Source organism: Hirundo rustica, chromosome 3, assembly GCF_015227805.2.
Source record: "Hirundo rustica isolate bHirRus1 chromosome 3, bHirRus1.pri.v3, whole genome shotgun sequence".
NCBI lineage: Eukaryota > Metazoa > Chordata > Aves > Passeriformes > Hirundinidae > Hirundo > Hirundo rustica.
Window position 1 is genome coordinate 92,357,194 of NC_053452.1, and position 60,948 is coordinate 92,418,141.

Consider the following 60,948-nt stretch of genomic DNA (forward strand, 5'->3'; position numbering starts at 1 on the left):
ACTTGGCTTTCTCCAAAAGCACACTCTTGATTAGCTTCTCACAAAATGGATAAGTAATTGAAGAAAAAAAAAATTAATAGGTCAAAAATTAAGGGATATAAGTCCTACAGGGGGATTTTATGGTTCCATATTATTAATGCTTTCATTAGGAACCTGAACAAAATACAATGCCTTAAATGTGCAAACCATGTGTGGTTGTGAGGTTACTTTAAGTGTAATATTAGAATGAAGGATCTTGACAAAAGAAACAAAAGCAAACAGCAACAATCAAAAAAAAAAAAAAAAGGCAAAACAAAAAACAAGCGAACAAGCAAAAATACCAAGACAAACAATAGGAAAAAAAACCTGCAAAAAACCCTGTCCTAGACAGGAAATAGTGACAATCAAAATCAAGTATACATAGCAGTCAATGGCGTGTCGTATCAGTGGAAATGAGAATTTAAATAATTACTGTTTACAAAAACATAATCAATTGTAATTAAATAATGTTGCTGAAATACTGAAAAATAGAAACAGAATTGTTTAAAATTAATCACAGGAAGTATTCATTCTGCTCTTCACAGCAATGATATGACCTCCCTGGGACTACCATTTCCAATTTGGATGTTACACAATCAGAAAGATGAACCCTTAAGAATTATTGGACAGTAAACGTGGAAACATTAAAATGTGATTTGGTTTTTCAGGAGAAATCTATGGGAAAACATAATGGTAAGCTTAAAAAGCTGCTGATAAAAGAAGGAAGAGAAAAACTTTTTCATGTCTGCTGAGAATGAAGCAAGCAGTATGGACTAGAATTGCAGCACTGGAAGTGTACATCAGGCAGGTAGAAAAATATCTAATGGGAAAGACAGGTAAGTATCAGGGAAAATTGCTTAGCAGTAATGTTCTACATCTTCCCCTACAGGCTTTGAGAACTTACCAGACATCTGTCAGGAATAGTATAGATACAGACAGTCTTGCCTCAAACTGGGGAGTAAAAATGACATGGACTTTCTGATTCCCATCTTATTTCCTGTGTTTCTGAGAAAAATTCTATTAAAAAAAAAAAAAAGAACATACAGGTTAAAACCAGTAGGCTATATTGGATAATTTATGTCAGTGTCATTAGAGGAAATACTTGTTTCCTGCTAAAATGTGTGTTTTACTGATCTCTTACACATATTTTAAAATTCAGCAATAATTTCTTGATCTACAGCATATATTATTCCAAACTGCTCATTTCTGTCCTTTTAGCACAACCCTGTTTGTGGTCCTGAAAGTTTGATAACATTTCTCATGCAGTACAGTGTAGGGCTTGTACAATGTAACTAATGAATCATACCGTCATCCCAAAAGTTTTCAAAAAGACTTTTACTTGAATTAAGTATCCTTGAGGTCTAAAGCTATGTTCTCTATTACTGTCAGTCCCACTTGGGCTTCTTCCTGTGCTGGATTAAGGCTATCTGTGACTTCCGGGGTTTGACATCATATTTTGTTTCTTTTTACTGGAAGTACACATATTTTGGAATGAGTTGTAAATTCTGCTTGCCTAATGGATCTATATTCTACAAAGAAATATGGTCACTCAGCTGGAAACATAATGTTTTGTTATCTCAGTAGCATGCAGGCAGCTACTGCTTTTTGACTGTGAATTCTGTTTCTGTACCTCTAATGTGTTTGTCCTCATGGCATTTTCATTACAGAAACAAAGAGCTTCACATTGTTTTGGTTTTTAATTAGGGAGAATAGTGTTCCATATTTGTTCAAAAGCTTTAGACCATTATTCATTGACATAATTTGACTCATGTTTCATGTTGCAGGAAATGGCATGATCTAAGCCAATGAAATTTTCCATTTCATGTTTTACTTAAAAGAGTAATCCAGCCTTCATAGGTATAAAAAGAAAACGGTGCTCAGGATGAGTGTATGTGCTTCTCTTACCCACAGGAACTGCATAATGGAAGATCACTTAGCAATCCCATATCCTTTTTTTCAACATTCTTAATGGACTCAGCAGATTGCCTAATGCTGTGTCTTGTCTGACCGGTTTCGATACAGGTGCATTAGGAAGAAGCATAAGGAAGCCAGTGATCCCTCTTAGTGTACTTTCTCCTCTTATTATTTTATTAGATATAGTTATATTCAGAAATATTCTTTTTTATATAATTGATTGTCAAATACACCCTTTATAAAGAAATGTTACTAAGCAGTGGGTAGGGGGGAATGCCCCATGAAAACCTTTATCTTTTATATTACTCGTTACTGTAAAGGAGAGGAATATTATCTGAATTACAGTCAAATTTCTCAGTATAAGAAGAGAGGACAAAAGTTTCATTTTTTGTGGTTTTAATACAATTAGTGTATTGTAATTGGACCCTCAGAAAGGGGAGCCACCAGCTGAATGAAGAAAGTGCTGCCATCTCCCAGCCAGGTAGATGCTTGTATTTAGTTTTTCAACTACATCCTTTATATTTGCTGTAAACTGTCTTGCAGGACACTGATTTTCAGATAACCTAAAAGGAAAGGTTCTGACATTACCCAGTAGTATGTTTCGGAGCAGCCAAGGTGCGCTAGCATGCTCAGGTTAGCTTAGGAGTACTTTCACACAGGTGCTATGTAAAAGAAGAGTCTTCAGCTCACTGTCACCAGCCTGGAGGGTTCCTTTGCAAAAGCAAAAGAGGGATAAAACTTGGATGTTTGCTATCATTAGGTAACTTGCAACAGATGCAACAGTACAAGTCAGACATCAATGAACAGGAAAGAAGGAAATGCAGTGACTAGTAATGTCACTTGGTCACGTCTGCGAGAAAAGACAAATATTTATGAAACACCCTCAAGGTTCCTTATAGATTTTCCTTACAGATGTCTGTCCGTCCAGCCTGGAAGAGAGACATCTGTATTTTCACACTCATGATTCAGATCTAACTAATGTTCAGATGCAAGAAAAACTACTAAACAGCTGATACAGCTCAGCACATGGCCAGAGTGTTATGATCCCCATGTAAATGTATCAATCTCTGGAGCGTGTCCTGCACTTCTCAGAATGGCTTAAAATAATTTTGCGAGACAGCTCTTCAGGGATATTTTGTAAAGCAAAAGGTTTTGATAAAAGCAAAATAACGAATACAGAAACAAAAGAACAGCCGAGCACAGGTGTCAGAGATGGTGTCACTCCTGACACCATGCTACACCATCCCAAAAAGCACTTGAGCTCCTTTGTGCTCAATGCTCAATGATTTAGGAGGGATAACTTGGCTTATTGCCAATAGAAACTGCTACAGATGTTGAGAGACATTTCTAAAGCCCAACCAGTGCCCCTGTACTGGTACTGGACCAACCACAGTGAGAGTATCGCAGAAGATTCTAGTCCATTTTCCTTTTAAGTTCAAAGGTAAATTGAAACTCTTTTCCTTATATAGAAACACCTGCTTGGGTGTGGGAGTGCACTACTACAAAGAGCTAAATCCAAATAATTTTCAGACCTGAGTCAACTGTTTAGGCAGAAGCAGCAGCACTGCTGATGCACACTAGCAAGTGCTTCAGCTACACTGACCTGTGCCCACATAGGAACACAGATCAGCAGCCTTACATAATTTGGAAACCTCACACCCACATATCTAAACAGAATTTATGAACCTCCTCTCTTAGAAGAAAACTGGGGAAACAGCTCAGACCACAAGCAAAGTGTGATGTTAGTGTTCTAGAAACTGCCACACTAGATTAATGGTTCTAACACAGGAATTAACCTTAATAAATACTGTTGCTTACAGTGCAATCAGCAGTTCAATTCTGAGGCGCAGTTTTTTACTGTACAACTGGACTTTCCAAGCAGGGAGTGATCAAGAGCTACTCACTGAATTCGGAACTAAGGAGGACTAGGGGGAGAAATACAGTAAGAAGGGTAAGTATATGAAAATGGATTAACAGAGCTTGCAAAATGAACACTGTGACTGAAGCTGTGTGTGGCTGGAGAAAGAAAATTACATTTGAGAAAAGTCTACTGAACATAACTTTGCTCAGGTATCTAAAATGACTTTTCTGTAAGTGCCTGACTGGTAGGATGAGAAGTTATTGAAACAGTCTAATAAGATGGAGAAAGACATGGTTGCGCCTCACTCAGCAGTAGACTTCGGTCCACAGAATTACTGTGCCATGGTTTATTACCTAAATGCAAATGCTAACATGCCAGGTAGCACCTCAGTGAGCTGTGTCTTGGCCACATGCTCTTTCATCAGAAACTCACAAAAATATCTGTGTGGGTGGACTCAGTGTGAACAATAGAATTAAGGACATTTATTTTTTTTTTCTTTAGGTTTCTTTTTTTGGGGTGGGGGCTGTGTGTGGGTTGGTAGTGTGTCTTATATTGTTATTAAAATATGTGTGAGGTCCAGCAAATACTCAGTGAAAGATCTCAAGGCATTTTTTATAATTTCCCTCCAGTGTCAGTTATCCATTGTGCAATAAGGGGTTCTTCAACCCTAACAGGAAGTAAAGTAAGGTCTGCTTCTGCTTGCCTCTTTAGATTCAGCTCCTACATATTTAATAAGTATCTCTGTGGATCTTCTACTATTAAAATAGGCTACAGCTGGCAGTAAGTTATTAAGGAAGGATTCAAGCTCATTACTTAATACACCAAGGTAAAATCAGCTACAGGAGAATGGTGTTTTAGAGAGGTAAGGACTATTTAAGAAAACACAACCCCCATTTTAATTGAACATTAAGGTATGACTATTTTTCTTTTAATTGCCAGAAGAATTCCAGGAGTGTTCTACTGACAATGTACTTGTCCATATCAATACAGTAGAATCATCTATTTTCTACTAAACTGCTGGGTGGCAGGAAAGTCACTTTTCTTCACTTTTTCCTCCATTTTGAAGTAACATTCATGTTTCTGTACCCTATGAAAGTTTACTCATCAAAACTTTTTAATATCTTCAAGCTATTTTGAAGATTATATACTTGATACTTGGCAATTTGATACATTTAGTCATTAGAATTAAGAAATGCACTTGGGAATATTGAATATTTAGACATCCAGCTCTACATCCGAAAAAATTTATCAATAAATTCTCAAAAATACTTAGCTAAAATATATATATAGATATATAAGTATATATCCCTCTAAGATGCATAATATTACCTTTATGAGAGACAAAATCCATTTGAACTAGTACAAATGTTCCATATCAGTTGTCCTCATGTTTCAGGACTTTCTATTTATGGTCCTAACTAACAAGTTTGAAAGTTAAAGGAAATGCATTTTAATGAGTCACTTCATGCCTTTTGGCAATCCCCTCTTTCATTCATTTTGATGAATATTTCATAAGTGTGACTTGTAAGAGCTAGATGTAAAATGAAATAGAAGTATCAAATGTTTAATATTAAAATATATATTAAACAAGAAACACCTCTTTTTCCTATATGTCAGAGCTGTTGGATTTTTATGTTACAGTATTTTTTCTACTTAGCCAAAATTACAACAATGAGAAAAAGTATGCTCAGCTGGATGACAGCAGAATCATTCAGATCTCTATGACCTTTTTCAAATAAACCAGGACTATTATGAGCAAGGATTACAAGCTGGGAAGTATCTGTGCACTGCAAGGTAAGAGAATAAATATTTCTTTCTATACATGGGAAACAGAAGTGCAGAAGAATGCAGAATCTTCTGCAGGATGACACAAGGAGCACTGACAGAAATGAATTCCAAGGTTTTCAGACTGATAACTGGACTATATATTTAGCTTCTAGACTGAAATGTGACTCACCCTGCCACCTAAAGCCAGCGGTCAAAGGATCGTTTTATTACAGTGAGTTGGGAATGAAACTCCCAACTCTGATTATTATATTTTTATGGGAAAGTATAAATATATTTTTATAGGGAAGATATCATCATGGTGATTAAAAAAGCCGTTTTCTATTTAAGTATGAAGACTTCCTCTAGGTCCAAGCATATAAGAACTCCTAGTAGCAGTGCATCATCTTTAATTCGTCTTGAAGAAAAGGCAATGTGATACCATTCAAAACAGGCAAAAATATAATTTGAAAATCCTATTTATTTGATCTTTTAATAATAGAATAAATGGAAATGCCAATAACAATTGACAGAAGTCAACTTGCCATGGCCTACTACAATATTTCCTAATGAGCACACCATATTCCGTTGCTGTGTGTTATTTGGGTTCATATGGTATTTCATTTTTACACTGGGTTTTATAATGGTTTGTTCTGTACTCCCCTGTTCTCCTGGAAAATGTAATATCCCAAATTTTGTCCCTGCAGCCCATCTCCCACATTCTTTCCAGTCCCCTCCCTTGAATGCAGTCCAACCCTCTTCCACTCCCCCCTTATCCCTGATTGGGTATTGGCCTGTCCCGTCCCAGAGCCCCTTCCCTGGATATAAGCCACAGACAATGGAGCTGGGCTTCCTCTTGGTTTGGGCAGTCGGACGGGCTCGTGACCCAGGCTAGGTCTGGGGCAGGACCACAGAAGAAAGACTGAATAAAGCCCTGGCTTTGCCCTCAGATCAAGTGCAGGCCTCCTTCCTTTGCCGTCGATGGGGTCTCGCTCTCTCATGCCAAGGGTAAGGTTCTCAGCTGCCTCCTGGGTTTTAGGACCCTGAGGAAAAATCCTTCTAATTGCGGCTTGTCTCAGGCTAGAGCGAAAATGGAGACAGGACTCTGTGGGAGAGAAAAGCCATAATATTCAATAACACTAAGAATACTATCTTTACTGAATCTAAGAAATAAACATGTATATAATATATGCACACATCTGGAGTGATACATGGCTTTATATTTTTTATTTTACATCCTGGAGACTTAGCAAGAGTTTTATGTTTCTGAAGGTAAGTGTCTGTGGGAGAGTTTTAGTTAATTTTTACGATTTTTAAATTTATTTCAAAGCTCACAGATCTAGAGAAAAAAGGTTTGAGTATATTCCTGTATGTAAACCCAAAGTCTTTGAAACTGAAAAAAATCTTCAAAATTTTAAAATTGATGACTTATTTACATTAATCTTTTGATTCTATGAGATTTGACTTACATATATTTAGCTGTAGGATTTTGCAAGACATATCTGAGTAAGAATGCAATGGGTGACTGTTGCTTTTACTTTGAAACATGGCATTCTTTCTTGTCTTTCCATTGCTGCTATATGGAGTACAAGCTGCAGTCAAGCTAAATAAAGCCCAACAAACCAACACCATTTTAAATGACGAACATGCAAATAAACAGATGAATGGAACAACTTGAATCACTCAGTTCCATTTAGCTCAGACAGTGATAGCCAGCCCGGAGAAACTGCTTATGAAACTTACTGCCATTCTAAAAATAGAAACCTCAGCTTGAAATGTAATGCCTGTGCCTCTGTGGAGGCTAAAGGAAATGGAAATGTAGCTACAAGTACCTTTTGCAAAGACATCAATGTATTACAATGTTTTCTGGTATTCAAAAAAAATCTATATTAAGCATTTTGAAGGGCTGTCTATACCTCTCTGTGGTAAGGAGCTTATCTGTCAGAAAGAAGAAAAGGAATTTAAATCCCTGTGTTATCATTGTTACCATTGTGGAATTTGCACATATGGGATTTAACATGAGACATTGTTGAGGGAACAAAGTGCTACTCTAGACTCAGAAAATGTTTCTCTCTCTCTTTTGTTTTTTAATAAATTATTACATACAATTCATTTTGTGTAAAGTTTCATTTCTCCTGGTGTTGTTGTGCATTATTTGGGTTTATATTGTATTTCATTTTTATATTGGGTTTTGTAATGGTTTCTTCTGTACCTCCCTGTTCCCCTGGAAAATGTATCCCAAAATTTGTCCCTGCTCCTTCTCCCTGGCCATCCTCCCACACTGGAATGTAATCCAACTCTGTTCCACCTTATTCCTGATTGGGTAGTGGCTTGTCCCCACCTCTAGCCCCTTCCCCATGGATAAAAGCCTGGAAGAGCGTGTGGAAAAACCTCTTGGCTCCGGAGGGGGAGAGGAATGGGTGCTCTGAACCCTGTGGGGGCAGGACCACAGAAGAAGGACTGAATAAAGCCCTAGTTTCCCCAGAATCAAGTGCAGACTCTTTCATTTTGCCATCAACAGTGACCTGCTCTCTCTAAAGGAAAAGGTTCACAGCCTCTCTGGGATCTTTAAGGCCCTGGGAAAAATCCTTCCAACTGTGGTTTGTCTCTCAAGCTAGCCAAGGCAAAAACTGAGCTGGGGCTCCGAGAGAGAGAGACACCGCATCCTAGAAATTGAAATCATGCTTGGGATGATTATTTTTCTAATGATTATAATCTTAAAAAACTTATTTTTGTCAGGCTCATGTAATAAACAATTTGTAGATCACAATCAGGACCTTGTGATTCTGCATGCATGTCCATCTCCTCTCTCAGCTTCACACAGCTTAGGTGAATGCACACTACTTGTGTGTTGAAATCAATCTCACACCTTCTCTGGACAAGAATTTCCAAAAGGCACAGTCATAATTTCCAGAAGTATGTATCTGGCAAGTAAAGACCACAAGTAAAGAGGTGGAAGAATCTAAGACATACAGATCTACTATGCCTAGGAATGTCAAAGTAAGAATAAAGAAAGATGTGTGCCTTCTGCACATCTGGTAAACTGGGATGACACATAGTCCACAAGGAGTTTTATATGCATGATAATGTTGACATTATGTGGATTAATTTCTTTTACTATTCCTTATTTTAACCAGTCCTACATACCCCTTCATATAAGAGTACAAAATAAAGGGTTACCCACCATTGTCTGTAGAAGATTGCAGTTGATTTGGTGGATCACAGGAGATCTGAGGTTCAACTCACCAAGTATGGAACAACTCAATCTAAATTTCCATCACTAAAACAAGAACCTGTATGTAAATTCATACACAAAATTGTGTACCTCTAAGTTTAAATCAGATGCTAAATTATGAGCTGGAAAATGTTTATCGATTTGTGGATATCAAAAGGAAGGACAATGTAAAGTGAAAAGTAAAGAAAATGAGTGATATCACATGATAATTCTATTGGATGAAGGATTGTATGATGTTATCAGGCAAAACCTCTCAATTTCTTATTCAGGACATTATCTTTTGTGCCTTTTGGAAAGCGAAAGCTCTCTTTAGGATAAATGAAATATCGATTTTAGGTTCTAGCTAGACTCTAGATGTTCTTTTAAGTTACATTGTGTCTGCAAAGAGTGGAGTTTTATGAACAGAAATCAGTTTTCTAATACCCATAATGGGCTTTTTATAAGCACTCATAAATAATTCACCCAACTTTCCTGTGCATCAGTAGAACTTGACATGAAACTTTCTGAAGCACTTTCAAAAAACCTTAGCTGCATGTGTGGTATTGAATATATCAATGATGACTGAGTTATACTACAGACAACCCATTTGTTTCTAAATAGAGAAACAAGAGAAACAAGAGAAACAGCATTGGGAGGGGGGGTGTGTGGGAGGGAAAGACAATCAATGACTCACAAAGACTTTCTCTGTGCTTTAAACAGATGATTTGAAAATGTACTTGAATTAAAAAAAAAAAAAAAAAAAAAAAAAATCTGACCAATGTGATAATGGTTTGGGAAGCCTCTGGGTCTGCTAGGTGCCAGATGCACCACTCCCCAACTTCCAAAATGTGTTTTAACACAACAGACCTGGAGAGTAACAGACCTAGTCAGTGCAAAACACAAATGGAAATGTGGGGCCCAGCCCTTATAACTCAAAGGGTCACTACAGTGAGGGTCAAGTTGTCCTGGCTCAGGCTCGAAGCAAAGGCAATGCTTCATCCTATTCAGAGTCAATATCACCCCTAGAAATGAATTTAACAGAAAGAGATTGTGCTTCCTTCCTTACCTCACTCTTGGAATGGTCCAAAGTTTTAGTGCATCTGACAGTTCTGTACAATTACCTAACCCTAAGAGGGGTGGAGAGAATTACAGGAGAGCAGGTCAGCCCAGAGAAGGCAAACTGACGTCCAGAGAAGCCTACTTGTACAGAGAAGGGTCAGGAACAGTTTCATTTTACAACAATTACAATCTGACACTACTTGCCATACTGTTGTAGTGTGCCCTGGTTTCAGATGGGACATATTTTTCCTGGTAGATGGTGTAGTACTGTGTTTTGGATTTATCATGCATTAATGTTTTAATTGTTGCTGAACAGTGTTGGCATAAAGTCAAGGACTTTTCAGTGTGTCGTGCTCTGCTGGTGAGGAGCTGCAGAAAAAAGCTGATACAGAGCATAACCATAGCACCTAATCCAAACTGACCAAAGAGTTATTTCATACCCTGGAACATCATGTTCGGTTTATTAACTGAGGAGAGTTATCAGGAGGTGTCAATCACTGCTTGGGGACTAAATAGAAATTGGCGAGTGGGGTAGAAAGCAGTTGCATTTTACATTGGTTCTCTTTATTGGATTTTATTCCTCTCTCTCTTTTTGTTATTTCCCTTATCATCACTAGTGTTATTGTTATTATTGTTGTTGTTGTCATTATTATTTCAATAATTAAACTGTTCTTATCTCAACCCATGGGTTTTACCTTTTTCCGATTCTCCTCCCTGGACCACCCGGTTGGGGAGTGGGAGCGGCAGGGCGAGCGAATGGCTGCATGGTACCCTAATTTCTGTCTGGGTTTAAAACATGACGTAGTGCTGATGTTTCCTTAGGAGCTGCATCATATTTCAAAGATGCTATGTACATATGGGAAGGTGGTACTTTCTGCTCTGATGGATGTAAAATGAAGAGATGAAGAATTTTTCTTTTTTCTTTTTTTTTTTAATAGACAAATTATTAACTTCCTTGATCAGATGCTCACACAAATCTTTAAAACATTCCCCCAGAGACAGCTTTCGCATGTGTAGATGTACACAAACTTTAGAGGTTGTTACAGCTGCTTCTGCTTCAGAGTTTGTCCCCTCTGAATAAAGACAAATACTACTGCCCAGACTGGCACTGTTCTAAGGCACTGCTCTAAGGCAATATAACTGAATCCTTTCAAAACAACATGAGTACTAAGCAGCACTAATCAAAAGTTTTCCAAGGGCTTGAAGAAAAAGATGTTAAAAAAAAAAAAAAGTTTTCTCCCAGTTCAGCTAGGTCTGAAGTCCCATCATCTGTCTTTCTGAAGTCTAGTCAGAGAATAATTTTTGTATATGCTCAGTATGTTGACCCTGCTTCTCTGAGTTTCTGCATGAATTTCTGGATGGGAAAAGAAGCTGGGGAATAAATTATGACACCACAAGTACCACCAGTACTTTCTGTGGAAAAGGAGTGTTCTTGTCCTATTTTTTAATACAAATTCACAGGTTTCACATTCATACCCAGCACTCTGCTCTGCTTAAGAAACAAACAATCTCAAGGCATTTCTTACTCCTCGGCAGGCTTTGCAGGTCAGAGCAGGGGGTGTGATCCTCTCCCTGTGCTTAGTGCTGGTGAGGCCACATCTGGAGTACTCTGGCCAATGCTGGGCTCCACAAGGAGAGATGGACATACTGGAGAGCCTCCAGCAAAGGTCTACAAGAACAATGAAAAGACTAGAGAAGCTCCTATGAGGAAGGGCTCTGACTGCTGCCTCCAGGCTAGAAGTTGCATCATGGAAGTTTGCCATCCATGAGGTCTCTGCATCCTAATTTTTTCCCTTTAGGGGATTTATTAGTGACTGCATAGACAACTAACAAGCTAAACAAAAGTATGAGGGCTACAATGAGTGAAAAAAGTGTCTAAAATCATTGGCTCTGTTACCACAGCATGTGTTGCAGGTGACCATAGTTGTTTTCTGTTGGTTGCCAGGTCACAGTTTATAATGGAAGCAACATGCTGCACATCAAATCTGTGAGCCAGAAGATGGCAGCTTGATTTTAATCTGAATTCCTTCACAGTGGCATCTTAAAGCTTCTGTTCTGTGCTGGTACTAGTCATGGAGTGACATGAGGAGTGTACAATGTAGAGGCCAACTGCAGTTAAGTACAAAAATTAAATACAGGGAGGGGGTTGTCCAGTAATGAATGTGTTGTAACAACTGTCATTTGAGAAGACTCCTCTTTTTGCTTCAGTCTTACTTGAAAGCAACTGTTCTTGGCACAACACTGTTTTTTGATGACTTTGATTGTCTTTGGCCATGGTCTGAAGAGCCTCTAGCCTTCCACTCCGGGCATTAAACCTGAGGCTTTGTACAGGGCATACCATGGGGGCAGGAGGAAGGAAGCAGGAGAATAAAAAGCTTTTCAGAGGCTTGCTACCATTAGATTTAGATTGGTATTATAGGCAGTAAGAGACAGAGTAATCATAAATTGACTTCACTTTTCACTGCTACCTTGTGAGAAGAATGGTAAAAAACAGGAAAAGCTATTCTGGGTGATACTGGAAATGAAGCATGAGAAAAGAGGTATGGAAGGACAAGAGCATTTTCTGATAAGCCATTGGTGTTGTATCAGGGCAGAAAGGAAAAAAGTGGTAACATCTTCAACCGATAACACTGTGGAAATAGAATATAGGGAAAAAAGGCAGTCCCATACAAAATGTTCAGTACCACATTTTATAGAACAGCATAAAATAGAACGTGATGACAAATCCAGCACTCAAGTTTCATGTTTGCTATCTTAACCTAAAAAGGTCTTGCAAGGGTGCCTTTAGATTTTCAGATGCATTTTTTGATGGAGAACAGACACCTGGCCACAAGCCTGAGCATTGGACTTGACTTTATTTTTGCAATTGTTAGTAGGGTCTGTCTTTGTCTAAAGTAGTATCATTCCTGACACTGGTAACAGGGCATACAGTAGTTCCCTTGTTGGTAGGGTGTGCTACCAGGCTTGTGCCCAGCATGGCTGTGGGACCTCCCCAGGGATCAGTTCCTTGCCACCTGTGGTTCAGTGAAAGAAATCTGGCGTCCCCGCTGATGGCGCTCACTGCACCCCGAGGAGCTTGGGATGTCCCGTTCGGGTCTCAGAGCTCGTCCCTCATCACGTTCCATCCTCCTTAGCTTCTCCCGCAGTGTTTGGTGCCAGGTGCTGCTGGACCTCTGGGGGGATCGGCTCCTTGACGTCTGCGGTTCGGTGAAAGAAACCCGGCGTCCTCGCTGGCGGCGTTCACTCCTCCCTGACACTGGGATATCCTCTTCAGACCTTAGAGCTTGACCCACATTGTGATCCATCCTCCTTAGCTCCTCCTGTGGTGCTTGGTGCCAGGTGCTGGGGGACCACCTTGGGGTTTGGCTCCTTGTCCCTGCAGTTCAATGAAGCAAATGTGGTGGTCCCGCTGATAGTGTTCACTCCTCCACAAAGAGGCACAGACATGCCCCAGGCCCTGCCAGTGTCCTTGTCCAGCAAATCTCTGCACTCTTAGAAAGAACACAAGTGGATGTCTGTCCCTGGTGGAGGAGGCCAGGCACTGTGGCCCTTCAGGCCTGCTCCTGTGCAACCAAAAGCCTTGTTGTCACAGGTGTCACAATGACTCCCTGGTGACAGGGGGCTTTTAGGGACCACACCCAGAACACAAAAGTTCCAGTTCCAGCCTCGGGAACAAAAACTTCCCAGATAGCTCATCTCACATGATTCCCTGCTGTTGAGCAGAAATCTGTTGCCATGTTTTTCACATAAATTCACGTTTTACCTTTCACACCAAGTGCTATGTTCTGTTTAAGAAATAGACCATTCAAGGCCTTTCTTACTCCTCAGCTGACTTTTGCAGGAGCACTTTTGGTGTGCAGTAGTGCCATTTCTGACACTAGTACTCTTTTTGGTAGCATGTGCTACCAGGCCCTATGCCTGGCAGGACTGTGGGACCTGCACCAGGATTGCCTTCATGTTGTACGTCCTTTTTTTCTTCCTGATACTGAAGGGTGTGATGCTTTTGCAGAGCTTTCTGTGTGATAAAAAAAAGTTAAATTTCTTGCACTTTGGCTACAAATTTGTTGTTTTATAAAAGGTATTTAAAAAAATTACAGGAAAGGGTTACACAGGCCTGATAGTGTAACTGTGACTGTGATTAGTAACTGTGGCTATCAGTCAGTGTTCTCAGCAAAACAAATTAATCTCTTCTGTACAGATACCTTCATAGTCTTTAGACTAACTGAGCAACATGCCTTTAGAAAGAAAACTTCTCTCACCTCCCTGAGATTTGTACAGTTCTGAACACCCTGACTGCCTGAATTACCCATCATTGTGATTTGAAGATCTCCTGCAGAAGAGCTCTAGATCCAAGACAGTGTTAAGGAGAAAAAAGCGTATTTATCCAAACGCACAGATCTGCATGTCCATGCATGCACATGCTGCAGCTATTGTCTTGCCCATTCGTGTGATCCTAGTTTGTTTTCTGCAGCACTCACTTCCCAAACATCCTTTACCTCTCCCTGAAGTTGTACTTACACATTTAAAAACTCAAGAGTATCTCACACAGAGGAAGTTGTAAGTAAAAAGCCATGTATGGATGATACTGTTCTGGACCACCAACCTGAACTCTCCAATCACCTTGTTTTACCAACATCAGCATGTACTTTCAGGATTAAACCAAAGGCTTTTCTTAACATCTTTTTCTACATGCTCAGGTTTTGAAATTTCTTCCAATGACTAATTTACCTCATTTTAGGGTGAGACCATGACAGAAAATCCTCTGCTGTTGGAGCTATATACTGAGTGACCAGAGGACCCCAGGGAGGACTGAATATCCCTGCCATGCATAGAAGGGACGCTGACACACACATTCAGGCTGAAATTCTATGGGGCCTGATGGAATCTACCCCAGAGTAATGATGGAACTGGTGAAAGAACTTTCCAAACCAAGCAAGATAATCTACCAACAATTCTGGTTAACTGGAGAAGTTTCAGTTTCCTGGTAAATAGCAAATGTAATGTCCATCAACAAGAGCTGGAAGAATGATCAGGAGAAATACAGTCTTCCAGCCTGACCTCTATTCCAGGCAAAGTTATGGAAGAGATCATCCTGGGAGCCATCCCACAGCACAGGCAGGAAAACCAGGGGGATAAAGCCTGGCCAACATGATTTACAAAGGCAGATCAGTCTTGCTTGACCAACTTGATCTCCTTCTGTGAAAAAGTGCCCCACTCAGATGAAGGAAAGATCTAGAAAACATGACTTATGAAGAGTAGCTGAGGGGAGCTGGGATTTTTAAGTATTGAGGAGGATCATGAGTGTTGGGGGTTAGGTTTAGTTTTGGTTTTTTTCTTTCCCTATAGAATTTTCCCCCCCATAAGTTGCTAAGAGACTAAATATTAATGCTTAAATGGTACTTGACACACACAAAAGAAGTGTCAAGAGTGGGGGAAGATTACTTAAGTTTGGGGGAGGGAAAGGCTCAGGGGCTCCGGGAGCTGAGTGTGTTCTCCTCTTGCTCTCGGCATCAGAGAGGACGGTTGGGTGACTGCTAGCTGTGTAGAGTCCACTGTTAACTGAGGGTCCGGTCCTGGGAATTCTATCATCTGCTGGAACACACAGGAATTCAGGAATTCCTCACCTGCCCTGCTGGAGCTGGGTCAACCCCAGTCCAGCCACCGTGGCTCCTTCAGCACTGCTCACTTTGCCTGCCGGGACACCCCCTGCCTGCTGGGACACCCCACTGTTTCCAGCCATCAGCCCCAGAGTTTCCACCGTTTTGGCTTGGTGCTCTTGGGGAGGAGCCCAAGAGATCAGACTGCCCCAGGCTTGTGAAACAAAGCCCCTCAAGGTTCTTGGTTCTGTTTATTATTATTATTATTATTGCTGTGTTGTTGTTGTTTGTTTGTCCTGTTATATTTACTAGTAAAGGACTGTTATTCCTTTCCCCATAGCTCTGACTGAAAAGTCTCTTTAATCTTCTAAATTATAATAACCTGGAGGGAAAGGACTGGAATTCTCCATTCCTAGAGAGGCCCTGCCTCTCCCTAGTAAATACCTATCTTTCAAACCGAGACAATGGGGGGCCTCATTGCTCTTTACACTACCTGAAAGGAGGTTGTGGTGAGATGGGGTCTCCTCTAGCGTGTCTGCAATGAGAGGACAAGGGGAAATGTCTTTAAACTGAGATGGGGGAGATTCAGATTAGATATTAGAAAAAAATTTCACTGTTATGTTGCCCAGGAGGTAGTGGAGTCACCGGCCCTGGAGGTGTTTAAGAAGTATCTGGATCTTGCTCTGAGTGACGTGATTTAGTGATTTAGGGGTCACAGTGGTGGTGCTGGGTTGATAGTTGGACTTGATGATCTTAAAAGTCTCTTCCAACCTTGATGGTTCTATGATCCTATGATTCTGTGTAAGAGTGGAACAGAATCAGACTGAAATCAAAGCTGTCATTTTGCCAATTTATATTATTTTCCTTTCTTCTATTAGCATGTGGGTGGTCTATCCATTGAGAAAATGCAATACACAGAAATTACATGAAATTTCTTGTTCTTCTGCTATCCCAAAATAAATTCCAGCATCCTTTCCAAAATACCGTGGAAACTTATGGGAACCCAAGTGCTTAAGTATACACAGATGGCTTGCTGGCAACCTTTTTAAAATATCACCTTCAGTGACCCAAACATTAGCATGTCAGTGATAACAAAGGTAACACAAGAAATGCAAACACATTAACAGGCAGCACACCATGAGGGACAGAGAAGCATCAGAACTGTGAATGCAAATCCACTTTAAAAGTAGCCAATTAGTGAAATGCCATCTGTTCATCCAAACTTCACTCAAAGAGGGAAGGTTTTCTGTTTAATGGAACAATAAATTCTTCAGGACTTGGAAAAATGAGTGATTAGTTCTACTTTTTCCCTCTGTCTTTTTATATTGGATAATAATTATGCGGAAATGTCACTAGGGCAGCCACCACATCCTCTAGTATTTTTTTTGTTTGTAGCAGTGCTGTATGAAATTTGATAGGATCTATATTTGCAAGACATCAAAGTTGTTTTTGTTTTTGTTTTTTTTTTAATTCTGGTGCATTCCTTCTGTGCAGTTGAGATAATCTAGATAATCTCCTGGTACAGTCCATTTTGATTTTGGTTAGTTTTCCAAGAAGGAAATCAAAGTGAAACAGGGGTGAGTTTCACACCAGACTGGGTGGAGTGGAACTATTACAAGATGATGATTCCAGTTGAAACATGTTGTTGCTTTAGACTTTGTCAAAACTTGGCCCAGACTGCTGAAAAATCTGTAAGTATGGCCTTATTTTTCTCTTTAGATTGAGCTGAAGGCCAGCAAAACCTGCGGAATTTTGCTTCCAAGACAGAAGTACAATTACTTTTTGCTTCCATACTTGGTAGAAAACAGAAAGAATTATTAAACCACTTCTTCCCTCCCTCTTCTTCTAGCCTTTTTGGCCCTTCTTCTGATGTCAAAATTTTCACAAACTTGAACAATTTGGGTTCTATTGAGGTCACACTTTTAATACACTGCTTTTTCATATGTAGTGGATCCTGCTAGCTAGTAGTATACAGTGGTCTTATCTTGTGTAGTTTTAAAAATAAGATGTGCAGTTTCTAAAAAAATAAGATGTGCAGTTTCTAAAACCTTTATTGTCCATTTCGCTGTTTCCAAGTTTCTTGATGAGGACAAGTCCTTTGGCGGGAGCACAAGTCTTACAAGGCTAAGGAAACTGGAGTTCAGCCTGAAGAAAAGAAGGCTGGATGGGCACCATATCAAAAATTGGGGGTTAGTCTGTTCTGACAAGTGAAAGGACAAGAGGAAATGACCTCCAGTTGTGCCAGGGGAGGTTTAGACTGGATATTAGGAATAATTTCTAGTATTTTATATTAGGAATAATTTCTTCACAGAAAGGGTTTTCAAGACTTGGATAAGTCTGCCCAAGGAATGGTTTAGTCCCTACCCGTGTAAGTATTTCAATGAGCTGTAGATGTGCCAAAAAAGGATGCATGTTAGGGATTTGGCAGTGCTAGGTTAGTGGTTGGATTTGATGAACTTAGAAGTCTTTTCCAATTCTATGATTCTGAGTGAGAACAGTATTACAACTGCATGCAATAGCAATATTCCTGATGAATTTGGGCCAAGAGCTGAGCCCTTCACAGTATGACAGTACAGCACACTAGGGCTAAATATTGGTCTTCTACTCATGTTTTTTAGATTTTTTTTCTTTGATGGGCTATGTATCATGATTTGATATAATGGACATAATGGACTATACTAGTGTTTTTATGCTTATTTAGCTGCAGTGAGAAATAAAAGATTATAGTCTCCAGAGTTTTGCAATGGAATTGCAGTTGTGCTTATATTAAGGCAGTAGTTTAAATTAATTACTTCCTATCTTTGTGTTTGTGTGGCTGTCACTGTTGGAAGAGCTGAATGAAACATCCAGATAAGCCTAAAATATTTCCTATAGAGCCTGAGGCAGCTCACAGCTTCAAGAACCCCAAAAACTTTAAAGCACAGAGGACTTCAATGGTGAGCAGAGTCTAACCTCCTGCCTCAGGCTTCTTCCTCAGCTGCCTTCTCCAGGAAAAGGTTCTGCAGTGCTGCTCCATGATGAAGATTTCCAGACAAAACAATAAATTGTTATAGATGAAGCAATAATATTCACTGTATTATGGTGAATGTATTTGACAGGTAGACTTACAAGGAAAAGAGAAAATTTATTCCTTTCATTGCATTCATTCTGTCTCTAATATGGCCTAACTAAGGGTTATTTGAGTCAGAGGTGCTTGCTCTGCAGCCCCTCACTCACTGACCTCTGCCACCATCCTTTGTTCAGGGTGACTCTGAACAACAGGGGACCAAGAAAATTTTAAGAGCTGGGAGTCTCCACATTATCTAGAAATAAACAGGATAACTGGATACAGGTGTGTCCTGACTGAGGGGGTGCAGGAAAAGTTTAGAATAAAGCAGTGTTACAAATTGCTGTTAACTGAGGCAAAGACAGCCTCTATCCTGATAAAGGCTTGGTCCATGCAGGGAGGAACGGGGGCAAAGATGCAAGTTTGTGTAGGAAACAGCTTCCAAATGGTAGGTATAGTATTAAGTGCCCAAGTGCAAGTTCCTGCCACATCTCTAGTAAAACACTACACTGAAAAGACTTACAAACATATCTTTCTCATTCTGATTTCTAGAAGCACAGCTCCTGTCTTCAGGATTGCTCTTAGTCAGGCAATTTTCTATGATCCCTGCAACTACAGGAAAGCAGTTCCTTTGTTGTTCTCAGGACTTGTCTTGTCCCTGCTCTAGATGCAAAGTCCTTATGTCCCTGGCAGTTCTCTTTTGTCTTGTTTCAGGCTGTGCTCCTATAAAACATGTTGCACTAAGCTGCACACAAAGCTTTGCAGCTTTGAGTCCCAGTGTTGACTGCCAGCTTGAAGCTGTGAAGTCTCGCTAGTTTCAGCATGCCCAAGGGAAGCTCTCCTTGAGGAGTTTCACTCTGGGCATCCAGGACAAAGCAAACATCCTAAATAAGAAGCTTAACATTACAGACCAGAGCTTAGGAAGGTCTCATAAGGAAATCAGGAGCAGCAACAGCCACTGGCAAAAGTAAAAGTGCAGCAGTGCAAACCAATTTGAAGTCAAAATAAATAATCCCCCTGAGAGTTTACTGAACATGTTATTACAGTGTCATTCGCTCTAAAGTTAAATTATACTCTTCAGAAATCTTGACATTTATGGAATCAATACATACCAGGAGATTGGGAAATAGGTGTGCAGATGATTCAGTACACTTTCCTCTGAAGTACTGGCTTAGCTCACTAAAACTAGAAGAGTTATTTCTCTCAGAGCATTTAGAGCTCCTAAAATTGCTTGTGTTAAAATTTGCTATGAATTTCAAGTGATAAAGGGTTTTTTTGTGTCTAAATTCACTTTACTGTATGACACTAAAGGCCACAGAAGGCTTTTTGTGCTGCAGTATGGTACTGACATTTTAACAATAGCTCCTTTAAGTGATGCAACATAAATTGTCACCCAACTTTACTTTAAGAGAAGTTATTTCAGAGGTATGGGCATTTGTTGTATGCCAGTGCCATGAAAAGTTCTTGAAGGAACTTGCTGATGACAGTAGAAAACAGGTTCTTATTCTAGAAAGAATGAACATTTTTAAATACACCAAAAGTAAACCTGGAAATTATTTGTTCACTTATATTTTATGGCAGCTTTCCCCCCCACCCCCCCCCCCCATTTATTTAATGTGCCATGTTTTCTTTCATAAATAATTTTTTTTTCCAGTTGGCATTTGGCCTTTGCATTAATTGAAACTGAAAAGGCTAGAAAGTATTTAATTTCTTCTTATGTCATTTCAATATTGCTATTTTAATTAGCAAATAAGCAAAACAGTCCTCAAACTTGTCAAGATTTGCAGCAATGCTTATAGGAGGGGATGTGGGTCAAAAAGCTCCTTCTTCAGACAGAAGAAGCTACAGAAGCATTAGGAGTTCTGGGTGTCTCATTTGCACTAGTGATCCTGATCAGCAACACCAGGAACTGTGCCTGGTTTACAGATATTTCAGTTGGGACAAACAACAGAATATCTTTTCCCTCTTTTTCTCTATTTGCAACAGGGTTTTTGGGAATGTTTTCAAGTTAAACAGGGAGTGGAAGGCAAGCAGTTCAGGAACTAGTCTAGTCTATACTGAATTGAGGAGAAATTACATTTTCTTCTTTATTTTATTTTAATTAAAACATTATTAAAATTGTACAGCTTTGGTTGTTGTTGCAAGAACAGGAATACACTCTTTCACTGCAAGATATTTTTGCATTACACTGAATACACCGACTTTGTGGGATCTACTAGAAGAAAAATTAATTTCCTGGATGAGATATTGATACACAGATACAACTTATCTCCTTAGTTGTAAGTAAGGTGGATAGGAAATAATTCTTCAGCTACAGGATCAGAACTATTTACATTTCTTTGGAATTTATTATCCAGTATGACCATGAGCTGTCTGAGCCAATTTTGTTTGGAAGAGCACATAATATTTCTGAAATAATTTCTGATCAGAGTAGGTATTGTAAAGAGATTAATGCTAACTGCATAACTCCAATTTTTTCAGGCATTGTTCAATCAGGAGGGAACTTGCTACTCTGTGAGCTGTCAAGGTTTTCAGTAGCCCTGGTTGTAACACACTTTTAATCTAAAGGGGTGCTTGTACTAGGTGAGATCCAAGAGTGCTGTGATGTCTGTGGCATGTTTCAGGAAGATCTCATGAGGACTAATAGAAAGGCAACTTAGAGAGAAGACATTATTATTTCCCCATAAAGACTCAATATACAACAATGGAAAGAGTAGATACATCAAGCAGAGTATGGTACAGATAAACTATGGCTGTCCTAAAGTAGCTAAAATCAGCTTCTCAATATCACACTCATTTTGTCCACGTAGAATCCTAAAATAACCATTTTCTCCCCAGGATTTTCCCCAGGAATTTGCAGCAATCTAAAAGTAAACAAAGCAGAAAAAATTATTTGTTTTAATTTTAAAATATTATTTAAAAAATGCAAGGGACAAAGTGCAAAATGAATCCTTTATGTTAGTGTCTTTTTTAAGAAATAAAGTCTCTCAGATTGGGTGCATTGAGATTAGCATGTATATTTTTCTGATTTCTAATAATTTGTTCCTTTTTTCAGTTTGATCAAAATTTCAGTTCCAAAATCAGGGTTAGTAAAAACAGAACAGTATTTCTACAACACAGTTTGATAAATTAAAGCAGAAATCATTAAATGAATATTCAACTCTTTGCTGGTAAAAGTGGTTATTGAAACAATAATGGTCAGAATTCCAATTACAACTAACCTATTACAGACACACCAAAGATATATTAAAAAAAAAATAAATAAAAAAAGATGACTTTTAAAAAATGAAGGTTTTTTTAGGTAGCTATTGACATATTGAGCAATTTATTTTCTGATGAGATCTCAAAAGTCTCAGTAGGTTTTGCCTCTGATACCAGTGAAACTACCTACCATAAGCCCTGCCATCAGCTATGTAAATACCAAAGTACTTTCAGGAATAATGGGATGAGCTGTTAGTCATAGTCCAAGAAATAAAATTTGTCTTAATCTATATGGCTTAAAGGAAATGTTCCTAGTTTGATTGTTTTTAGCTTTGGGGGCTTATTCTTATGGCTGGATAACAGTTGCCAACACTGTTCAAACAGAAAATTTTTCTTTTCCAAATATTTTAACAAATACTATTGATTAATTTTACCGACTTTCATTTGCAGGCATCAAAAAGAACTCACTCTTCATAGAAATTTTTAGTAACACTTGAAAAACTGAATGAGATTTGAAACAGAAAAGGCAGTGTAGGAAAAAACACAGGTATAGGTGGAATGAAACAGGCTTTGAAATTGAGGTAGGTGATGCTACAGTTCGAGGTCAGCATGATAAAAGTTTTCAGAGAGGGAATAGAATTATGCAGGACACTTTAAGGTGAAGGAAAAGGATGCAGAGAGAGCAAATGAAAGTAAAGAAGTAGATTTTAGATTATCTGTGATGTTGAGATCTTTTTATTTCTGCTTCAAAACCCTATCTTAAGTATTCACTTACCCAGAACTTCTGTTTCTGTCCATTTCTGTCAGGTAATGCTCCCCACCTTTTAGAAAAGAATACTACTTTGATGAAACATGCAATCAGAAAATAAAAAGCATTAGTTGTTGTAATTACCAGTACCAGAACAAAGCATGAGTAACAAACTCTGATGATTGAAGTGAGGTTACCTGCTGACCTGCTAACCACAAGTCAAATCACCATTACTGATTACAAAAACTTAACAGAAGTCTAGTTTTAGTTTCTCATTGCAAAAACCTGTTTTCATTGACAGAATTTCTCTTCTGGAGAGCTTGCTTGCAAACTGAACTTTGTAGGAGTATTGAAACTAATGTGCACATATTTCTTCAACTCATCTGAAGATCGCTAGGAACATTTTTGTTAAAAGTCTCATCCAGCACCTTTACAGAAATAGCTGGTGAGTTGGGACTGAAAATATTCCTAGCTCTTCTCAAATCAAATTGAACTGCTGACAGCTTAATCTGTTTTATTGCATGGTGTGGGTGGATTGATATTTTTGTCATCTTTGAGGGCATGCTAACTTTTGTGGAAATATCTATGAAATGATACAAGAAATTTTCCCCACCTGCCAAGTGATAGGATTTTCATAGGGGTATAGCTGTAGCTGAACTGCTTGGTACTCTGATTTTTAGGCCTCACTTTATACAAAAGGCAGAAATTCCAACCCAATCACCTGGATGTATTTCAGTGAGCAAGAGTTGCACTGCACATCTTAGGTTTTTCTGCTGGAGCTTAAAGAACTCTGTTGTGCTTTGAATTTATGCAACAAATGCTTGTCTAGTTACTGTTTACAGGTCATGATGTTTGGGTGCCTATAAAAGGGCACAAATAAACAGAAAACAAAAGGTGTGAATTTTTAGACATTTTTCCCCTGTTAATCCTAGGATATATCAAATGCCATTGACAGAGTGTTTACTGGTGTACATCCCATCAGCACCACATGCTTCAGCTGTAATCGCAGTGCTCTAGTCATTTTCAAAGGCAACCAGCTAAAATTTGATGAGAAATCCCACACTGTGAATGGGGAAATTGGGATTTTTCTGTCACACTTTTATTCGAACAGCAACAGTGGCATCAGCTCTCCTTGGTTAACAGTGAAGCATCATTTACATGGAATACCTGCACTTTCAGCCAAAGGGGGAAAAAAAAGGAAGACAAATTGGTGACTAGCAGAGAGATGAAGTGTGGGTTATAGTTGCAAGCACAAATTGTAGCTACTGATCATCAAATTCAAGGAATCATAAAAACAATGTTTTTTATGATTCCATAAAAACATAATGACCCTGGAATGCAATTATGTGGGTTTTTTTAAAGAGGCCTCACGATGCATTTTCTTTTCATTAATATTCAGGGATTATCAGTAATTGCCATTTCCTTGCCAAATATATTCAGATAAAATCTGTCATGATCATAAATTAAAAAAAAAAAAAAAAAATTATAGGCATTTGAATTTCATACCAGATCAAGATTTACTTCTTTATTCATGGCCATTTTACTAAAAAAATTACATCAGCTGTAATGTAATGTGAAAGTCCAATATTTACATCAGTCTCAAATATAGAAAAAAATTGCCTTGAATTTATATTCATGTATTCTTGCACTTCGTACTACACATAATTTATCCTGCTTGCTTGAGCATGATGATGACCAGTTCCCACAGGGTCACATTTCTGTGATTAAATGTTTTTCTAACATTTGTTATTTTCTAAAAGAGTCAACTTCTTGTTTCAGAGATTGATAGCAATTTATTGTCTCAGAAATGTATCTAAATTAAAGAAGACTTTGAAGCCAAGGTAGAAAAGGAACCTTTTTTTATCCTTGACCATAACCTATCCTTAACTATAACTATGAATTTAGTTTCCCAGGATTTGTGTCATCATAGATACATAGGCACTTGACATATGCATTTTATTTACAGTTTAGAAAGAAGAGCTGCTTTCTCTGTAATCAATGCCTATGGGTATTCATCAAATACTCTAAATTAAAGTGTATCAAATTAAAATGTAGAGTACAGCCAGCAGATCAAGAGAAGTGACTGATTTCCATTTTTGGGGACTGCCATTCTGTGTCCAGTGCCCAGTCTTGAGCTTTCCCACACAGGAAAAGCATTAACAGGCTGGAACAAGACCAGCAGGAGTCCACTGAGATGTTTGGGGTCTGGAGCACATGGTGTGGTGGCAGAGGCTAAGGGAGCTGGTTTTGTTCAGCCTTCAGGAGAGAAGGCTCAGGGCACATATATTTGTTATCTTCTTCGCAAAGGGTGGGTAAAGAGAAGATAGAAGAGACCCTCCTGACATATTTCGGTGGTCCTGCCACTGCTCCCCTTCCACATCCCCTACTTGAACCTTAACCTCCACTGGAGGTAGTGATAAGCTGCATCCAGCTTACTCTAGGTAGATTTCCAGATCATTTTCCCTGCAGAGTAGCAGCTCAGAGAATGCTGATTGGTCCCTCAAATTCTTCAAGCCAAAAAAAAAAAAAACAAAAACAAAAAACAAACAAACAAACAAACAAACAAACAAACAAAAAGAAGCAGCATAATCCTGAAGGAGTTTAATGGAGTAACTAAACTCCCAGAGGAATTAGTTCCCAAGTGGAATTGACAGAGACTTTAAAGTGAGTTGACACATTCTTGGACAACATCCATTAGAGAACAATATTGTATTTCCTGGAAGATTACCAAAATAATCTAATCACACTCTTTTGTTTGCTTTTGGGATTATTCCAGCTTGGTATTTACTCCAAATGAATGCCATTTTAAAAGCAAAGAGATGCTGGATCTCACTGTACTAGGACAGACAAGAAATTTCTCAGGGTTATTTCTGCAAAGCTTTAGATCACTAATATCCTTACCTTTGGTATTTTTAGGAAAACCTTTCAACCTTATGTCCTGATTTCAGCTAGAATACAGTTAATTTTTTCTCAGTAGCTGTTACATTACTGTGATTTGGATTTGGAATGAGAGTGATGTTGATAATACACTGATGGTTTGGGTTTTGCTAAGGTCTTTTTTTTTTCCTTTTGTCTCATGATCTAACACTGAGGAGGAATGCAAAATAAACTAGGAAGGATCTCAGCTGGGACAGGAAGTGACAAAAAGGATATTCCAGCCTGTAGAACTCATGACCAGTAAATTAACTGGGCGAAGTTACCCAGAAGCACATCCAGTCTGGGCTCAGGAAGGGGGGCTCTGGTGCTGGCCAGCAGGTAGGGAGCAGTTGCATTGTACAGCACTTCTTTTACCCTTTTTATTATCATTTGCCAGTATTATTGTATTTTACATTATTTTTGATTATTAAACTGTCATTATCTCAATCTATGAGTTTTACTTTGACTTTATCCCCCATTCCACTGGGGTGTGTGGGGGGAAAGATGGAGTTGAGAGAGTGACTGCTTAATTTCCAACTGGGCTTAAATCATGACACCATTTCATATCCAAACTTCCCATTTTTATTTAGAAGAAAAAGAAGAGGTTTTAAGAAATCATTAAGAAGGTCTGTCTATTAATTACTGAAAATTACTTTCAAAAGGGAGTTTTCTTCTCTCTGGCAAGAATATTCTGTGAGAAATTTTCCACTTAGTTTTTCCAAAAGAAACTCTCATGATCTTCAATCAAAAATAACCTTGAATTAAAAAAAGTAATTTCACAAAACTGCATTCAATCTCCTTCAGGAAAAAAACCCAATGTGTTTCCATTTACTCCAAAGAAACCTGCTCCAAATGACTCTGTAAAAAGAATTCTGTTGCTTTTTCAGATAAAAGGATGCATGCTTGTAGCTTTATATAAAGTGATTTTCATAATTTTCTGTCCAATTTTATATGGTAGAGGAACTTTAGCTGTCCTTTTCAGTAATAGCTTTCACTTGATATTACCTCTGTAGGAGCAGGCCCTCAATATACAACTCTGCCTGACAGGTGAAAAACTAGAATACAGAGACTATTTCAGTAGTGTTACAGAGAATGGAAATGGGTTTTATTTGAACATTTCCTTGTTTGTTTTTCAGTAAACTACACTATTAAAATGAAGGTAGACTTCACAAGAAAAGCATAAAGAAAGTATCGGGGGAAAAAATTAAGCTGATAATTAATCATAGAATAAAATAATAAAAAATGGGAAATATAACCTAACACAATAAGAGGGGTTTTCCACAGTGGCTTCAAAACGAAGGTGTTTTGGCAGATAACAGAAACTAGATTCAAGTGTGTTTATATTCACTTTTGTAGGTAAAATGCTCTTAACAGCAAATACAGTGAAGGTTCCTGAAGAGTGTGCTAAATAATATTATACAAACTGACTCCTTAAGACTGAAGATATGAACGGAAAACAAATACAGCCTTAAAAATAAAGAAGAATGGCAGGTCCTAGATCTAAAGCTAATTTTTGCAGATTAGTTGTTATTAGTAGAAGTCAATGCTTTGCATTAACCAAGGTTTTAAACTGCTTGCTGGACAGAAATATATGCAGTTCAAAACTTCTCAACTAATTTTCTTCCCTGGACTTGGTTGTATAACCATCATGATGCTACCAGAGGAAAAAAAATAGGTGCAATTATTGTGGATTATGTCCTATTCTTAGTGCTGGATCCCAAAAGCTAGCAATTTTATCTACTCAATTAGACAAAAGTTTAATTCTTAATCTTATATTAAAAATAAAGTTAGGGTCACTGACTAATGTTCACCACCAAGAGAAAGCTTCTTAGAAAATGTTTGCTGGAATTTGAAACTATAGATTTGCATAAGCTTTGCAAGATGAGAGGTGAATCAAATTGAGTCAGTAAACCAATAGTTAAATCGCTCACACAGATCCCACAGATCTACTGTAATGAATTTTATGGGGTACAGTCTCATGGATTTAACTGCATGAATCATCGGACACTGTATCTTTTCCTCATTATCTCCTCATGTATTTCTCTTTACTGTAAAATTATTGAGTGTTGCTGTTTAATTTTTAACTATAACAGCTGATGTTGATTGTCTGACAATGAAAAAAAATTTTTTTTTCCCCATGAAAGAAAAAGAGAACTCAAGCCCAGGTTTCTTTATTCAAGAATAAAACAGTTTGGGTTATGACTTTTTGTGGTTTAAGTTACGTGTTTGTAGTTATCCTGAGTGTAAGCTCAAGGGATGGAAACTAAAGAGAAAAATACAGAGAAAAACAGAGTCTTCAAAGCCCAAACCCCATATATCACTAACAGTAGTCAAGACTTTGGACTTTGGATAGGTGAATCATTTAATTACATATTAAATCTTAGCATGTTGTTGCCTTGTCTGGATGTCTCCTCAACACTAAACCACAAGCTCTTCGCCTCATATATCAATTTTATCTCCATTAGTATGGCTTTTTGTGTTAAACATTCAACCAGTGTTTTTTCAGGACACAGAAATTTCAGTTTAGTATTTGGCTAAGCCATTCCATTTAATCTGCTGCATTATTGTATTTAAATCTTTCCGTGAATGCTAATTAAAATAGAGGGGAAATGGGTTTCCAGCTAATGTTAATTTCAGTGTCTTATTATTAAAGCCTTTTGTCATTCTGAGCTCCTTCCAAGCATTGAAAATCTATCTTGTTCATGAAAGATTATCAAGGCTTTTAGTGTTTTCTTGTTTCCTCCATGCCTTAAAGTGGTAGTCCACAGATTTAATTGCAGCCAAAGGCATGGGCTTTTGAGACTTCCTGGATTTTTCAGTGTCATGGCTTCAGCAGTTGGAGCTTTTTTGTGAGATATGGATCATATATTGTAGCTTAGCACTGCTACTAAAGGGATGCAGAAATAAAACTCTGAGAGATTTGTCTGAACAAGCTGCAAACATTCATGATGTATACTTTACTTCACTAAATTTGGAAAGAGATTTGTTTGAACTAGAACCACAGCTACTCCATCCAGTGTAATTCCTGGACTGAACTGTACTTTCCTTAGCAGACTCTGGCATTTTATACCAACAAATCTGCCCCAGGTTTTCTTTTCCTATGGATATTACATTTCTTTTTCTTAGATAGAACTAACAAAGCCAGAAGACTAGAAAGAGGAGAAAATAAAATTTAAGAAAACCAGCCAACCAACTAACAAAATAAAATAAAATTTTTAAAAAATCAAATTTACAGAGAATCTGGTATAGAATAAATATAACATGTTTGATCAGAAATCCTAGCTTAAATGTAGAGATCTGAAAGAAATCTACCACTAAGGTCATCTTTGATGTGAATTTAGTCTTTTTTAATTAAGAGACCTTGAGATAAGGTCATTTTGTATGTCATTTCTCAGCCATCAGCCTTCTTAAAATAGAAGACTGCAGATGAAAAAATGATAATTACCAGGCTATAGTAAACTAAAATAGTTTGTCCTCCTTAGTCCCACTTGCTGTTTGCAGATTTATTGTGCCTCTTTTCCTGATGTTCATTCTGGTGTCACTAAGAGTTGTAATTGTGTATGGATGGATCCATGAATGCATGTACATACATACACACATACCTATGCAAGACATTCTGAAAATACTCTCAATATGAATATTACCCATCAGTCCTTTTGGTTTTAAGCAACTTTAAGATGCCATTGCATGTGGGATTTCTCTAATCTAATCTAGAATTTTTCATTTTAGCTATTTAAGTGTGACGTCCCACAAATTCTGTTATTGTCTACAAGGAGAAATCAGATCCAACAAAGCAATTCAGCTCACCTTTAGATACTTAAGCTAGAGCAGATGGATATCTATAAAAGATAAAGGGAAACATGCAGAGGCATAGGAATTTAACTTCTCTGTGTTAAAACTTAACTGTTATGTATACCAGTCTCCATTAGTCACTTTTTCTGCTTGCCTCCCTGTGTCTGGAATACTGCCACAGAAACTGCCTGAGAGATCCTGTTCTCTCTAAGTCTCAGTGGATCAGTCCATCCTGCCTTCAGATTACTGAAAGCCCTATTTCACTGGAGAGACTGTGACCAAACGCACAACAGCCTCCACCTGGCTGTTCCGCATTCTCCTGGCTGTTCCTCCTTCCATTTTCATATTCTGTCTTTTCATATTCTCTCCCTGGGCCTGATGTCACACAGTATCTCACTGGAGATAGACTCCCAGTCTTGTCACAGCTGACTTTATAAATAAGCCTTTGAATGACAGAAAATAACTTGCAATTTCATGTTGCAGAACAAGGGAAGCCAGTCTAAACGTTTAAAATCCTTCTGGTCCAATGATCAATTAGGCAGTTTATATGTGCATTTCGGTTTTGTACAAATAGCTCTTGCAAGCTTCACCAAAATGTATTCTCATTTTATCACTCCATTGCCTTATATGTTACACAATTAACAGGCAATTTAAGGCATTTTCAAAAATGTTTCTGAGATATTACAAATATCAGCTTAAAAGGGTCAGTCATTATTATGGCTGCCTTTTACAAATATTCAATCTCTTTTGTGGAAGGGATTATGAATAAAAAATGGACCTAGAATAAGCATCAACCCACACAAAACTGCATTTTTTTATCCTATCTATCAGCACGTCTCTGCTTTTTGCCTCTCTAGGAGCCATCTCAGCTAAGCAAAATGTAAATATTCATCAGCATTTTTATCTGAAGTACCACCGTGATGATATTCCCATGAGTTTTTTATTGAGGTCAAGGAGTCTAAGTTTTCCTTTGTCCCCAAGCTACATATGAGTGACAAAAAACTTACAATCATGACACATATTTTGCATTCAAATTCATTGAAACTAATAAATTATATTAAAAAGTGATGGCTTAATCCTGAAGATATTAAAGTCTATACAAAAAGTGCTTTAGAGTTCATGATGCAGAATCACATTTTATGGCTGGATTTTTCTTTGCTAGAAACACCTCCAACAGCCTCCAACTTGTCAAAATCTAATTCATTTTTTACAGTTAAACAGCTCTGCAAATATTTTTAAATGGCACAATCTTGAAGGCCACAACATTTGTACACTAGACAATTCAAGAATTTGAAACTCTTTATATTGTTGGATCCATTGGATACTTCAGCAATATTCAAATTAAGTAAATGTTTTAATAAGTAAATGCACTCCCCACATATTAAATTGCGAACAAGTCTGAGGTTTCCTACTGTCATCTTCAGTTTTCTTCTTTTTCCTTCACCTCTTATGACCTTTTTCAGCACATCAGACTACTCATCTTTCCTTTCCTACTCTGTGTTTAGCAGTGATTATTTAACAGAAACCTGTGTCTCAGTCAAGGCACTCAGATTTTGCTCAGAGTGGCCCCTTGCCTAAGGATTGCTATCTTTTCTTTGCACAGCCTGTCAGTTCCCATTCAAATCAGCATCCACTCAAGCATAGAAATACCAAATCACAGAATATACTGACTTGCATCGAGTCCAACTCCTGGAGTCTGCACAGCACCATCCCCGAGAGTCACACCATGTGCCTGAGAGCATTGTCCAAACAATTCTCGAATTCTGCCAGGCTGGTGCTGTGACCACTGCCCTGGGGAGCCTGTGCCAGTGCCTGAGCACCATCTGGGTAAAGAACCTTTTTCTGATACCCAACCTAAACCTCCTGTTACAGCTTCAGGCCATTCCCTCGGGTCCTGTCACTGCTCACCACAGAGGAGGGATCGGTGTCTGCCCCTCCTCTTCCCCTCACAAGAAGCTGGAACTGCAGTGAGGTCTCCCCTCAGTCTCCTCCAGGCTGAAGAGCCCAAGTGACCTCAGCTGCTCCTCATATGGCTTCCCCTCAAGGTCTTTCACCATCTTTGTTGTCCTCCTTTGGATGCTCTCTAATAATTTAATGTCCTTTTTATATTGCAGTGCCCAGAACTCCCCCCAGCACTAGAGGTGAGGCTGCCCCAGTGCAGAGCAGAGCAGGACAATCCCCTCCCATGCCCAGCTGGTGATGCTGTCCCTGATGCCCCCAGGACAGAGTTGGCCCTCCTGGCTGCCAGGACACTGCTGACTCATGTTCAACTTCCAATCAGCCAGGATCCCTAGGACCTTCTCTGTGGCACTGCTTTCCAGCATCTCATTTCCCAGTCTGTACATCCAGGGTTGCCCCATCTCAGGTGAAGAATCTGACACTTCCCCTTGTTGAACTTCATATGGTTAGTACATATTGTTGGCACATTAGTTACCTCCTCCCCTCTCCCTCCTCAGCCATCACTTTGTCCCCTGGTGCCATTCCTGCATAATCACTCATCTGGGTAGGTTATTCTGCACAAATGTGGAGCAGCTTTTCTTATGAAATAGTTGTCATCACCCTATGCTTGCACCAAGCATACTTCACAGCCCTCCCAACACCTGAAGTCACAGCCTCACAGCAGCTCATCCCAGAACTAAGTATTCAAATTTCATGGCAAATTTTACTGTCTAATGCTATTGGTTTCTCACAGCTGTTACCCTTAATACACACAGAAAAACCAACACATACCATCTGTCCTCCATAAACATATTTTCCTAATTCAGTGCTCCATTTTTCTGCACTAAATTCCAGTTTCTTTTTTTCACTGCTTTACAATATTCTCTATAATGATAATTCAGGTGTTCCTCTGTTAGCTTCAATCAATACTTCTTGCAGTAGGGTCAAATATGATCTTGCATAAGCCTGCTGCTTCTCTTTGCTTCTATGCCACTATTAAGCACACTCTTAATCCATAGCCATTTCCACAACCACAGACATTCCCATGCCCTTCATGAAGATGTCTTCACTAAGATCACAAGCACAAAATGCACCTTATTTCGCAATTTTATGTTCTTGAAGTACTTACTGAAAATACTTTCCGTGATCTTCCTAGCACACATTGAATCATTATTTATATGATATTCTAGACCACCAATAAAATATTTGCTTGAGATTCCACAGTCATTTTTCTGTGTATTCACTCACTGTGTTAATAAATTCATCCTTGCATATTCCCTTCATGGCAAAAAATAAAGCTTTGTGATGTATTCAGTAATTCAAGCATATGCATTATCAGGTATTTGTCTTCTTAACATAGTGGCCCTGGTCTATGTTTGAGAGGAAATCCACTGATGTACTACAAATGTGCTTCTGGAGCAGTTTCCCAAATAAAACCAGCAACATCTCAGCCACAGCTGGTTTCTATTCAGGGCACAGACGACCCAGACTGCTGTGCCAGTAAGTTAAGCCGTTTAAGTGGGAGGTCGCTGTCAATTTCTGTGTTTCTATTTGCATTCTGTTTGGTGGCATATTTGAAGAAAATTATATCAATTTTGTTCAGAACTTGCAATGTCCTTGGAATATTTGTGATTATCCAACCAAGTATTTTCATAAGGTGTGTATATATGTGCATATGTGTGTGTGTGTGTGTGTGTGCGCACATATGTGGGTTTTAACTATATTTATATAGGATTTAATGGCTTATTCTATAAACATTATATTTGAAGTTTTTGAACAAGTGTAAGAGCAGATTAAAAGATGATGGGTCTACACCTCATTTCAGTACTCTCGAAAATTCATAGATAAGGCAAAAATGAAACATCAGTCCTATGTTGGGAGCTAGCAGTGTTCCATCTGTAATAGTCAAATCTTTGGGTTCCAAACTGGTCATTGACATTTTATTACATTCATAACTGGCAGAGAAAAAGGGTAAAAGAATGTGCTTTACTCACCCAAGGAGTTTGACTGAATGAGTTTTCCATTTAGATCCTGCTTTCTGAGAATGTCGATATATTCCCTCTTTGTAAAGGAAAAAATCATCATACACCTTCATTATAGCTGAAAAACAATAGGAAAAATCACCACAGTCAGTAAACATTACTTCTATTATTCTTTGCTCCTTGCATTTTACCGGTGAAATTCTTGTTGTGTGTTGGACTGCATTAAGTGTACTTTGTAACTCTGCTAAAAGCATCAATTCAGAAGTGCCCTGCCGTGAGTAAACCAATACTACTTCAACAGAGTTCTCTCTAAGGTCTCTTATCAAGTTTGTTGGTTTTCCTTGTCATGGACATTCCCTCTATTTGATTCCCAATGCAGTAAGAAGAAACATTGCCTCGTGAAGGCTTACATAAATTTTGAAATCTAATTCAATAAAATTAATCTCCCTAGGGTTCATATAAACTACTCAGTTCTGATTAGCATCTGCATATTCAAGAAAAATATTTAACAGGAAATGTATATCCTGTGAAATATAGTGGACAAGCCTTTTTCTGAAACTTAAAGTTCATGAAATACACAGTAATCTCCTTAAAGAAAACTAGATTATTTGTATATGATTGTTAGCTAAAAGTGTGGGGAAAATCACCCCTTTTTTCAAAAAAATGCAAGGTGAAAGTGCTGATGAACTGAAAATTTTGTGCAAAAGAATGAAGATCACAAGTTCCATTTTGAAAATAATATGCCTATTTATTATTTCTTAGGAGCAAAATTCATTTGTTTATTAAGAAAATAGTTCTGGGTTTCTTTTCCACATATGTTCTGCCACTTTAGTACCATTTGCTTTATGGTGGTCTACCAGATCCAGAGAAATGAAAATACTTTTCAAGTCTACATTACCTTTAGATTCCAGTGAATTAGAAGCATTAAATATAAGTTTTATTCCATCTTAGTTTTAGCTTATGATTTGAACTGCTACAAAGCTTGGAACATAAGTGTTAGTGAAATCCAATTTTCTGAAGTTTTGCACCCTGGGAGTACCATAAAGTACAAGTTTCACTGACCATTTTTTGTGTGGTTGGACCATTTATAACATATGTGTCTAGTATAGATCTGCAGTGTCCAGTAAGTTGAGGTCATGCCGCCATTTTTTTCTGTCTGGCATACTTACAAATTTCTTTTTTCTACCTGAATATTTTCATAAAATTGAAGAAAATTAACTGTCTTTACAACAACCTCTATCATATTTGGCTGAAAATATAAAACAGTCAGAAATATTAGGGGATGAGAGAGGACTCTCAAAACATGGTGAAATGAGGCCGTTCGCCTCGCCATGGACAAGCCTCATATTGTGCCCCTTCCCCATCACATCTTGGTTGAAACTCTGCCAATGAGACCTGCTGTTTCTGGGCAGAGGAGAATATATCTTGTGCCCCAAATGAAACACATTCTTGTCTGTGAAGAGATATCATATCTAATTTTTTTCCATTGAAATGATGTAGAAATTTTTTAAGTGTCTTTCCAAAGTAACTTTAGTTTATATGATAGAATTTTGTCCGTGATTATATATCATATATACATTGCATACATGTGCATGTGTGTATACATATATTTGTATATATGGGCACATATGCCTATGTATATGAAATACCCTGCAATCAGGAGCTAAAAAATGGTACAATCTTTGTATTAGAGTGGTCTGGATGCATGAAGTACAAGACGGAAAAGATGATGGTAATTCTAGATCTAGTACTGAGATATTTTTATTTATTCAGTGACTTTGTCCTGATACAGACTGTGGCTTGGACAGGACAAGGTGATCACAGTCCACCACCTAATTTTTGTTCACTCTCACATAGGAGCGACCTCATATTTCCCAAAATGAATGGATTAATTATTAATGAATCAGAAAAGGCAGTGATTTTCATAAGGTTGACTATAGATCATGCATGAACTACTTCAGTCATTCTGAGATTGCCAGATCTATGCATATAGATGCAGAGATTAAAAGATTGATTCCAATATAGATTCCCCTGCATAAAATTCTTTAATAGGAATTTTTGTCTCTTTTTAATCATACAAAGACTCAAGAAATTAAAACTAATTGCTACAAAAGGAAACAAAGTTTAGCTCTCTACATTAATATAGCCAAATGCTTTCTACGAATCATTTTCATGTGTTAGCTAATATAAAAATTTTTCTCAAGATCATAACTGCTGAAATTGTAAGTTTTGTGGGGTCAAAACTCTGAGGTACTGCCAACATTGTGTGAACCTTTATTTTAATTAAGACTAACTAATGTGTCAGAGAGGATAATTTTCCTACATCACTATTATAACCATCAGAGTATTTCCTAAAGTCCATAAAAAAAAAAAAAAAAAGGGCAATATTAGATTGTCCATCTAGATGTTTTCAAAGTATTGGTGAAATTTCACTATGTTTACTTGCATCTGAAAATGCTAATTTCTCAGTTTCTGTACCATGTAAGACAATTACATAGGTCAGAGAGAAATCGTCATTCAAACTTGAAAGCTGTATAACATAAAATCTTCAATTACATTCCTAAACCTATTGCTTTACATTTGTTAAAAAAACCCATATTTTTTCATAACTTTGAATGTGTTCAAAAATCAAAGTCCATTCATTATCACAGTCTTGAAAGGATCTTGAATGTTTTCCAGCTATTAAACATTACTTAAAACATTAGGTAAGACTGTCCCTAACCCTTTGTAAGTTCTTCAGGAATGACAAGTGAATGCATAATGGAAAACCTCCTTCAGTATTTGAATATCATTTGCAGAAAAAAAGTATGATATGGTTTTAAAATTAGACTTTTGCCCTGGTTGCATTTGTAATATGGGAAGATAAAAGAGACGATCAGTGACAAATTACAGGGTCATAACTCTGATTCATTTAAAATTCATATTATAGCCAAAAGAAAAACCAGCAAGTGATTTCACTCAGTGATGCATACTCTTGGTTATATGCTGCTATGTAGATCTTGATTTTTCTACAAACAGCAACACCTTCACCTGACACACAAAAAGCATTTTTTTTTTTAAGATATATGAGTTGTCATGTGGCTAAATCCTAACAAATGGCTGAATATTGATTATTTAATGTGTAAAATTTAGCACTAGCAGATTAATCCAGCAAAATCTCTTATACACAGACTATGAATGCAATATTTGAGGTCTGAAACTCTGTCTTGAGGATCTTAATTTTTATCATTTTTTAAAAACAGCAGAATTTACTGTCTTTGCATCTAGATCAAATGCAGTGTGGGAAATAATATTTTCTTTGAGCAAACAAACTTGGAACAGAAGAAAAAAAGAAAGACTGATGTTGTTGATCTGGTTAAGTCTGAGATTCAGATTAATTGCAGCTGCCCACATAAAGAGCTTTAAGAAGAAATTTCAACTCCATGATGCACCAAAATGAATTCTATCTAATAATCAAAACCATTTGAATAATAAATTGAAGATTATGATAATTCTTTATATAATTAAAGGCAGTAGAAATGCAGAAGTCCCCTGAAGTAAAATTCTTTGGTTTTGCATCAGCTAGCCATCCAAGCCAAGTGGAGATCCTGCACTATGACCTTTCTCCATCATCCCAAGCCCCACATCCATCAATCTCTCTAGTTACACTGGGCTGGGCTGGGAGCAGGAATCTGCATTTCAGCTGTTGCCAGCACCATTCATGGCCACAAATGGACAGTATCCAGGGTAAAAACAAACAAACAAACAAACAGAAGTTCCCTACTCAATGCTGAAGTCTCTTTATTTCTGACATCTGAGAGGTCAGGGATCTTCAATGCAGAGTTCAGCAGAAAAATTCAAACCTGATAAGCATCAACAAGAGCATTTGGGCTCTGAAATGAGAAAATCTGGGGTATTTCAGTACGGAACGATTTTCTGGAAAGTCCATATAATTCAGCATTACCTTCAGAGAACAGGTCTTGCCTAAGCCAGTGGGGGAATCAACCCCAGCCCTATAGAATCTTGTTTGGCTAACATTTAATTCCACTTGCACAGCCACAGATTTCTATTTCACCAATGACCAAAGAACTGTCATGAGAAAAGGCACACAGATTTCCTGCACACAGACTTTGAACAAATTTTCAACATATACAACTCAAGGTCATTTTACTCTTTACAGGTTCTGATGCAATCAGGCTGCCTTTAGGGCCACTATTTAGCCACCAAATATCCCTGGATGAACTACAACACATATGACCACTTTCTTCACTGTGGCATATAATTCGCATTTTCTAATATTTTGATACAAGGTCATTGCACAGTCAAATTATTTCAATAATGTTATCATCCTTTAAACTTACCATACCTTGCACCGGTCCTCTGTCCATGATTTCTTTCATTATATCAGTTTCCTGAGAGGAGATGAGAGCAGCAACAGAGAGAGCAAGGGAAGATAGCAAGTATTAAATAAAATTAAAACTCATACTAATTTATCATTGTGTGGACATATATATATACTATAAATATACCTTTGTACATGTACTTCTGCGGGAGAATATTTGGTTTGCCAAATTAACGAAACCTTCATAAACATGTTTAAGAAGAACAACTGCACTGTTATGACTGCACACTTCTTTCCTATCTCTAATTTCTATGGGACCACAAAGTATCAGCTTTAAAGGGATGATGTACACCTGTACAGAGAAACAGTAAAGAATTTCGACCCTTGGGAAAATCAAGGGCAACATAAAGGAAAATTCACAGCTCTAGTCCTCAAGTTAGGTGAACATATTTTAATTTGCCAGATAATATCCAAGCCCCAAAGGAGTAAAATTGTTGAGACAACAGATTAATTTAATGAACTTACTTTTGAGGACACCCTGTAGTGAGAAGCACACCGGTATAACCGATTGGATTTTTCAAAAGCATTGGGACATGGACCATTTGTATGGTTTTTTCCATATTCACTTGACACATAACACTGATTTTCAGCTGATGGCCCCAGGTGTTTGTTCCAAAACGATGGGTAACAAGCATACGATACAACCCTGTTCAGGTATTCAAAAATAAAGTTGGTAAGAAGCTTGCTTAAACATTTTTGCCATTTTACTTCAAGCTTTTAATTATTTTACAATTGTCGTATTTCAAGTAATATTTTTCAGAAGTGTGAATGACACATCTTCCACTGGATGTAATTTCCTTCAATTAATATATATGATATTTATGATTAAATTTCCACTACAGTAGCCCTCTCCCTACCCTTCAAAGAGAGACAGGGCAAAAAATGTGTTTAGCACTTGTCACCCGGTACAGTCATCTCATTAATGATGCATGAAAGTTCACTCTGAAAAAGATCAATAAATTACCAATGTTGTCAATGGGCTACATTTATCAAAAATGGCTTGTGAAATGGAATAAATGGAATACTGTTAGACATTTCTGAAACAATATACATATTTCTGTGTTAATGCCATGCAGGCCTATGAGGGGGTTTCTTTTACACAGCATAATTAAATATTTTGCTGAAGTAGAATATTTAAAATAGTAGGTCCTATAAAAAGCAATTGTATTTAGGTAGTTTATCAATTATACTGGACTTTCTGGACCCTTGCTTGTGTATACTTAGCTCTCAGAAGCTTTTCAAGATAAGCCTTCATCTGTTTTGAATAAGAGATGGCATTTTACCATTAGCATTCTCAGAAAACCTGAGAACATCTTTTTCTTTCTGCCCAAAGTAGGCCACATACACACAGCAGCACACGGAGCTGCGTGGTAATCCAGATAAGATCTCTCACTGTGAACTAAGAGTCACATTTGAATCTTTTCACCAACCACAGTTTCTGTAGCCTTGTTTAACACAATTGAACATCTTTCTGCTGAATCACGATTTTGCATGTGCTGAAGCATTAGCAAAACTGTAAACATTAAAAACGTTTCAAGAAGACCATTCGAAAAGAATCATAGAAGAAAAACAGAAATAGATGTGAATATGTTTATAGGCACAAATATAGATACGTACATACAAAAATAATGTTAGAAACAAGTAGGATCCAGGGCCAACCAGGGAAACTCCCTAGTGTGTTCCTATATTCTTGATGGAATTCCTTTGAAGTCACATTTGTATGTTCATCTAATGAAAGGTTTTTGGGGATTTATTACATTTATATGTTTGAATTGTGAGATAAGAATATAATCCTAAACATTAGACTATGTTATTTGCAAGTTGGCTAATAACAATAACATCTTTCTCATACCCTGCAACTGCCAAGAGTCCGAGGTACAAATCAGATTAAGCCCTATTGTGATTAGAAGCACTATTTACATTTATGTCTAACTTCTATACCACCTGAAAATGAAGTATTTCTACCTCATTCTTGATGAAAATAACACTTTTGTTTTCCTTATTAGTTAAAATAGATGCTTTCAAAGAATACTTATTTCTCCCAAATTCTGACTTGTGACTGAAATACTTAAAACTAATGCTAATTAGTAATAGAATACATATTTATTCTTTAATTAATGGAGGAGGAAAAAGAGAAAATTATGTTTAAACAGTGTTTCATCTCCACTTACAGCAGATTTAACTGTTAATTTGGTTTCTAGTGGTCTGAAAAGTCAGGTCTCTGCACTGGCCAACCTTCATGAAGCTTTATGGAAATCTTTTTCTGACTTCACTGGGGATAGTTTAGGTCACCACTTGATTTTTCTGTACATCTGTAAAAACCTGAGCTAAGCACACTCCAGGAATCAAAACAGCAGAAAATTTAAACAGCATTGAACACTCGCTGTGATAATTTACAAGGCCCCACAGAAAATCAATGTGTTTTCTCCCTATTGCAGGGCATGGAGATAATGAAACAATGATTGTGATATAATGATTCCTAAAAATAAGTCATCTGAAAGCATGAGGAAGCAAGGACTATTTGACAGGGCTCATTCAAAAGACACTTCTGATTTGTATGCCATAAATTTCTAACTTTTTTTCATTGTCACAGGTAAAAAGTCATGGATTCTGGGATTTAGCTACAAAACTGATTAAATTATGAGTCTAGTGAATCAAAATGGGTTTGGTTTTTTGGGGAGGTATTCTGTGGGTGATTTTGGGGGTTTTTTGGTTTGGGTTTTTGTTTTGGTTGGGGTTGTTTTGGGTTTTTTTGGGGGTTTTTTGTGGGTTTCTTGGTTTTGGGGAGTTTTGTTGTTTTTTGTTTTGTTTTGGTTTTTTGTTGTCGTTGTTGGTTTGTGGGGTTTTTTAATTTTTTTTTAGGGTTTTTTTTAGTTTTTTAATTGTTGCTCTTGATATTATCTGCTTTTGGCTACTGTCAGAGACTTAACATTGGGTTATATGGACCTTTGCTGAGAACCAGAAATGCCGTTCTTTTGTTCTTCCAGTATCTGTTCTAAAGATATTTGCCTTAATGTGTTTATGTCTGGAAATGTTGGGATGGGTTTTGAAATATCATTTGAACTTGAGGAAAAGAAAGCAGAATATAGAAATGCCTATAAAAATAAGTAAGTAGGGATGGTTTCATGTGTGGTACTTTGATGATAAATCAATGATCGGGGATAAAAATGGGTAGCAAGCAAAGGTCTGTCATAGCACTGTGATATTGTACATCATATCATACAGAACAAAAAATTCATGATGGTTTTCACAACTGCCCTTCAGATTCTTTACTGAGACGATCAGCTGCAAGAAGCTGGTGAATAACATGAGGCTGAGCAATAAGCAAGTACCTGGGAGCGTGGAGGTGATAAGACAGTTCCCAAATGTGCTGTGTGAGCTGTGGCTCTATGTTTCCAGGCTCACATCAGTCAGAAAGCCTGACACCACTGTCACACTGCTACTCAGTCAGGTCAAACACTGCATTCACACCAGAACAAGCTCCTGTGAGGGTACAGCTAGGTTGATAATGAAGTGCCTTGTAGAACTTCAGCCTGCCTTGCTTTTCTTTTAAAAATAAGCTAAGACTTTTATACTTAAATTGCTTCTGCAAAAGAGGCCATGTCACTAACCACAGTGCTAAGGTAAAAATAATACTACATGCTGCCATAGGAGGAATTTTATTATTGTGGGGCTCATGGTAGTTCTGCCTGTACAAGGGTAACAGTCAGAGGGAATAGAAAAGTAGGAGATTGTCCTATCACTGCATTCTTTCCAGCTTTTCCTCTAAAATAACATACTCCAACTGCTGTGGATATAACGCTCATAATTTTTTTTCTCACTTCTGTTATCTATACCAGCAATTCTTGTGATCCTGTTTTTAACAAGCAAGAAACCAGTCCAGAGAGAAAGGGTTGCAGTTACTCTCCTGTAGTGGCTTCACATTTGCCAAATCCGTGACATCTCCCAGAAACATGAGCTACTGAGTATAATGAGACTGTTCTTCTGGTTACAGAAAAGTATCGCATTTTAAAAGTGTTTACAATTAAAATGTCAAGTTATAACTTTAATTTCTCCATGAATTAAGCCTTTTCCCTTAGCTCCCAAAGTGCTGAGAGGCCTTTGCTGGGTAGAATCACTCAGCTGAAGGATCTCCTGCTTAAAACCTAAGTGAAAGCTGGTGTTGAAACCCTGAGAGAAAAAGACAGAGGACGACTTGAATAAAAATACAAAGTCCCTGTTATATCAGAAATAGCTTGATACCCTTGCAGAAAGCAGAATTTTCACTCGTATAATGTGACAGGTCTTCTCCTGGATCCCCAGAGTGCCATGTCAACTATCACACATCATGTCTGACATTCTTTTGCTCTTGACATAGTTTGTTTGTTTGTTTTATAAATAAAATTAAAAGTTGACAGAGAGAACGCCTGAGATCTCTCTGTCTGTCAGTTTCAGATATATCAGAGTAAGGGATGAGATTGTATCAAAGCAAGACCGGAAATAGATTTTGGTATGGAACAGAAAGGACAAAAAAAAAATCTGGTAATGTGAGAAACAGCAGCATTTAATTATATGGTATCTAAAATGCAGTTATTGAAATTCTCCTGGAAGTCATTTCCAGGCGTACAAACTTCAGGGAGCTGGCTGAAAGCAGGATGTGTAGATTTACCCTGACAGGTAATGATGATATGATGAGACAATCTGAGCATGATGAAATGACTGGCTCCATAAAGAATGAGTAAAGCAGTACCTATCATTTACCTTGTCTTTAGTGACATTTTCAGCATAGATTTCTGGGGTGTTCCTACAGTTTATTGGATTAGGTGAATCGATTACAAGGTCAGTTGTGGACTGGCATGTTGAAAGGTCAACAGGCCAAAGTGACTAGTGTCAGTTTATTAATGGCATTTCCCAGGAGACAACACAAAAGCAACACTTTTGCATCTCTATTAACAATCTGGACAGCCAGATGTAAGGCACCCTTAGCAAGTTTGTGGAGAATATAAAACTTTTAGGGAGTGATTAGTATGCATGGCTGCTGGTCAGAGCAATGTTAATAAGCTGAAGGAATGAGCCTGACAGAAATATCCCAAATTTCAACACGGACAGATGGCAAATCCTGCCTCTGAGCCAGAACTGCCCAGGTACTGGCAGGGCACTGCCAGTGCATAAAGTCATTTCACAGAGAAGGACGTGAGGTCCTAAGAAACAGAAAGTTGAATAGAGGTGAGCAATGCGCCCTCCTGGCAAATGTGGACAGTCAATACAGTGCTGTGTTACCAAGAACATAACCAAGACATTGCGAAAAATTAATATTCCCCTCAAATTACTTCTTTGCAGACGGAGCTGTATTTTCAGTTATGTGCTCCGCGGGATAGACACTGACAAACTGAATAAGTCCAGGCAAAGACACTTATGGGATTGGAGCTGAGGCAGCTGGACTTGTTCAGTTTAGAGAAGAGAAAGTCAAAATAGTATATCATTCCTATCTTCAACTACATAGGGAGAGGTATGGAGGAGACAGAACAAAACTCTTGGCGATGCAGACTGAAAAGCTGGAAGGTACAAGTCCCAAGTCCTATCAAGGAAAAGGCTGATATAAGAAAAATAATGTTTGACCATAAGTCAAACTGACGTGCTGCAAGAAAGGCCATGGAATCTCCATCCTTGAAGATACTCAAAATGTGTTCAGGGACATGGCCTAAACTGCCTGATCTAATTTCAAAGTCATGCTTTGAGCAAAATGTCAGAAAAGATCACCTCCAAATTCCCAACCAAAATAATTTTGTGATTCCATAAATTATTATATTCCATTTTAAAATTTCTAGCTGTTCATGGGGAATTGGATAGCTCTTAACTCTGCTTAGTCTGATCTCAAGGGAGAAGGATCTAGGTACAGTCCTCAAGAGAGTGCGGTACTCTGGAACAACCTTGAGATGACGTGGTTACAAGTTGATTTATTGAGAAAAGATGTTTGATCCTTTTGAATATTCACAATGTTGTCTCATGCAACTGGCTGCTTACTCAAGGTTGTTTCAAATGAAGAGCCTGTATCCCAAGAAACACAAGTTTTAAGTACCTTTATGTACTTTACATACATTGTCTTATTGCAACTTAAGCAACTGGTTCAATTTAAAATAATCTAAACAGCCAGATAAAATATTTACCCATGCATTTTCAGGTATCTCCAGGCACCATCAATACTTCCACCATTACATCCGTGTTGATTCCTGGTATCACAAGAGATCAAGTTCTGAGCAGAAAGGTTGTCTGTGATCTGACCCTTTGACTGAATGGCTATTCTATCTGCCGCAACGCCTGTTTGAAAATAAATTTTATGTTACAAAAAACAAATAATTACTCACAACTTTGCATTTGTTTTTGTGAATGAGGGACAGAAATACAACCTCAATATTTTCTGTCTGTGCAAATATCTTCACTAAACAATACGGATATAATCTGTCCAGACTTTTGTAGAGAGGATTGTGAAACTGCAAAGCATCAAGAGCAAGTTTGCTGTTATATGACAAATTCCTAGATTTACTGGCTTTTTATTATAAAGTCCCAAATATCTAAACATCAGATGAGACACTTGCATAATTGCCTCTATCACATTTGTAAATGCATATGCACATCTGGTTCTCTTCAGCAGAAGAAACAAATACTTCCCAACTTTCTACAGCTGAATCTCCGAATATCTTTGCTTTCTTTTCTACCTTTCTTTCCTTTATATGAAGGGGGGAAAAAAAATTAAAAGAGCAGTCCTATGAAGAAGAAAATTAAAAACTGAAAGTATATATTGGTTTTATTGCAAAGAATATTTGGAGATGTTCATATTGGAGTGCAAATGTAGGACTCTGTACCTCCTTCCCTTGTTACACAAAATTATTCATCAGACATAGATACCTTATCTGAATTCAATCAAATAATCATGATTCTTAGTACTTAGATATTTATGAACGGATTTAATAGCAGACTAGGTTAACTAAGTAGTGAGAGAAACTAAGGTACTTCTACTTTCTTTATCAGATGACTGAAAAAAATCAAGCCTCACTGCCAGTTGTTACCTGTGATTAAATTGTATTTGTATTCCTTTTAGCCCCACATATTTGAATTTTAAAATAAATTTTAAAAAAAATCTCTTGAAATCCAAATCCTCATCAAAATCAACACTACTTTGATGAACTCTGAGGAGGACTTCAGGAAAGAAAGTTTGCTGATGTCACGTGACAACTGTATTTTGTGCTTTTGTGAGGTGTCCCATGCTAATGAATCTATTTTCATAGGTATAAAAGCCTTTTATTGTAAAGTGTTTGAATACTTACAGAAATAATTTAATAAGAAAAAAATTATACTGAAGTGCTTGTCTGTACATTGAGCAACAATTAATCTTGAAAATTCAGACAAAATGTTAAATGCACCTAAAGAACATGTGAAGGCATCTCATACTACATAGCGTTGAAAAGAATTATGTGTATTAAAATAAAAATATTTGTTTATGGAAAGGAAAAATTCAACACAATATCTGCAAAGTTTTTCCCTCAGCAGTTTCTGTACATCTCTGCAGTAATCTGAAAGAGTAAATTGAAAGAGCTGTTAAAAGCTCTCTTGGTTCTCTCTTTTTAAAACTGCAGTGGATAAGATATATCAGAAAAATAGTGTGCTCAGTTTGTTTTTTTCAGGGAGCTGGGATTAGCTGGCCTAAACACTCCCTTCCTTCTCTTACAGCTGTGATTTGAAGAAGCATTTACAGAAAATTGCACCTGTGAAGACCCACTGGACAAATTAAGTCATAAAGATTGATTGGATGCTTATGTTACACAGTTTTGTGAGAAGCAAAAATCTGCAGCTTAGATTGACATTTAAAGATTTTGGGACAATATAAGAAAAAAGTTGTAGCAATTTAAATGTTCCTATTTGGTAATAAAAGGTGAAAAGAGAGCTGGTATTCATTTGTTACTTGTTGGAGTCCAGGGCATTCCTTTGGTTGCCCTGGAGGGTCAGGGACCTGGGCAGGGGGGTCTGGGACCCCAGCCCAGAGCTCAGAGAGACACTGGCTTTGATTTCAGTCCATGGGAAAAACTTCCTACACTGAGAGAAGGTTTACATGCCACAAGAATGTGAGAAATAGTAGTTTAGCTTATCACAGAATGTGAAAATAATAGTTTTAAGTTTCTAGCATTGAAGTGAATGGGGACAAGATGGAGAATCTGGGGCGTTGTCTCCTTCTCCTTCTCCTTCTTCTTCCCTCACTCCATTGCTGCATTGACGTGGCACAAAGTAGTTAGTGAGGATTGGGTCAAAGTAAAGATGACCTTTTTAGTAATAGTGATAGACATTGGTAAGAAATAGTAAATAAGAAATACGTAGTAATTAGTATAAAAGATAAGGACAGCCCAGCTCAGGGGGAGACGTGAGGAATCCATGCAGCTGCGAACATCTTGTCGGACTCAGAGAAAATTGTAAGATAAGAAACAATAAACGAAGTATGCAACCTTGAGAAATCTAAACCTGAGAACTCCGTCTCTTTCTTCGGCTCGGCTCGGAGCTGTGCAGGGGAGCAAGGACCCTGAAACCACCTCAATGTTGGGGTAAGCCCCCGACAGTTACTTGCCACTACAATTTTCATTACACATCTAACATCACTGATACTTTCAAAGGGAGTAAAAAGAAATATTACTTGCGGTTGAAAAAGCCCAGGATGCTCCACAGTTTCGCTGATCCAAAGGATCATGAATCCACTCAGGCCACTCATAAGTGGCCGAAAAAATTGCAGGAAACTTTTCTTCTGGAAGTGACTTTCCCTAAAACAAAATGTAGAAGATCTGTATATGCTTAATTTCCTATTTTTATCATATATTTTACCATAATTTTGTTTGTAAAATTCTTAATTTTTAGACTGAGGAAACCTAAAACATTGGCCCCAAGCAACTCTGTAGTGGTTTCCCCAAGGCTGGGTGCTGCAGACCCCTGAGAGACGGAGAGTTCTGACACTCCATTAGCTGAGCTGAAAAGCTGAGCTACAAGACTGTCAACCTGAATAACCAGACCAGTTCATCTCTGATTTTTATCTCAAACAGTAACTCCCTATTAAATTTGCTAAGTATGACCCAGCTGGCATTTTTGGAAAGAAAAGCCCTCTGCTGCAAATTGCATGAAGTTAAATACCTGTTATCCTGTTCTCCCAGACACGTGACTGTAGGTAGGAAATTTTAGTCACTGTGGGAGAGGAATCAGTACAGTGTATCATTGATTTGTCTTTTACATAGAGGTTATTCGTTCTAAAGCAATTATTCCTTTTCCAGAATAAAAATCAGTGATTTTTCTTCTGCTTTTCAATCCGATAGTGAATTCATGAAAATTCATGGTCTGGTCTTTAAAGCAATTTGGCCAGCCATTTCTGACACATTTGTCTCTCAGCCTTAATTTACGTCCCCCTCCAAAGTCCTCCAAGCTTAGAACAGATATCTGCATATGCAAGAGCCATTCGGTACAACGGAAAATAATCTGCTCTGTGTTCAACATACCAACTGCATTGACCTTTATTTTTTTTTTTTTTTTACTGTTGAACTCCATGGAATGATGGATTATGCTGCACAGAGAAATAGGAATGGTCACAGAGAATTGTGATGTTAGGGTGTTAGGGCAATATGCAATCAGTCAGAAATGCAATATACAAAATAAGATAATCTGTTCCTAAGCAAAACACTCATTGATTCTTCTTTTTTATAAGCAGACCGGAAATGTGAAGCCCAATGGCTTCTATCTTGTTTAAATACCTTTATTCCTTTTACTTCAATTTACTTACCTTCTAATTCTGAGTACCCTTGTTAAAACATTTTTCTAAATTGTTTTTGTGATTTATAATCATAAAATATGCCTTTTGCTAAGATGATTTAAACATTTGAAGCCAGTTCTTTTTAGGACTCTTTGGAGAACCAAATTTTAGCCCTTTGCCTATATCAAGATCACTTTGTTGTGTACACTGTGAAACACCAGTGCCTCCATCCAGCTTGTAAACCTGGATTTGCCACAGAAAATCTGCAGCTGAGAAGAAATGGGTAAGGAAAAAGGAAGTTTGTACCTCAGATCTGTATCTAACATTAGGCTGGGATACAGCCCCAACAGGCAAATTGATACAGTCTGTGTGTATTCCCACACTGAGAAGTTCTAGTTTGAGAATGTTAGATGCAGGCTGCAAGTCCCAAATCCATTAAGGAATACTGCAAGCTGCTAGGTCACTTCAATGATTTTGAAAGTCTAACCTCTACCCATACAAGGCCAGTAATTTTTTAAAACTTGATAAAATATTAATCTTAAATTTTTATTAATCAGTTTCAAAAGACTGTTTTTCAGAGTTTTATATACATGGGACTTGCAATGTCAAGTGACACTCAGGAGGCAGCAATTAATTTAAAGAATAACTTGACAAATTAGCGTTATGTTCATTATTAGTGAGTAAGCACTAGCTCAAGACTCATTTTGAAGATGAAATATACAGGAGAAATTCCAGACAAATAGAATTTCTTATAGATGAAACTGTTCACTACCAACCAGTAAAAAAGCAAAATCTGGCAAATGTGTAGCCCAATTATGTGGGTAACAGTTGCTTACAATGCTCATTATGATTCCTCATTTCAAATGAGGCAGTTGAGAAAAGCAAAATCCTAAATAGATCTCCAGTCTTGACAATGTGTTATTTAATCTATTCCTAACCTACTGCCAATGTATTTATTAGCCTCATATTGTAAACCCCAGAGCAAATTCCCCGTTGGCCTTCAGCCTTTTCATTTAGAAATGCAGGACTGATCTGAAGCCAGAAACATTGACTTTTTTTTCTGAAAAAATTGCTATCCTGATGTTGCAAAGTGCTGCTGGTCTGTGGCAAATATCAAGTCTAGACAATGGTTTCTCAATGTATGCTCAAGGACCAGCACCAGACAGCACCAGGCAATCAGCAAAATGACTGGTGAACTATTTTTAAACCTTTATATGTACTCTCTGCAGCGAAGTTAGAAGCCTGGCCAAAGCAGGAAGGTAAGAGGACACAAAAGAGCACTCGAATTTCAATAATGCCTTCTTCATAAAAGATAAATTACCAATAAGAGAAAAAAGGTCAAAGATAACTGAATTTGCAAATGTGGAAATAGTTTCCCTGAGAGAAAGGATTTTTTTTTTTTTTTTTAATGTAGCAAAAAGATTCTGGACATCACTTGCTTTGTGAAGACGAAATGGGCATGAATGACCTTCAATTTGCTAGAGAACTACAACTGCTGAGGGTTTTTACTGTGAAAGCCATATATCAAGGGAACAGAGGGTTTACTTTGTCTGCTTTCCAATTTTTTTATGAGTTTCTTGATATTTAGTGAAAAATGGTGCCTTATTACTGAATTATGTATTTCATTATCTTGTAAATGACAATTAGGTCAGCACCTTGTTGCTGGGAGTGGAGATCTTGCCATTGCAATGTACCTCTTGCCAGGACTTGGCAGAATACCACCAGAACTGTATCAGAGTGGTTTTAAAGGTGTTGCAATTATTCTTGTGCTACATGGAACTTCAAGAATGATGGTACTGAAAATGCTTTCTCAGATGGAGGAGTTTCAACTTTGTCAAGAGTCAAAAAGTTTTAGTGGAGCATTTAGCTGTTGGTCTATACTCAGGTCTAGCCATACTGTGCAACAGAGGATCCTCAGTTCAGATTTAGTTCTTGCTTCGTGTCATTGTCTTTTGGGTATTCTAATTTGTCATAATGTGAAACATCCCTTACAGACAAAAGCATCACCTTATTGAGCAGGTAAAGTCTTTTATTAATAGAACTTTTCAAAGCTCTATGAGCGACTTCAGGAAGTTTGTGATTTCCCTAAGAATTTTGCAGAAGCTGAGGAAGTCATACAGAGAGTAATATTTTATATTTTTAGCTTTTGTAAGTAGAAAGACTTCCTAGAATCCTGTGAAAGGTATGTGATTCCAGCAACATGTAAGGAAGTCTCATGATTACTAAATGCATGAATGTTCCAAGTTGGATTTCTGGAGAAAAATTCATTGAATCTCATTGGGTGTCTGGCAGTGCCAAAGGGAGTTGGGTCGTGGCTCACAGATTTCATAAGACAACAAAAAGAAAAAATATGACGAGAAATATATCCGTGGAACAAAGGCTGTAAAAAATGTAGCAGTGAAAGTAGCTGCAGGAATCTTAATAACAATGATTCAATAAGCTGCATCTAATGCAGGACTACTGAGCAAACAGCTGCTACAAACTGAATGGAGGAAGTATACAGAATTTCTTGAAATCTTCCCTTTCCTGTTTTCCTAGGTGGGATTTATCTCACCTAGCTAGATACCTAGCAATGGAGATGTCAATCTCTGGGTTGAGTACATGACATGCTTTTTTTGCAGGTGCTATATGAGCTTCACACCTTATCCCTCAAGGAAAATGCCAAAAACAACAAATCTATCCAATTCTTTTGAGCCTCAGTGCAGTTGACCAGTAGCTTAAGGCAGATGACTACTAAATATTGGAATAAATTCTTTTATGCCATTGTCTTATTTTGACCTGCCATCTTCAAGTGAAAGGATCCTTCTTTGGCTGCAAAGAGTAGTACAGAAAATCCTACAAGGCAAAACTCCAAAGCGTAATTCCTATCCACTTCTTGCTGTGGCAACCCTTCAGAGTGTGATTTTGATTAAGTTGGCCAGTCCAGGCCTGAGCCCAATGCCTCACCACGCTGCTGCAGGGAGCTGCCGTTGTCTAAATCAAACCAAAGGACTGCTAAAATTATTGCAGAGGCCATGCCCTCTTTCTCCAAACCCCATTCAAGTGGCAGCTGTGCACTGCTGTCAACACAGGGCCTTCTGCCACTGATGCCTAAAGATTTTTAGCTTTTTATATATTTTTTTATTTTATACATTTATTTATTTATTTATTTTGCAGCCTCATAGATTTTTAATACACAGCTGTATAATTTTTCATGCTTTCTCCCACGTCAGAATAGATTATCCTTTCTCACACATTTATGCCACCTTCTTGAAATTCTATTTAAATAAATAGCCTTATTTTCAAGAAAAGCATTTTTGACAAGAACACCCTGTTTTGCACCAGGACACAGGAGACAAAATAGATCACCGAGAACACCTTGGAGAGCCTCCAAGGGCCAGGCCCAAGGGTGGTTGCCAGCAAAGTTGATCTCCTATAGGATGTACTTGCTAGATATGTTGATTAATTAAACTTTAAAAATTAGTGGAAATGCGATATCGGGCATGAACAAAGATATTTTGTGCACCTGAAAGCTTTCATTAAGGGACTGCTCTTTATATTACCACCTTTAATATTGTTTGGAAAGTTTTCTTTTGATTGTAGAAACACCACAGCACATAAACAAGCATCAACAATTAACTTCTAATAGATAAGCAAATGGCGTCACTTGCCTGAACTATATTGAAGGCAAAGATAAAAACCTGTTATGCTTAATGCTTTTACAAAACTTGGATCTATCTATTTATGCATTCACTTCTTCTAATTTCACTCTGGTGAGCTAGTTAGGTGGGGTTTCCTGGTCTATGGATTCCATAAATTGTGTCCACTAAGAAAGAAACAGTAACTGATCCAAAGCATTGGAAAAATCACTATGGATTCAATAACTTATATTTTTTCTTAAGTTGGTTAACCTACGTACATACCTTAAAGTATATTTGCTTTGATGCAGAACTAATTTCAGCATAAATAAATGATAGGAGATTTAATTTAGCTGACATGAAAATTACCATGGCCAAGGGGTTTAGGAATCTGGTAGTAGAGAACCATTTCATTTTGCAATGATTCCCATAATTTTGCTGTCCATTTGTTCAAAACCCAAAAAAAGCTTTCCCAGCTTCTGTCAAAGATTGTTGTTTAGTCTCAGCTGTTAGCCTGAATGAACTATGCCCAGATGTATTTTTCCGTGGTTAGAGCTATGGGTGCAATGATTAACAAATGCAGAGAATATGGAGCCTTCTTAAGGAAGTGAACGACAATGATAAGTTAATATTGATGTAGAGTTTCACAGTGATTAGGATTTTCTTTTGCTCCTTCTTGTTTGATTTCTGTCAATAGGGCCAGACATGCTTTGACTTGGAGAACATCATATTCAACACGGAAACATGTAGTGACAAAACCCTGAATCATACTCTTATAATTGTCCACATTTATTTTTCCATGTGATAAAGTTATTTTAAAAATCAGCAAGTGTACATGACACTTACAGGAGCTTCTCTCATATTCAGCAAAGAATGAGATGGAGGGAAGGTGCCCAGGCGCTTTTTGAAACCTTCTTCCACTGTCATTCCCCAGAACTGACTGTAGTTGTCAGCTTTCCATCTTCCTCACAGATGAAAACCAAAAATACAAGACCCAGGTTAGAGATATCTCTCATATTAACACATTGCTCATTTAAGAGTATAACTAGCAAAAGCATCCAGAATTAAATGTTTGAATTTGCATTTCAAAAGCTTGCATTCAATATGCATGAGAAAATATTTACTATGGGCTTTTCCACTGCAGATAAGTGCAGAATGGAGCAACACAGCAGTATATGAATAGTGGTGACTTGGGGTCAGCATGACATCAGCCTGAAGGACATGAGCGTGCAATACTTCAGAGCAGTACAGGCAAATGAGACAGTCAAAACATTACTCTTCTCTTGAAGTTATGCTCAGATTGTGCTTCAGCCCAGATTCCCACAGAGAACTAGCAGCCTCATGTGAGTTACAGTGCACCTTCAAGCTCTGGTGCACCAGAACAGAGATACTGTTGAACCCAGCAAAAAGCCCAGCTGACACCTTCTTCCTGTGTTTTATACCAATAGCCACTGTGAAAGAGCTCCCCATGGTTCTCTAAGCATTCCCTTGCTACTCTCAGGTGGGCTCGACTCAGATTGTAGCACACTATATGCACAACACAAAAAGAACCACCCTTGCAGGCATACACATTTAGAACACACTGAATTTTACTACTGGATAAGGGCTGAGTGACAGGGTAGGGAGCATTCTCTTTACCCATTCCTTTCTTGTTTTTGTATGAAGAACAAGGAGTGGGATTCATGCTGCCCAAAGAATTCATTGCTCTTGGTCTCCCTGTGGTCAGTGAAAAGTGGAAGCACATGGAGAAGTTGAGTCACAGGGGTCTAACTTGGTTGTTTATCCTAATTTAGTTGGTTTAAATGTCTCCCAAAAAGCACAAAATGTTTCAGTAATCATGACAGCTTGAAATCTGGACAGGCTTCCTTGGTGAATTTGGCACCCCAGATCCTAGGGAGGCTGCCCCTTCATCTCTGCCTGTTAACAGCCAGCAGGATCCCAAGGCACAGATCCAGCACCAGGGTCCCTAATCCCTATGCACTAGCCAGGGGAATGAGATTGTTAGCAAGAAAAACAACAAGCCCCCAAAGTTCTTATAATTTGATCCCTGTTGCGCCCATCTTCTCCTCTTCCAGTGCTACCTGGAATCCCATTACATGGAACAGTGCTCTCAAGGGAGCACAAAAAATTACTTTAAATATCTATCCCAAGTAATAGACACAGTGAAAAATAGGGGAAGATGATGCAAATCGTGTTTTGAGAGAAAATAAATTGTTCTAAATTTGGAGATTAGCAGCATAAGATGTTCAGTATCTTTCCATTTTAAACTTTATAATCTGCCAGTGATTTACGAAAGATTCACAAATGCACACTTACTGTCAAATTGCTGTAATGTATTTGGAAAAGGAAGGGGTGCATACCTTGTAATTTGCACATACCCAGAATGAGCAATACTGTGATGCATAACAGAACTTTAAAATAAGAAGGTTCTCACCCATAATCTCCAGAATTGATGCGCTGAATTAAGTCTTGGCGAACAAGGCATACGTCCGTTGAACATTTCCAGAGACTGTTGATACATTTGCTGAAAGGACAAGAATATCATTAAACAAAAAAAAGGAATTTTCAAAGGAAAAATATGCACTTTAACAGCAGAAGGCAGATGGAGCAGAAAAAAAGTGTGAACAATATAATTGTCAGTGTTTGCGAAAACATAGCATCATTTCTTCCTGCGGTTGGAACAAAGTGGGAAGGTTTATAGTTTGTGAGAAATGTCATATCTGAAAAATTTTGCTTCCATCTTTGTGAGATCAAACCAGGGATTGTAATGTTCATGTTGAATTCCTGAAAACATGTGGTGGGGAAACATTGAGGAAGTTTTACTCTGGAAACCCAGAAAGAGTTTTGTGGCCCCAGACCTGATGCTCCAAAGACCCTGGGCTAAAGTCAGCACAGTGTGAGCTCCAGCCCTATTGTGTTGGGGCTGGAGCCCTGGGATTCCTGTCCCTCCTGTGTAGGGCTGGTTTTTGGAGAGGCAAAGCTGAGGCAGCCAACTGCCAGGGCTGACAGCACACCTCCCCTGCCAGCACTGTCTGCTTCTGTCCCAAGGCAGAGAAAGGGGTGCTCAAACAATTCACCCCTTTCCACATAAATCTACACACACACAAATATATATGTATATATGTATGTATGTATGTATGTATGTATGTATGTATGTACGTATATACTTACAGGTTAATATAAGTTCTCATTACTCATGAAAAAAACAAACAAACAAAAAACCAACAACAACAACAACAAAAAGAAACAAAAAATGAAAAATACAGCCCACCAAAACAAAAAAAAAACAAGCAAGGAGGAAAGATTCCACAAAGTTTAATGATATTTGTTTGATCAGCGTTCAGGTCAATGCCGAAGTCTAGACTGAAACCATTTCAATTTAGGTTTGACTGAGTAGGAATAGAAATAGGCCAATGAGGAGGAGATTTTAGAAGTCTGATATTCATATCTTGTTTAGAAAGTAAAGTTTCCCTCTTGCTGTTCTTCTAAATTGATTGTATCTACCTACCTCTACAAAGCCTTAATACTTAGCACTACTTTTGCAGCAATTTTGATTTGATTGCACGTTTAATATAAATTTTAAGATGCTCTCTACCTTAATTCCTGTTTCATGACATACGCTAAATAAATATCGATTTGCCGTTCTCTGAAACATTACCAGGAATTGCAGTTGTCTTTAATTATTGCTCCTTCTCCGTAATATCGGCCATCTTTATAACAACCTGCCAACATAACATATAGATGTGTGAAAATAAAATAATTCTTCAAGTGAATTACTGAAAACTCTTGCTACTATTGTATTAATTGGTTTTATGCAGTATGCTTGAATTATGTAGTTGAAATCAAGGATACGGCTCCAGTTTCTTCCAAGTAATGAAGGCAGTTTAATGCATTTTATTTTTTTAGGAAATATATTATCATTCATAGTAAATAAATTCAGCGTTAGATTCAAAACACCCATTGAAGAATTACTATCTTAAATATAAATTTTAAAAATCTTCACATAAAGGTATTTTTCAGTAGCAAAAAGAAAATATTTCTCATAAAAATTATTTTCTAATTAGCAATTAAAATAGAAATAAGTTTTTACATGTAGAGAATTTAAAACACCTAGTGAATACTCCAAACCTATTGTAATAAGTTCTTTTTCCTTGCCAGATTATTTCCTCTTTGAAAAACAGATCAATTGCACTTCAAGGAAAATGTATGTTTCATGCACCCTCCAAAACCCACTATAAAATGTAAATTGAGCTATGAATTCTCCAAAAAAGCACGTCCCTCTCATTTTTTTTTTTTTTATTTCACAACACTTCAATGAGAAAAGATTTTGTGTGTTTCAACATCTTCCACATAAATTGTTCCGTCGGCGCATCTGACTGTCAAAGTATAGCGTTGGCTTGCAAGTTTGCATGGTAGCGTGCTCCTCCCCCAGCGCGAGGTGAGGACGGCCGTGACGCTCCCATGGCCAGGGCTGCACTTTGCCCACAGCCACACACACACGCACGCCTCAGCTGCCTGCGCCTCCTCATTGCCAGGACAGAAACACGCGCTCCAAGCCCTGCACAATTTCACAACAAAGTGCAGAAGTGAAGCAGAGGTGATGTATTAACTATAACTGCCTTTATTTCCCTGTTAGTTCAGCAGGCTATGGGAGATAGCACAGGTAAAAGGGATCCCACTGAGGCAGTCTGAGGCACCAAGTGTCTGCTCTAACGCAACTTCAGCTAAGAGCTGAGGTATTTTACACAGAAAACTCAAGCAAATTGCCATAGTGCCACAGTTTGTCACATTACATCACAAAGCATCAAATAATAGCTGGAACGGGGATCAAGCAAGTTATTTCAAAAATATCAAGAGAAGGAAATATTGATGCAGCATTTGAGGGATGGAACAGACCCTCGTTGGACCTCTGCTGGCAGGGCTCACTGCCTGTGCCCAAGATAAAATGCAAACCTGGACTCGTACAGAAGCGGCTTTATAATGATATATGCTTAGGGAATTGAAGATTAGCACCATGCGGTTTCTTTAGCCTAGCCAAATTAATATTTTGCGGGCCATGAGTACTGCCTGAGGTAGCAGTGAGACTACAGATATCTAAGCTAAAAGACACATGAGAATGCAGCAAGGTTGTCTGGCTCAAAATGTATCAGGTTGGAATATTAATAAATTAAGTGGGAAATTAATTAATTTGAAAATATAGCTTGATGACTTTGTGAATCGGATTTTATGATGTGAAAATCATTAATAGAAAGAGAAGAGCATTTGAGAAATGGAGACTTCCTTCACCATCCAACATTCATATACCCTTAATGGTTCTTTTTGCAGCATTGCTGTGAGTACTTTTGTCAGTGAAATATCTTCAGGTTTACTCCCTTGTAGGTTAGATCATATCTGTCCTGTAAAAGTAATCAGCAAACTCACTGGATGTCACTTTTACACCACCAACAGGGTGAGACCCAGTGTGTGGTTTTTGACAGTGTTTTTTGTACCATCAGAATAACTGAAACAAAGAGATAAAATAAGTATTAAGCCCTGAGATAAAACTCAACAAGTCCTTCTAACAACAAAATTTAAAATACTGCTATAATAAAAAGACCCTGAACTTCTATTTGGTATCTAAGGCAGGAATGTGCAGTTTCTTCTGAAACTACACATGAAAGCCATAGTAAAAAACCTGAAGGCTGGGTTTATGAAGGCAGGGTCGAAGCAGTTCAACACATTTAAATCAATACTGACTCCCAGCATGGTGCATCCATGGAAGAAGTCGCAATGTAGCTTGTTTCTGCTGTGCACCGTTAGTGAATATGTGGGGATTCAGAAATAAACCACTGAGGAGTTTTGTTGCTATACATTCCAGCCCATGTAAAACACTTCAGTTTATCGGTTTATTTAAAGAACTATGACTCGGGAGGCTCTGAGAGCAAAATCTCTGGCAACCTTTAGATCTTCCAGGTAAAAAGCACTTTGGCATATGTGGTCTTCAAGTGCTTAAATAATTCTTAGCCTAAGGCAGAAATGTAGTCTCTGCTGCTAAAAGTCAACTAACATACTTATGTAATTTCTAATTATGTTTCCTAATTTGCTTAATCTTCAGGCATTTAGTCCTACTTGTTTTTCCTTTTTTTTCATTCCAATTCCTGAGATATCCCAGTTCTAGAAATATTCTTTAGAGATGGTTTTGTTTGTTACTTTTTCTCCTCTGCTTTATTTTGGATTTTATTATTCACCTCTTACCCTCTAAATTACTTACATAATGAATATACAATAAAGAGATTTTTTAAAACTTGCAGACTTTCCATCACTTTGATGATCAGGGTGCCAGGATTTCTTGTGAGATGGCACATTAAAAAATAGTATAAGATCATCTATAGGACTAGTAAAGGTACTGTAAATATAATTCCTACCCCTGGCAGTTATATTAGGAGTTACAAAACAGCAAACACCAATGCAAAAAAATTGGATTAAGTAAGCAGTAAAAATATTACTCCTCACCTATTGCCTTATCTAAAACTTCTGTTGCACTTCTGCTTTTTAGAGGTAGACCTGTGGCAGTGACCATGTGGCAAACTGCTGCAAGTTTTGTAGTGATTCAATTCCAAGAGACAGTTTGCCAAAGTAGACTCACCAGCTCTCAGCATAAATACAACTACGTATTTATGTGTATGTTTGCAACAGAATACCATGTTGTAAATAACATACACCCCTGTACCAAATAAAATTTAAAAAAAAAATCTTTATTTACATAGAGCCCTAGAACATTTAAATGGTTAGAAACACTTTGGAAAAGAAAATTTTGCATCATTTCTGTCACTCCCACTTACCAGATTTTGTCTGTGCGCCTAAGAGCACAGCCTTGTGAAGAGCTTGTGTTCTGAGTGCTGAACTGCAAGCAGCAAGGTTATTGCAAAGAGACAGTTAATTTTAAAAAAATCACAGTAGTATTTTGTTGATTTTAGTCTTTTGAAACTTTGGTACATTCCATACATCCTGGACCAGATTTGATGTACTGACAGGAAGAAGCTACACAGTTGTAAAATCCACAATACCAAATTTTCTTCACCAGCAGAGATTTGGCCTACTCAAAAGCCAAGAGAAGAGTGGGTTTTTGAAAATCTATTTTTGGGGGTTTTTTTTCAATTTTTAGTATAAAAAAGAATTAGACTTCACTTAGAGCAGTCCTGGAGGGACTTCCACTGCAAACTAACTAGTAAGAAACTAAAATATGCCACAAATCCTTGTTCTAAACACATCCCTTCACCTACTCTTTGTTCTAAGCACATCCCTTCATTTAATCCTGCACATGAGCTGTCGCCAGAAAAACAGTGCCCCACAGGAAAGCTATGCTGCATGAAAGCTTTACAGAACACCTCAGTACCATTCAGGGTAACCCTCAGTTTTGTTGATGATTTGTTTGTACTGATGGATACAAATATTTAGAGCTTGCTGTTCATCTCTTGTTAATCTGTGCAACCCTGTTGAAATTTTTCAGCTTACAGTAATTTTGACCCAATGAGGTTATTATCCGAGAAGTTTCAAGTAAAACAGAGGTTCTGTCCAAGAGAAATAAAAACAAGTCAACACTAATGTCCTAGAGACAAAGAAATAACAGCAAGTATAAGTCTCACTCCAGTTTCATACTCGGTGTCTTTGTCCACTACGTCTTTAGTCACATTTTCAGGTTTTATACACTCTAGAGACTAATCAGTAATTCCTCTTCTACGTCTATTTTCACTGTGATGCTCTAAATCCAACTGAGCATTTCCTCTCTACTTACCCCATGCTGGAGGAGGCCAAGGCTCCTCTGACCTGGTGGGCTCCACAGGGTGGTTGCAGACATCCCAGTAGTCAGCACAACAGTCCACAGGCCCAGGAGAGCCTGAGGTGCAGTACTGGTCACAGTAACATATAGCTCCTCTGGAGACAATGGCAAAGCTGCAGTCATCATCTCTTCCTGTGCAACAGCCTCGTATTCTGCAGGACCTTCCCTGATACGGACTCCTTTTAATCCTGTTCCACTTAGCAGAACCACTGTCTTCTACAGAGTAAAGTCCTTGGGGGACATTTCTTCTAGAATCAAGATGCTTTGCCTTCAAAACTTCACTGGCAATGCAATATAAGAGCAATATCTGAATTTTGAGCCACATTCTTGGGCCTCTAGAAGCCTTTTTTGAGGCTGGTTGTCCTTCACTTTCTCAGCAAATATTCATTGACTCTAGATGTAGTACCGCCAGTTAGCAATCAGAAGGAAATCTGAACAGAAAGCTGCAGACTACAGTTTTCTAGGAAGACTCAGCATGTGTTAATTATTAGTCAGGTATGTTGTAAACCAGTTTATTTGCCCAAGATACAGAGGTACTGGAAACAGAGCCACAACTTTGTATTCATCGTTATGAAACTTTGGTGTGATCCCTTGCAAGTGAGGAAGCTTATAGAAAAGTTTCAACATATACAAAATATACATAATCCAGTATTTTAGTTCTACACTTGAGACTTCTGAACTAAAAATAATGTGAGGAATGAGTACATAGTGTCAAAGGAAGCTCTCTTTCTTTTTGTGTACCTATAGCCAGCATATTCTCTGCATGATCAGAAAACCTTTAACATTTAGATTGTATCTCATCTAAATTATTCTTTCTGATAAGCAGGGTGACATCACTGCAGTAAACTTATCCTGCATCCCCCATTTCAATTTTATTTCCAGTGATATAGCTTAGCCTTATATGCTTCACTCTTTTCACTGTTGGGTAAATTCAGAAAAAAATCAGGTGATATTCAGTATAAACTATTACTCAAAAATATTCTTTTAAGGTTTGCATTTCTGTACTCAAAATAACTTGGCAGTCATTTTAATTAACATAATGAATACCCACTGATAAGTGCTCATTCCTATTTAAAAAGTAAATGGCTGTATTTATATATCCACAAAAAAAGGAAAAAAAAGTAAAAGCAGATATCAAGGATAAGTCTAACAGCCTTTGCTACTTGATATGTAATCTCCAGGTTTTTGAACAGAGGGCTTAAAGAAATATACACAGTACTGTTGCCAAAAAAAGATTCAGAAAAAAGTACCAAAGTATTTTGAAGTTCCTACCAGAGATAGCACGTAAGGCTTAGTTGAAATAAAAAACACCGCACAGAATTTCAAATCTAAACAAGACAATTTAAATCTCCAAAGCTGAGCAAACAGAGATAAAAATCAGTCATCTTTCTGTTTCCATTTCTTAGTAAGTAAGAGGAACCTGGAAAGCTGATGGTAGGTTGTTTCTTAGGGAATTAAGGGGATTTTTCCCTTTGTGACTTCAGCTGGGCTGCTTGGGAAGCCACAACATCTAAGGGCAACTACCTTGGAAAACACAGCTGGTGTGGATGCATTGCCATGGGTCCTAGAGACATTAAGAGGCAAAGTGTGTAGATGTTTATATATCTGGGCTTGTAATCCAAATACTGAAGTCTTCAATACAATTTCTTGCCAGCAATGCTTTTAATGGACGTGCCTCCTACGCTGTCCTTGTCACAACTAAGGAGCTGCAGATGAGGGAAAATTACATATGACCGCACAATTTTTATTTTTCTCTCTTGCAGGCAATCTCCTGTGTGAAAGATAACAGAAAGGCCAAGGTCAGCAACAGGCAATCGCTGTCCATCACGCTAATAGTACATACATCTTAACCTTCAAGTTTGCTCTGCTTTTTTTTTTTTTTTTTTTTAATTGTTTTGTTCATAATTTAAAAATCTGGACAACCTTAAATCTGACACTGACTGCAATGATGCAACAAATATAAGGGAGATGAGAAAGGATATTTTCATGGAAACAGTGAAGTGCTCTCTGGAAGCTATAATTCATTTCTTTTCCTTACATCTATGCAGCTCTGTCAGCTCCAAGAGAATGACCTCTGATTTGCACTGGCATTAGCAAAATTCAAATTTCCTTTGCATTACAAATCTTCAGAAATACTTTTATCTAGTTATCTCCTTGCTCTGGACACATAAGAAAGAATATGTGGTAAATGTCCGTCAGTCACATTAAGTGAACAGGCATATCTCTTTTTAACTTTAAAGACCTGCTGATGATAAACCAGAGGCAAGGAATTTGCTTGGAAACCATTTACACAGAAGTTAGATTTCTTTTAAAGGAATACAAAA

General features: G+C 37.8%; 1 protein-coding gene across 1 annotated transcript; it reads right to left on the reverse strand.

Moving 5' to 3' along the window:
- Positions 1-21,220: 21,220 nt before the first annotated feature.
- Positions 21,221-58,949, reverse strand: TINAG (tubulointerstitial nephritis antigen). The gene is made up of 11 exons (XM_040059851.1): positions 58,580-58,949; positions 54,464-54,527; positions 53,240-53,329; positions 51,652-51,766; positions 46,091-46,214; positions 43,578-43,728; positions 37,897-38,077; positions 37,396-37,441; positions 33,063-33,168; positions 22,450-22,495; positions 21,221-21,337 (listed from the first exon to the last, which is right to left on the reverse strand). Exons 1-11 carry the CDS (start codon positions 58,947-58,949, stop codon positions 21,221-21,223), a joined length of 1,410 nt encoding a protein of 469 aa, XP_039915785.1.
- Between the last annotated feature and the right edge of the window lie 1,999 nt (positions 58,950-60,948).

Coding starts and splice junctions, on each gene's coding strand:
- TINAG (XM_040059851.1), bottom strand. CDS start 58,949: ATGTGGCTCAAAATTCAGATATTGCTCTTATATTGCATTGCCAGTGAA. Junction 53,330..54,463: donor AAAGACAACTGCAATTCCTG/GTAATGTTTCAG, acceptor TTGTCCTTTCAG/CAAATGTATCAACAGTCTCT. Junction 46,215..51,651: donor TGAATATGAGAGAAGCTCCT/GTAAGTGTCATG, acceptor ATTTTGTTTTAG/GGAAAGTCACTTCCAGAAGA.